Raw genomic sequence first — 62747 nt, 5'->3', positions numbered from 1 at the left:
TAACGATACATTATATCCTCTGAAGTCTGGCAGACTATTATATTGATACAATATCACGAGGCACCAGTACTCATTTATTATATTTTGGAATCACAGGGCCTGATTCAGAGCCGCTCGTAAGCGGCCGCTCGTTCGTTCCGAGCGATGTTCGCACACCTGCGCATGCGTATGGGTTTTAGGCTTTAGCTGTCTATCGCACTCTGGGCCTCATTCTGAATTGTACGCTAATGCTTCCGCAGCTGCGATTATCACAGCTATTGATGTGAAAAGATATGACAATGCGACAGCCGCCGGGACTTGTACTGAGACACCCACCTGGGCCACCGCAGCTGTCCATAACTGTGTACCCATATGCAACATCAGACCCAGATCAGGCAATCTTTATCTCCATAAGTGCGTCTATGGTCACTCAGAATGGCCGCCGTAATCGAGACAACTGAGCTATGCTTCCTGCGTATGGGATCACAGACACCCCCCCAAAACAGTCGAGACGTGCCTGCATTTTTAGCCGAAACACCCCGTTGCCTCCCCCAAAACGCCCCCTGACTGACAATCACACGCAGTGTGCAACTACAGTGATGGACCTTGACGCATGCACAGTGGTGAAAAATTGCTCTATTTGTAAAAACATCTCTGAATATACTTTATTAGTAATATTTTATTCTTACATTTTTATTAATTCAGACAATAAATAGTCACTGTACAGTACAATACCAATGGGGTAAATGGACTTTCCCCTGCATTGGCGTATCTATAATGGGTGCAGGGTGTGCGGTGCACACGGGCCCCCACCACACACTCTGTTATACTTATATTTACACAGTTTCCAGAGCGCTGCTCCATAACGCCGGGCCAGGCACTGCAGAGCAGCAAAAATCACAGGGAAGATGGCGGCTGACGGCCATTTTCCAGTGACTTGCGCATGTTCAGTAGATTCTGACACAAAACCTGAATCTACTGTGCTGCCAGAGAGGAGGGGGTTCACAGTGAGTCTGCACATGGGCCCCCTCCTCTCTTAAAATGCCCCTGTTCCACTGCAATGTCTACTGTGTCACTAATGCATTTTGGGCCTGATTCAGAGATGAATATCAAATAATGAAATTGTGAATATAACCAGTGCGTTTCAGAGTGGCCAATATGACTCTTCAGTGTAGCAGTGTCACCCCACACTCCCAAGATACAAACATTAAACAATGATATCACCAATGAGTCCTTTAGGCGCTAAAGCAGGTGATGTAGTCCCACACTGGATAACCCTCAGTGAAGTATCCTTAATGTAATATTTTCACTCAATCCTTCCAGCTGGTAAACATTAAAAGAAACAAATAAAACTTCTCATAGTCCAGTAAATCAAACACTTTAAATAAACATAGGTAATAGGTCCAGGCTCTATTATGGCATATGATACATGTGATAGTTGACAAATAAGCATTCAGTGGGAGAGGGTTAAACCCAATAGATAACAGGAGATCTTGATTTTAGATCCTTCTTTGTCCTCTTGAGTCCCACCAGCATTTCGGAATTCAAATAAAATAGATGGAAAACCTCTAATAGTGTGAAACTGTATTTACTCAAATTATTAAACATTAAAATATACAACAAAGGCTGCAATGGGCTCTCACCCGGTGTAATGGTCTACCAGATACAATAGCAGACAAAAGAACAGTGTTACAGATGTTACCGGGGTGTCCACAGAAATCACCGTCCATCTACCAGGTCAAGTCCAACTGCATCCTAAAGAATTATTCCTCCTAACCAACGCATTTCATTAATTAGGTGTGAATCTTCCTTAATGCATAAGGAGGAAGTGAGCAGGGTCTGATATTTGTACTCCCCAATAAATCAATAGGGTATAGTCTATTGGATCAGATAACCTCCAGATTAGATTGCAAAATCCCACAATATCTCATTCCAATTTCAGGCCATGTTGCTGTTCGGTATAATCCAATAGTGCAAAAATGTAGCTTAGGCAGTTATTCATAATGTCACTTATGGTTTCCACTGGAAGTAACTGGAAGTATCCAAATGCCCTGGACACCCATCACATCCACGCTGCATGATTCTTCCAGAAACCAGAAGTTGCGGTCAGCATTCCACAACACGTTCCACTAAAGAGCGCTTTGATGATGTAATTCCGGTTCTGCCAGAAGTGCATGTACATTCCACCAGAGTATTTATACAAGGCCACCAGCTGTCCTTAATTGTTCTACCACTAGAACTGGCTTCATTTTCCAGGTTCCATTTTCCACGCTTCGGCAGTCATCTTAGGCACACTTAGTCATCGGTGGCCACCTTGGAGTGGGGCAAACAAATAATTCTTAAAAATCCAGAATAAATATCGCCATCTAAAATATAACAAAGGGGATAGGATATAAAAATAATTAATAGCAAAAATAATATAACAAAAAGGGATAGGATTTAAAGTAGCAGAGTAAAACACATGGAAATAATTAAAATATTAAAAAGACATCATTGGTGGGAACCGCATGGTTACCAAAGTGCATTCCCACCATTGAAGTCAATGAGGGAAACTCCTCAGAGGCTCATCTCTGCACCGGCTGTAGTGTCATTTGCGAAGTATAGTCCTTAGATGACGGTACTAAGGCCCTCATTCAGACCCACTCACGAGCAGCTGTCCGCTCGCAAGTGGGTCGATGGTTCCCACTGCGCATGCGCACGACGGAGGGAGCTCCGTCGTGCGCATGTGCGAGACCCGACGCGCGAAGGACTTTCCTTTGCTCGGAGTGTCTCATCAAAGGGGGCGTGCTGTCGATGGTGACTGACATCACGCCCCCTTTGGTGGGCGTGCCGAGGGCGTGCCTGCCAGACGGAGGCATTCCCAAGGGAACGCCTACCATCTGAAGCCGGCCCCACTGACATCACTAGTGATGTCAGTGGGAGTGATTTTGGCTCTGATAGAGCCAAAATCACTCCTGGCCTTGCGGTTGAAAAACCCAACCGCAGACTTTTGCTCGCAGTTTCGATGGTCGCGATGGTCAAGACCATCGCGACCATCTTGTTGCACGCTCGTATATGCTGTGGGTGGTGACCCACAGCTATACGAGCGTCCAGGAGGACGCTCCATATTAATGGAGGTGGGCCCTGATTCAGAGCGAGTGCTCTGGTCAGAACGTCCGGCTCTGAATCAGGGCCTATGTCCGGTGGTCTGCACTACTTGTTTTTTGTTTTAAGAATACTGTGGATGCCTACTGGGAATGAAGAGAACCGGAACCAAGGTGTAGGTGAGAATGCTTTTTTTTAATTTTACATGTCTCATCCTGGATTCTACTGGAAACGATCTACACCTGGGAGAAGGAGATATGTGTGAATGTGAGTGTATTAAAGTTTTACTGTCACAGTGTGTGAGTCGTCTTTTTTTTAATATTTTTTTTTGCAAGTGAAGTAGAGGTACCAGTGGGCCCTTAATGACCTGAGTACTGATACTGGGGGATGCTTGCTTGGACCTTTAGATCTCAAGTATAGGACAATATTATTTTAAATATTTATTAGACTATCAGCTCGGCACCCACTCCCCAGGTGTCCCTGTCCTGGGCTGACTAGCTGGGGGTGTTGAATGCTTTGGCTGGGGGACCCTGTGAAGAGGGTCCAATTGCTACAGCATTACACCCCACTACTAAGAGTCTGGTGCTGGTTGTGGCTAATACAGGGGAGCCCTACTCATTTTGTTCCCCATATTTCCACAACAAGGACCGACTCACAGATCCTGGTGCTAGTTGTGCTTTTAGGGGGGGACCCCACATGATTTTTTTTTTTGTTTTCAAATTTTACTAGCTTTTACACACAGAAGCCTGCACAGATCTCACTAATCTGTTCATGCTTCTGTGAAAAATGCACCTGCTCAGTCTAAACTCGCTAGCCTGAAGCAGGTCTATTATTTTGTGAGGTTTATTTTAGCAATTCTGTGTGAGTTTAAATTTGCGCTCTATTACTTTGGCCGAGTTATATGTTTTCCATGGGAAAACATCTGGATGTGAGTTTGGCTATTGCGAGTTGTGGGAATGCGAGGAGCATGCAAGTTTACATGTTCTCACACCCTATTACATGTGTGAGCTGTAAAAAGTTTTTGAGTTTATTACTAAACTTGAATTGTTTTTACAAACGGCACCCTATTAAATTTTGACCTTTATGTCTGACCAACAATCTTCTTAGAATATAACATAGGTTAAACTACATCAAAATGTAGCATTATAAATATAAAAAAGGTGAAAATATCTCTGAATCTACATCTAATACAACAAAATGATCACCTATGTGTACTCAAAAGAAATACATATCTTTCCTAACTTCATGTCAAAATGATGGTGTGATGTTATTTAAAGAAAATGTGAAATTTCCTAAATTGAAGATGACATAGGGCCTGATTCAGAGCCGGACGCTCTGACCAGAGCGCTCGCTCTGAAACAGGGCCCTCCTCCATGAAAATGGAGCGGCCTCCTGGCCGCTCGCATAGCTGTGGGTGACCACCCACAGCATATGCGAGCGGCCAAAAAGATGGTCGCGATGGTCTTGACCATCACGACCATCGGACTTGCGACGGAGACCCTGCGGTAGGGTCTCCCTGCCACAAGCCCTGGAGTGATTTTGGCTCTATCAGAGCCAAAATCACTCCCACTGACATCACTAGTGATGTCAGTGGGGCCGGCTTCAGACGGTAGGTGTTCCCATGGGAACGCCTCCGTCTGGCAGGCACGCCCCTGGCACGCCCACCAAAGGGGGCATGCTGTCAATCAACATCGACAGAACGCCCCCTTTGGTGCGAGACCCGGAGAGATGGGAAGCCCGTCGCTCCCCGGATCTCGCGCATGCGCACGACAGAGCTCCATCCATCGTGCGCATGCGCAGTGGGGAACATCGACCCACTTGCGAGCGTACTGCCGCTCGCGAGTGGGTCTGAATGACCCCCATAGTTTGAAGTTAAAATATCCGTAACACCTCTCTTCTGGATAATTTGTTTAGAACATCTCCTCTCTCTCGGATTGTAACCTGTTTTATAGTTCTAAATGTAATTTCCTCAGGGTTGGAGTGGTGATGACTAATAAAACATTTAGAGACAACATGATGTTCCACTTTATTTGTAATATATCAAAAGTCTTCTTGTATATGTATTTTCCAAGTCCTTTTTGTCTCTCCCATATATGTCATGCTACATGTATATATATATATATATATATATATAATATATATATGTTATATATATATATATATATATATATATGTATATTCCAAGAGGTACACTTATATTTCTTATCTGGAGATCCTTGGTAGTTGAAGAGGTATATATAGAATGTATATGTATATATAGAAAGACAGAGATATAAAAAAATAATAATAATTCTAACATTGTGCGTATTTTAGGAACTTTGTGTCCCCCCATAAAAATCACATATGGTTAGTAGTGAACTGTTTATGGTATCATGTATAGGGTTTAAAATAAGAACTATCAGTCCCATATAGAATATTTAAACCCAACCAAATTTACACAAAACACTTTTATTACAACAAAGATAAAACTCATAACAATGATGTGGACAACTGCCCACTAATAGGTATTGCATGTAACATGTAAAATACATAAATCTTTTATCTGTCCATATAAGGAGTAGAGCGAATTGAGACAACCAACGCATTTCATCCGTAGGTCAAACTTTATCAAGGGTATATATTACATTTAATTCTATCAGATATGAATTTAATTTGTTTCCTCCATACACACAAACTTCAAGTCTCTGCAGACAGACTTGAATAACAAACAGGAAATCAACAAATAAGATTAATTTCGTGACTGGGTGTATCCTAAATCGCCAATTAGAAACCCAGTACAATTCCAATAAAGTTATTAAAGACACTAAAGCAGATAATTAAACATATTGGGTTTCTTGTTAATGAGCTCCCCCAAAAAAAATCCAATTGCCATATACTCAACTCTTCTATGTATGTCCCTTGATCAATTTTAAATAGCTACAGTGTATAATGTTGGCTGCCTCACATCCCAACTATAACTCTGGGAATGCTGATGAACAAACTATGGTATACATAAACAGTGGTGGGGTGGGGCCTCACTGGGAAAAGGTGTGGCCTCACAGCACTCCCCCAGTTTCATCACTCTTTGGGCATGTCCAGCACTCCCAGAGATGCCGGGCTGCCCCTGAGACTCTCCCTACACTGCCGGATCCTCCTCAGTGACCAGGAGCCGAGCGCTGCACTGTGATGTTAGTGTGCATTTCCCATCTCCATGTAAGTGATGAGGAGCAGGCATTGTGGAGTCACCCTCTCGGTGGGTGACACCTGGTGTGGTCCGCACCCCCAGCCCCTCCTAATAATGCTAATGTTCATAATCATATTGCTGGCTAGCATGTATAATTAAATAAGATCAAATGCATTCCATAGAGTACATCTCTCACCCCACAGCAGATGTACAATCTTACTGTCTAGTTCACACTAATGGCCTAAATGTCAGGCTAATGGAGTAAATCTTTATCAATGTTTAGGAGAATAAGTTGGTTCTGGATGCAGGTGGAACAATTCATAATAGAACATATGCTAAATTATCTTCTGTCTCTACATTTCTGGGTATAGTGGGCCTGATTCAGAGATAGGTGAATTTAGAAAATCGAGCGCAACTGCCCAATGTTTTAAATCTGTGCTAGCATCTGAGATGCATTGTAAATGTGTCCTAATGGTTACCGCTGGTGGATGCAGATCGGAAATGCACGGAGACTCAAGTAAGTTTGTTAGGCATACCTTGGGAGTGACTGGGGTGTGGCTTTTGTTGGCCGGCGTGTCGGGCACATGCTGGTGACAGGGACTGCATTGAAAGGATCAGTTCCACAGGCACCTGTGGCCATGTATCGTTGTACACTCTCAACAACCATAGGGCAGCTCTAATATCCGATGGTGCAACCGCAGTGGGATGGAGCTGAAGCAGGTGGGCATCACATTAGAAAGCTGGAGCCTTTACTGAACCCCAAACAAATACATTATAGCAAAACTTTGAGACACAACAAATTTACAAAACTGTAGTATAATATAATTTTATAAATGTATACTATAGTTTTATAGTGTGATTTGTGGGAGGGTTGGGTATGGGATCGTAGCAGTTGGGATGCCAGCAGTGAGAATACAAACATCGGCTTCCCGACAGTCAGAATCTCAAGTCAATTATGAAAGAGCCATAACCCTCCCCCTAACCCTCCCTCTAACCCTTCCCCTAACCCTCCCTCTAACCCTCCCCCTAACCCTCCCCTTCCCCCACAGTCTAACCCTCCCCCTAGTAACTACAAAGCCGGATTAAGGGGGGCAGGCGACAGGGGCAGATGTCCCAGGGCCCCCACAAACAGGAGGGCCCCCCCACATATATACCCACCGACCGGGGGACTAGGGGTACAGGTGGCCTGCTGCCTGCGCTGTTGCATGATCAGCAGGGCACAGGCAGATATCTGTAAGGGGACAGTCTGGGGATCCGCAGCGCTCAGTAACTTTATTGAACCAGCGGTACCAGTGGACGATGCAATAATGTTTCTTTCATTTAATCGGTGCAGCGTGCATGATATCATGTCGTCACACAGCGATGCCCCCATTGAAAGAGAGCAGGCAGCCGAGGAGCAGTGCTGCAGTGAGCAGCCGGAAAACAGGTAAGGTAAGTATGGGGGATGGGCGCTGGGGAGGGAGATGCTGTGTGCCGAAGAGACAGGTGGGGTCTGTGAGAGGGTCACCAGGCAGTATTGTGGCAGTATTGGAGGGGGTAAGGGCCTCCACAACTTAGTTGCCCCAAGGCCCCCACAAGACTTAATCCGGCCCTAAGTACCTAACCTCTAATCATAAACCTAACCCTCCCTCTAACCCTAATACTTACCGTCATGATGTCAGCGGTCGGGATTCTGACTTCTGTCAGGATTCCGGCACCAGTATCCTGACCGCTGGCATCCGAACTGCCAGGATGCCGACTACGCCCCCTGTGGGGTTACTCCATTTATTGCCATTAGTATTTGGTTTTTTAATGGCTGTGCCAAAAAATATTATATTCTGTCTGTTCATCACAACTGATATGTTTTATTAAATACAGCAACTCTGTTAATTCAAATAGAAGATAATGAATAATTATTATAGCCTTTACATACATGTATCTCAATGATGTTTTAGATGGAAATAATTTCATCCTTTGTATTCTTAGAAAGTTATGTTGGTTTTTCATGTCAATGTAACTGATTTATTTCTTTTATCTGATGATCTTTTTTACAGTTTATTACAGAAGAGTTACAGATTAAATGCAGCACTGGCAGCTGTAACAGGTGACTGTGCCTATTAAGGTGTGTTGCAAACCTGTGTAGTTATCTTCTCTTTGATCTTATTTATTAGATACATAAAATTCTTTGTACCTGAGATTTGTACAGTGACAGCGCAATGTTGCAGAGTTAATTTACGACCTGGTACTTGGGAGCCGTGTTAGTTATACATTTTGTTAGATAGTTGATAGTTGATAGGGGAGGTTAAAAAAGAGCCCTGTGGGGTATGTTCTGTCAGCATTGATCATGTTGACATGCATATGTCGACATGGTCAAAATGTCAACACAATTAGCATGTTGACAGTGACCATGCTGACATTAATCTTGTATACATGGATGATATGGCAACATGATTGAATGTTGAATAGTGATATAATGTTTGTGGTGGCCCAGCAGTCACTTACCTGGTCAAGGCGGCATCGGTGTCTCCAGTGTTCTCTTCCGGTACCTCATGTGAGCAGCAGTTCTGGTGCCAACACCTGATGGAACGGCATTCTGTTGAGTACTTTTCTCTTACCCCTGACCATGATCCCTCCCGGTGGCAGCTAAACCTAACCATTGGCTGAGAATGTCAACTTCTCACATGGCAAGTTTTCAGATGTTGACATTGTAAACATGTTGACATTCTAACTGTTGACTATGTGACCGGATCCCCAAATGCCCACTATGTTGCCAAAAGTAACATTCTGCAAAAATATATTCTTTGTACAATATAGTATATATTAAAGTAGCCAAGATACATGAGCATTATGTTCTCTATACTACAGCTACTGCAATGGGTGTTGTGTTAAACTCCTGATGGATGAATCATAATATTTATTTATTTGACGTATGGGTCAAGTTTTTTGTTAAATTAAAGGCTAACTACCAAATTACATATACCAAATAACAACATATAGAGGAATACAAGAGTCATGCTTTATAGTGATCATTTCCCAGGCTTAACAAAGAATATTATATGTAAGAAAGTGACAAGCTTGATGATGTACAAGCCTATATACAGTACTCTGACAATGAAAGCCCAAATCCAATTCTATATACAGTATGTGGTGTCATTATGAGTTATATCTGGTGCTGCAAGTTTTGGAATCTAGTCTTTGTGAACATAAAGCACCACTTTATCTTGGTGTGGTGTAAAGATCAACAGACAGAAGGTTGACAATGTATTGGTCAACACCAAATGGTCAACAGACAATAGGTCAACAGGTACAAAGGCCGACAGGTACAAAAGGTCGACAGTGCAAAATGTTGACAATGACAAATTGTCACCACAAAAATGGTTGACGCATTTGTTTTAAGGAAAACCCTAACCCTCCACCCAGGGCCGTAACTAGGGTAGTGCGACCTGTGCTACCGCACAGGGCACCGCAGGGCAGGGGGCGCTGTTTTATCCTGTCAATTTTCTGTTTATTGTCATTCTCACTTATAGCTTCCTCTTCTTTTATCCCCAGCATCTCCTGGCCTCTCCTATGTCTTACGTGGTCCTTCCCCATGAGACCGTGGCCCTTTTTTGGATGTGTGTCTTATGTCCCTATTTAAAAAATAGGGGAGGGGGGGCGCCAATGCTCTTTGTGGCACAGGGCAACAAAACGTCTAGTTAAGGCTCTGCCTCCACCTAATACCTAACCCTCCCCCTGGTGCCTAAACCTAACCCTCCCCCAAGGGCCTAATGCTAACCGTAGCCTAAACCTAACTGCCCCCCCAGCAGCTAACCCTATCCCTTCCCTAAGTGCCTAAACCTAACCCTAAACCCTAACCATAACACTAAGCTTAAAATGTAAAAAGAAAAAAAAACATATTGTATCAAACTTTTATGTGTCGACCATTTGGACCTGTCGACCTTTTGCACTTTCAGCTGTTTGTCAATCGACATTTAGTACCTGTCAACCAATTGACTGTCGAACATCTGGTGTCAACCAGTACATTGTCGACCTTTTGTCTGTCTACACTTCATACAGATACCCCTGTATCCGTGGGCAATGGAGGAACTATTTCATATAGCAAATATAAGAGTATGATGACTTTCCACACTGCAGAATGGCACTTACAGTATATCTCATGCCAACATCTGTCCAAAATGATAATCAAAGTAGCAACAACTGCTTAAATTTTTTATTGACATGCCCAGAATTGGTGCCCTCTCTGTCCTGCCATGAATCCGAAACCTGCTCCACATGTTAGTATATTACACTAGAAGGTTATATTCTTGCTCTTTAAATAAACATCATTTGTATTACAGAAAAATAAAACATAGTTGATCAGTAGCCTACATTGAAAAAATACATTTATTAACAAGATTTAATGCCACAAACATTTGTTGTTATAGACAATTTCCTCTAAGACAAAACATCATTGTCTGTTGTCCTAAATACAACACCCATAGCAATGATCCATCCATAGGTACAGGCAAAAGTTCCTGCAGTAACTAGTCATTCAATTTCATATCTAGATCATGTGTCAGAGCTGATTGACTGTGAATTATGTCTATTTAAACTAATTGTTTTAGTAGAATAATTGAAAATGTCTTGAACACTGAGCTGTGTCATCCATGGGTTGTCCCTTGACCAGATCGTACTAAGATAAAAACCCATGCAGAATTCATTCATTAAGCATTTGGTTTGTTGATGCTCTCCTTGGATATTTGTTAGGACTGAAGGACTTTTACAGAACACAAACCATGGGGACCTTACATTTTATTTCCTTGCCTTGGTTTCTGCTATTGTTGGCCATTCTTCCTGGGACAGGTAAGACAGACGCTCTTTGGAAGTGGCTTTATTGCGGAGTATGTGGTCCCTATCCATGTACAGTGGATAAATTAAAAGTGATATATCTAAAATAATGCTAGAAATATATAAATATTACACAATAATAACAATACGGTATAATGAGTGTAAATAGATAAATGGATGGAGTGGCATAATGATGCAACAGCAACATTTCTTAATGAACTTGCTATTTTTAAACAAGAAAAAAGTTACGACTAATCCATCATAATCCTAAAATGATGTACAACATATATTTTAATTCTCTATAAGTACAATGTAATACAATCTGAACACGCATTAACATATGTAGGTTGGCTTTGCTCCATTCCCGCCCATCCACTTTACAGTAGAGAAGCTTGATCACTTTGCGTACACAGGGATCTCCATATTTCTGCTTATCTATCCTATTCATGTGATTTTAAGATGACCAGACTAATACAATTTAGCTTCAGCTTCTACTAAGTGTTTCCCCTTTCTTCTTTCTTCGTGGCACAGTTCTTAGGGGGAGATGTGTCAAGCCTTAGCGAGAAATTAAATGGAGTAGTTGCCCAAATCAACCAATCATCTTCTGTCATTTCAAAGACTGTGCTAGATAAATGACAGTTAGAAGCTGATCGGCTGCTTTGGGCAACTGCTCCTAGATTTGATACATCTCTCCATGTGGCAGAAAACTCTTCTATTTTTATCTCTCTCTGACATTTGATTTTTTTTTATTATTCCACCCTTAAAAGTTGGTTAGATTCTATTGATTTTATTCAGAATATCGTAAGTCTACATTAAAGAGACTGTTGTCATGTATTAATTAGAGATGCTTAAAGTTCAGTATTAAGGGCAGTTTGAAATTCAATTGAAAATTCATATTTCAACCTTGAACTATTAGTTTAGTTTAACATCACTTCAGCAACATTCAGTTACATTTATTTTAAAATAAGCTAAAAAAAATGTATTTTCTGCATGTTTAATACTAATTGTCTACAGTTTATAGCATTGTTTATTTTTTTTAAATTAATTTGATTTATTACTTATTTTTGAGTGCAAAGTTCAAAGTCACCCCAATAATAAAAATACAACACTATGTAGACATTTAAGCTGGAAACGTTTTGTAACTTACAGGCAGGGCCGGGTCTATGATTACACGTGGTACACGGCCGCGTAAGGCGCCACATAGTGAATGGCGCCGCGGCCGCGACCATGCAGAATTATTAATATACTGAGGCAGCAGTGGAGAGGCTTACCGCGGTGCAGACTGTGTCTCTGTGACACAGCTGCACCGCGTGTCTAGCGCTGACCGGACGGAGTTCGCTCAGCACTACACTGTGCCAAACACACAGCCGCCAGTGCCAGCAGCTGTGTGTTTGTTTCAGCAGCTGATGAGAGTCTGTCACACTCTCATCGGCTGCTGCTGCTCCCACTGTGTGCGCCATCTTGCGGCTCCTGCAGCTCGTAATGGGAGAGACGTCATAACGTCATGACGTCTCTCCCATTATGCAAAGCGGCCTGGGAGGATGGACAGAGGAGCTGATAGCAGCGGCGGGAGAAGGAGAGGGGATTCAGGTAAGTGTTTTTTTTTCATTACATGTGTCTCTACGGTGTGGGGGACTACAAGGGAGGAATACTACTGGGGACACTAGAAGGGGGCATTACTACTGGGGGCACTACAAGGGGGGGCTACTACTGTGGGCACTACAACAGGGACTGTTACTGGGGGCACTACAAGGGGAGACTACTACTGGGGCACTACAAGGGGGGATTACTACTGGGGGAACTATAAGGGGGGAATACTACTGGGGGCACTACATAGGCGGTACCTCCACTGGGGGCACAACAATGGGGGCACTACTACAAGAGGGACTACTAGAGTGGGGACTACTACTTTGGGCACTACATGGGGGAACCTCCACTGGGGGCACAACAATGGGGGGACTACTACTAGGGGCACTACTAGGGGGGACCACTACTGGGGGCACTACATAAGGGGTAATACTGGGGGTACTGCACAGGGTGGGGAACTACAACTTGGGCCACTGTTTAAAGGGCACTGCATTAGGGGTACCACTATTGGGGGCACTGTATAGGGGGACTACTACTGGGGGCACTATATTAGGGGCTTACTACTGGGGGCACAAGGGGCACTGCAAAGGGGGGTCATTATCGTGGGCACTGCATAAGGGGGCGCCAAAAATATACCCGCTTACCAAAAAATTGGGGCTAGGGCCGACCCTGCTTACAGGTATTGCAAATTTTTGTAGTCTTTATAATGTGCGAGAACGTAACACAATTTTCCAACTTTGGAACCTGTTTGACCACTTTGAAACAATTTCAATCATCTCTAGAAAGGGCATTTCCATCAAGTTTCATTTGAAATGTGGTGCTTAATTAAAAAAGAAAAAATTGTGAAAAACACAAATGCTAGGCACTGTCTAGGGCCCATCCCTGTGTGTTGTGTACACAATACTCAAATATTGCAAAAATAATTTAAATTAAAACCAACATAAAAAATATACACGCATATAATAGAAGTGCTGCTGTATACCCTGGGTAGTCTCCAAGGAAAGATACCAAGATAAACAATCTAAAAGCAATATTCTAGGAAATACGGCGCATAAATGCAATGTAAATTAACCACATATAACAACATATATAAATGTATCAATTGATAATAAGTAAATGAATAAATAAGTACTGTGTGAGCGACTTATACAAATATATATAAAAAAGTTTAATAAACATGATATACAGTGCAAATGTTATACCAAGCAGAATCATATGGTTATGATACGTAGAAATGATGTAGAATGGGTATTTTAAAACACCAGAAATATGGACCAATCCCTCTTTTGCAAAAGCAAATAGTAAATAGTCAATGGAGGCTCCAAATATAATTACCGGGTGCCTGTTCAGTCCTATCGGGTGCAGTAGTAAAGATCCAGCAGGGTTGGAATAACCTGCAGCTTGTGCAGTCTCTTGGTTGTAAGATGCTCCCAAATAGTAAGGTTCCAGTAAGGCTTGGCTTGTAATCATCTGGTTTTAGATGGAACAAAGGACCTCATTCAGAGGTGGTCGTTAGTTGCAAGCGGTCGCTCTTAATCAGGGCGGCCGCTTGCATCCTGAACGACCACCTCCTTGTCGATCGCTAAGCTGTGGGTTAACACCCACAGCTCTAGCGACCGACATGGGTGATGTTCGCGATGGTCGTGACCATCGGGGCTTATGACCAGACCCTAAGGTTGGGTCTGGGCACTCATAAGCCCCAGGGAGCTTCCTGCTCTGATCGAGCAGGAAGCTCTCCACTGACATCAGCAATGATGTCAGTGGGGCTGCCCCCAAACGGCAAGTGTTCCGGCGGGAACGCCTCCGTTTGGGCAGTCACGCCCCCTGCCCGGCTCCCAAACGGGGCGAGCTGTCACTCCCCATCGACAGCTCGCCCCATCTGCTGCGAGACCCCTAGCGACGGAGCGTCCGTCGCTAGCCGGGTCTCGCTCATGTGCACAACAGAACCGACTCTGTCGTGCGCATGCCCAGTGGGGCAACATCGAGTCGGTTGCAAGCCCTCAGCACTCGAACCTGACTCTGAATGACCCCCATAGTCTCAGTCCCAAGATGGTAAGCAATAGGGGGTCCAGTAAAGTGAAAATCTCTGGTAATCGGTCTGACACGTTTCCCTGTCACAGACAGCTTTTTCAAAGGCAATTAAAATAATAGTAATTAAAAACAGCTCTCTCTTGAAGAGAAAAACTATACTCTATAAATACATTCCCCTTGGATATTTATATTAATTTGTATAAGTAAATTATTTATTTAAATTAACATAAACTTCTCCTGACAGGAACTTTTAATAAAGGGGCAAAAATAGAATTTCTGCTTTCTGGTATAGAAACCTGAATAGGGAGGACCATAAGAAATGCATCTATCTCAGCCCCCTGTTCTCCCAGAAAGATAAGATACCATTTATATTAAAACAGAGAATTTCCATTTTAAATTATGCAAACTACAAAACTCAGTTGTAGTCTGACAGCTTTAAGTTACACCTGTAAGTTATCTCAGGAGGCGCTAAATGAATCTTTTCACTGGACCCAAAAATGACATCCCTGTCACTTGGCACAATAAAGCCCATTAGCACAGTTGGACATGATGCCAGTTTGCGTAGTGCCCAAATGTGTACTGTACATGCACAAACAACAAGCCACATGCATATGTCTGTATGTAGATCTGCTGACATGTGACATTTGTGTCTGTTGGTGTCTGGAGAGGTGGGATGGGGGGAGGGGAAGGCTAATACAGGCAGAGTACAATAAGGTCAAGTTTGCATAGTTGGTAGCATATTATGACCCACTTAGTGATGCCCATATGCCAGTCAGTAGCTGTATCAACTGCGGGTATCCTAACGCTGGTGCAAAACCACAATGATGATAATGATGATGGTCTGATTGGCTGATTGAAAATTCACATCAGCAGCTGATTTCCTCGTTGATTGCACATATATTATACGATTATGTGATACATATAATAGGTGGTGAGATCCATAATCCACTACAATATTGTTGATTGAAGTGACAATAATTTAAAAGGCAAAACCTAGACAGGTAACCACTACACCATGGAATATATGGGGATAGTGGCATAAATAATAATTAAGTTTTATACTTTAAGGGGCACATATATTATTTATCAATAAAGAGACAATATTTTTTATATTTATGTAAAAAGTGGACAATATTTTTTCTGTTAAGTACAAAGGGGTGCCTTTATACTTAACATTATATTATTTTAAATAGTTATGGCGACACAACATTCTTTTCTAAATAATTATAGGAACATACATATTATTTTAAATAAATAAGGGAACTTATATTCATTGTTAGGTATAAGGGGGCACAGATATTAGTTTTATTTATTTAAGGGTACACTTTTTATGTCTGCTTTCATCTGGTCAGGGGTACTAGGAAGTGACCCGTGCTAATGTAAGGGGCCAATGAAAGATCACATGATTCAACCTAGAATGGCTGCAGCCTGCATTAAACAGCATGAGGTTCAACTGCATGCAATTTAGAATGTCACCAGTGCTTAGAAATTTATCCTTCACACTACAGAGTAATAATCGGGTTGTGTCAGGGGCAAAATTATGCAATATGCGGTGATCACAAATCTGGCATGATACAAAATAAAAAGCCTTTTGCTCTGTGGATAATGGGACTTGTATATTAGCATAGAATATTATTGTGCATAAATTCCTACCCAATGGTATTTACTGTATACCATTTTTTTGTATTTAGACATCAGAATATATTTTAATAGAAAATTAAGGTCATTATAGTTCACAGAAAGTTTTCAGTTCACCCCCTCAAAAATAAAACCTTGAGCACATGACCACATGGGGAATTTGTACAAGATTGCATAATTGTCTAAGTGCGTTTATACAGTATATAGAGTGTAGATGAGTGCAGCTCCTGAATGCAAGCAGCATGTGGTATTCTCAAGCTCCGGATTGTGACTATTTTTAACAAGACATTTATCTTATGATAATTAGACAGAAACCCCATCCCAAGACATCTAGCAGTACTGTGGTGTGGAGTATGGGGTTCCACGCTTAAAAATTAGTTTAAGGAAAAGCAACTTACCTTACCAATGCTGGTCTCCTGTTCTGTCTTGTCAGAAGTGCTTTGTTACAGAGTTACAGAAGTTGTTTCTAGTTGGGACAATTAGGTGTTCCTTGTATATTGTATTATTATATTCATCCTGACATAATTATCAAATTGTTTAAGTGAATCATTCAATTAAAACTTAAATAACAAAATGCTACCTTGCTATACCAGTTGTTTAAGTAAAATCCAAGTGATAACTTGGTGCAGTAATGACAAATTCAGGACTGTAGTTCTACTCATTTTAATATTTTTAGTTTGACAGTATGGCATTTATACACAGGGAGGGGGGGTCCACATGTGATTTGTAAAAACAGACATCTCAGCTGAATAATTTCCTAACAATTATACAATAACAGCCATATAAAGAGTTTAAAGTGGGTCTCCTTGTGTAAATGAGATCAACACTTTGAGATGCATTATTTACTAATAGCAGAGTTATTACCATTTTCTATTATACAGTGGCACATTAACAATGGGTGCAGAATGTCCATAGGCCCCTGAGCCAGGTAGGGCCCGTGCCCACTAACCTGCTGCTAGCCATGAGACATATGAGGTCGAAGCTGGTTTTGTTAGGTACACTGACACTTCTTCCCGCTAACTCTACAGCTGGACACATAATGACCAGACATTAGTTATTAGGCTTTGTGCACCTTTTTGGACATTATGTATTCTTTTGATAAGAAGAACCTATGCATTCCAGTAACTTGAGTTTTTTTTGCGACCAGCATTCAGCACACACACAGCAGGGCAAGCCCATTATCTATCATATGCTCCTGTGAAATCATACTGATTTATGCTATTTGATTTTAATTTATGGGAGGGGGCTATAATGGTCAGGGTTACCTTGCATATTGCTTATTAGACATAGAGAATACAAGATCTAGTCACATTAGGATACAGGGGAGAACCAGCAGCTCCTCTTCTTACTGGAAAGGGTCTGAACAGTTTAACAAATAAGATTTATAAACTGTAACATCGTTGTATGTTGACACCATAGTCTCCCTGTAGCAGTTTGACAAGAGCTTCAGTGAATTACTCTGTTCTTTGTCTTCTACTGTATCAAATACTTTTTTTTATTTCAGTAGACTAACAAGCTTTTCTTGCATAATCTATTAAACTGAGCAAAGTGAAGATGTTAAAGTCATAAAGAAGTTAAAAAGCCATTTTTGCATGAGAAACGTTATAAAAAGAAAAGACAAATATAAAGATAGCCTGCCGCGTTTTAAATTTGTAGGAGAAGGGTTAAGATTGGGGATGAGAATAGAAAGAATGGAAAACCAGAGACTTAAAAACAATGGGTCATATGACCACAATGGTTATAGCCTCTTAGGGACTGGTTGGGGGGCCAATTGCCAGTATGGTCCGGTGTTGTTTAAGTGCTGTCCATAACTTAACGTGTACTTGGCTAGGACAGCTTTTTTCCTCTGCAGGGCAATGTCTTGCAAGGAAGCGGAAATGCTTTTTCCGTGGTGGGTACTGTTGACATCAGATGCCGGGAGTGTTGTGGTGTCTGGGTCCAGTTTCCTTGCCTTCTGCCCTTGTGTGGCCCCTTCTTCTGCATCCAACGTGTTTCAAAGCAATTGATTTTTTCTCAAGGATGGTGCTTGTTCATTTATAGGTATTTTTATACTGTAAAACTTTATTGAAAAAAAAAACGGAAGTGCCCGGAATCGGAAGTCTATTTTTGGCAGTAACCACATGTTGGATGGGTTTCATGGGCTGTCAGTGGGGTTAAAAAGATTATTCATAAAAAATTAAAATGTTCATTCTCATGTTGCTTTTCACACAGGGAGAAGAGAGTTGAGAGGAAATAAAAAACAAAGAATAAAAAATGAATATAAATTAAAAAAAATGAGTAGATAAAAAAAAATTATATATGTATTTAAAAAAAAAAAAAAAAAAAGGAAAATAAAGAAGCAAACACTGAATCGGGACTTTATAAGAAATTATCTTAAATAAAGTGAATGCTCAGCAGCGATATTTCGGAGAATCTTAACCCTTTCTCAAGCTGTTCTAACATACTGCAACTGTTCTATATTTTTTAAAACAGGACAATTTACATCACTACATTATTAAGATCATGCACTGTTATACAGTCTCAGATCTTTACTAACATCCACAAATCTATTTTTTATTGGTATAGCAATAATTCTTAAATATTATCATTATCAGAATCAACAATGAATGTATTAAAAATGTATAGTACTAAACGTGCAAAAATTATTGTGTATTTAAATGCAAATTTAACTGAATATTTTTTTTGTTTTCTAGGTGCACAGACCACAGGTATGTAAATTTTAATTCACTTCTATGATTATATCACCCTCATTCATTTATATATCTCCTTCACTCTTTTGCCTTTTGGATAACAGAAAAAAAAACAATTGTGCTAAAATAAAATTAAATGTAGTTAAGATATGTTTTATATTATATATTTTGAAGATATGTTGCTGAAAAAATAGATTTTCCATGTTATCATCGCACATTAACAAGTAGACCCAAAAGTAATTAGTGACGAAGACAGTTCCTATGTCCTCTCAAACTATTGGTTCATCTCAGTTCTAAATTAGGCAAAACTGAATTTTTTTTTATGAAAATGGTGATGCTAAAGTTATAAGAGATTTGAATTTTGGGGGTATACATTGGTTTGTCAAAGCTGGCAATCATCATTTAAGGGGAGATGTATCAAGCCCCGGGGAGAGGTGTATCAAGTCTTGGGTAGAGAAAAAGTGTAGTATTTGCTCAAAGAAACTAATTAGCATATAATAGTGGGTACACACTGTACGATTTGCAAACCATCCAATCTCGTTTGTGATTTCCCTTGAACTCTCCCTGGCAGCTCCAGTGCATGATGTGCAGGAAAAGCTGCACTATGTCCACCAGATCTATTGTGCACATTCTAATGATTTGCATATTCATTAGATCGTGTGAGAGATGCATGCACATATCAGGGAGATTGGTGATACATGCATATGTTTGTAAAAAAAATAAACACAGATGCACGGACAGGATCAGTGAGCTCTGTCTGTGCTGCTGTGTTAAAAAACTGTAAAACCTGTGTAAAATTAAGAGAAAAATGCTGTGCCCCCCCCCCCCCAAAAGAACAACCAGCCCATGGCTTTGGAGACCTAGTGTTTATTGTGCTAAATAGAATGGACAAATTATGTTCCTTGTATTAAGTACAACCAGCACTAAGCTATTCAGAACCAGTGCTGGTTGCCAAAATACAAGTGGCAAAATACATAGGGATCCCCTGTATTTTGCGCAACCAGCACTGGGCTCTGATTCAGTGCTAGTTCTGGAAATGCAGGGGGAAAAATGCATAGTGTTCCCCTGTAAGTTCCAGAACCAGCACCAAACTTTTTCTAGTGAGGGGGTAATGCCACAGCCAGGCAAACCCTTTAACCGTGTCCTCCAGCCAAAGCATTACACTTGAATGACAGTCAGCCCAGGCTGAAGATGATTATGTAGCTGGGGACCCCCCTAATAAAGGGGTACCCCTCTCCAGGGCACCACAGGCCTAGTCTGATAGCCCAGGGCTATCCCCAGCACCCCTGGAGCAGTGGGTGCCAGGATGATTGTGTAGTGTGGTGTAAAAAATAGGTGAGATAAAATTGTCTTCTGCAGTTGTACTACACGTACCAGCAAGCCTCCCCTGCATGCGGGTACTTGGAGAACCACAAGTACCAGCATGTGTGGATTATGGGTCCGCTGGTACCTGTAGTTTTACAGCAAAATAAATATTTAAAAACCACAGAACACACACACTGTTGAAAGTAAAAATGTTTTAAAACATACATGCACACATACATACACACTCACACTCACTATCACACATACTCATTTATGTACCCCTCAGGTCATTCATGCCAAAAAATCCATACCCACCTCCGCCTATTCTTCCATTATGCCCTCTTCTGTCCATGTAGGCATCCAGGGTCTTGGCAAAACAACAAACCAAAAATCCCGGACCAGTGGACATTAGTACTGTCCTCTAAAGACAGTACTACCCGAATGACCACTCAGCGGCAATATTTCACTATAGAAATCCTGGTGCCGTGCATTCATTGGCTGATAGAGGCGAGCCAACTACCTTTCATCCAATGAATGGTTCCCACCACTGAAGTCAATGGTGAGAATCGCAACGGCAACCTTAAGTAACCTTGCATAATGCAGTAATGCCCCGCATGCTGGTACTTGTGGTTCTCCAAGTACCAGCATGTAGGGGAGGCTTGCTGGGACCTGTAGCTCCAAGGCTAAATATAATATTTTTACTACTATCAATTATACCAAATTACATAATCAACCTGGCACCCACCGCTCCAGGAGTGACAGGGACAGCCTAGGCCTAAGGTGCCCTAGAGAGAGGGACCCTTTTATTGGGGGGTCCCCAGCTCCCCGCAGATCCCCAGCCTTGGCTGACTAGTGGTCAAGAGTAATGCTTTGGCGGGGGGACTTGGTGAAAGGGTTCCCCTGGCTGTGGCATTACCCCCCTGCTAGAAAAAGTTTGCTGATGTAATTTACAGGGGAACCCTATGCATTTTTCCTCTGTATTTCCAGAACCAGGACCGGATCAGAGCCCAGTGCTGGTTGCACTAAATACAGAGGACCCCTGAATTTTGGCAACCAGGACTCTGAATAGCCTGGTATTGGTTGTGCTTAATACATGGGAACTTTATGTTGTTTGTGCCCTGTATTTAGCATAACAGGCACTGGGTCTCCAAAGCCCGGGGCTGGTTGTTCTTTGGTGGGGGGAATGTCTTTTTTTTTCTATTTTTACTCAGGTTTTATTTTATTTTATTTTAAACACAGAAGCACAAACAGATCTCACTGATCCATCCGTGCATCTGTGTCATTGATACACCGATGCATGTATAACCAGGGCTTAAAGTGGTCCTAGAGAAGTGGTGGAGCTCACCCTCCCCCACATACACACACATATTAAGCATAGCTACTCTGAGAGGCCAGAACAATGTGAAGACTGATCTTATTCTTTACACACACATGCACACACACACACTGTTGTGTATAGGAAACTTTAAAGTGAATGGCTGGGGGCCTGGGGACGAGAACCTTTGGAGGCTATGACATTGTGAAATATATTTTAGATGCTTTTTGAGTACATCTGCCGTCAGCAGGTCGTTTAAAAAGAAAAAAAGTTCTCTATCCCACTGTCTCTTCAGCACCATCTTCCTGTGTTTTACAAGCATCAGCACCCCATTCCCATGTCTTTACGACAACACCCCCCCTGTGTCTCTCCAGCTTACCCCCTTGTGTTCTTCACCATCAGTTCCCTGCCTCTGTGTCCCCCGCCAGCAGCTCCCTGCCCCTGTGTCTCCTCTCCCACTAGCAGCTTATACCCCCGGGTCACCCTAGCAGCAGCTCCCTGCCCCTGGTTCTCCTCTCCCACCAGCAGCTTATCCCTCCCATATTTATCTAACAGCAGCTCCCTGCCCATGTGTCTCCTCTCCCAGCAGCAACTTATCCCTCCCATGTCCCTCTAACAGGAGCTCCCTGCCCCTGTGTCTCCTCTCCCACCAGCAGCTTATACCCCCATGTCTCTCTAGCAGTAGCTCCCTGCCCCTGTGCCTCCTCTCCCACCAGCAGTTTATCCTCCCCATGTCCCTCTACAGTAGCTCCCTGCCCCTGTGTCTCCTCTCCCACCAGCAGCTTATACCCCCATGTCTCTCTAGCAGTAGCTCCCTGCCCCTGTGTCTCCTCTCTCACCAGCAGCTTATACCCTCATGTCTCTCTAGCAGTAGCTCCCTGCCCCTGTGTCTCCTCTCCCACCAGCAGCTTATACCCCCATGTCTCTATAGCAGTAGCTCCCTGCCCCTGTGTCTCCTCTCCCACCAGCAGTTTATCCTCCCCATGTCCCTCTACAGTAGCTCCCTGCCCCTGTGTCTCCTCTCCCACCAGCAGCTTATACCCCCATGTCTCTCTAGCAGTAGCTCCCTGCCCCTGTGTCTCCTCTCCCACCAGCAGTTTATCCTCCCAATATCCCTCTATAGTAGCTCCCTGCCCCTGTGTCTCCTCTCCCACCAGCAGCTTATACCCCCATGTCTCTCTAGCTGTAGCTCCCTGCCCCTGTGTCTCCTCTCCCACCAGCAGCTTATACCCCCATATCTCTCTAGCCGTAGCTCCCTGCCCCTGTGTCTCCTCTCCCACCAGCAGTTTATCCTCCCCATGTCCCTCTACAGTAGCTCCCTGCCCCTGTGTCTCCTCTCCCACCAGCAGCTTATACCCCCATGTCTCTCTAGCAGTAGCTCCCTGCCCCTGTGTCTCCTCTCCCACCAGCAGTTTATCCTCCCCATGTCCCTCTACAGTAGCTCCCTGCCCCTGTGTCTCCTCTCCCACCAGCAGCTTATACCCCCATGTCTCTCTAGCAGTAGCTCCCTGCCCCTGTGTCTCCTCTCCCACCAGCAGTTTATCCTCCCCATGTCCCTCTACAGTAGCTCCCTGCCCCTGTGTCTCCTCTCCCACCAGCAGCTTATACCCCCATGTCTCTCTAGCAGTAGCTCTCTGCCCCTGTGTCTCCTCTCCCACCAGCAGCTTATACCCCCATGTCTCTCTAGCAGTAGCTCCCTGCCCCTGTGTCTCCTCTCCCACCAGCAGTTTATCCTCCCCATGTCCCTCTACAGTAGCTCATCTTTGTGCTTGCCCTGGCCCTTGCTACTCTTCATGGCTCCTCAGTGCACTATGCAGCAGCAGTGAAGGAATGACATCACATACACTGTGCCGCAAAAGGAGCCACTGGGATGCAAGGCCACAAAGTGAGTGACAGGAAGGAGCAGGCCATGGGTGGAGGAGGAACATGGAGCCAGAAACCAAGGATGGGGAGGCGGCCACCACCAGACAGTGGTACTCTGTCTGTAGGACTTCTATTCAGGGACGTAGCAGCGGGGGAACTAGTTCCACCTACCATTAGAGGTGACAGAACTCAGTTCTACACCGTTCCTGCCCACTTTAACCCCTGTGTATAACGGATCTCACTGATCCGTCCATGCATCTGTGTCATCCATGACAATGTTCAGCGTGTATACACACGGAATGATGTCATGCAAATCGTGAACAACAAGTTGAGATCTTTCTGCATGTTGAAGAGATCAGTGACCACGACGAATGACCCACGGGAGCTTGCATCACATCATTATCATGCCCACACGCGGCTCTTTTTAGAACTATTTGTCATTCCAATCGATCCAAAACAGCCAAATCGTTTAAAAACACGTGCCGTGTGTGGGGGTCTTATCTGTCATTACAAATACTGTGCTGGATAAATGACAGAAGCTGATTGGTTGCTTTGGGCAACTTCTCCACTTTATCACACTCCAAGGCTTGATACATTTACTCTATAGTATATATGTTTCTGTGTTATGCTGCATAATATAACACTGTAAACTACCACTGATATACTATACTATACTATACTATACTATACTATACTATACATACTGTACTATACTATATTATACATACTATATATACAATACTATACGGTACATACTGTAGCTATCAAAATATACTACATGGAATATGATGCATGCAAGAACATATATAGGTTAAATATAACATGAGTAAATACCACACCTAATTACAAGACACACCACAGTTGCATCATAAATTCATTATCAGCATAGTGAAAAAGAATATATGTTTCTATTATGACTACCTGTGACATTAGCTTATGGAAGGCACTATTCTAGCGAGATAACCCCCTTATATCCAGATCTACTCTCCTGTACTGTAATTTAATGGCTGTTGTTTGTAGATAATACTGGAGATTGCTTTGCTGAATAGTGAGGTCACTATTGACTAAGGGCCTGATTCAAAGTAACTGATGGTTTGCATATTACTCAGACTGTGAGAGACAAGTGCATGAGCAGCTTCTGTACTGTGGGCCTGATTCAGAGCTGCTCGTAAGCGGCCGCTCGTTCGCTCCGAGCGATGTTCGCACATCTGCGCATGCGTATGGGTTGTAATACGCATGCGCCAACCAGTCAGTGCGGTCGGAAATCGTGTGCTCGGAAAATAGCGAGAGTCTGCTAATTTGAGTGACAGGATGAGGCGTTTGTGGGTGGTATCAGGGGAAGGTGCTTGAAAACGGGGAGTGGAGATCCGAACGCAGGCGTGCCAAAAGGTCAAAATGGGCGTTTAATTGGTGTGCATAATTAACAAAGCAGCATCATCGACCACGTCACTTGATTGTCTTTTAGCCTGATCTGCTCGCATGATTGCTTTAGGAAAATGCTACCACAAGAATAGCGAGCAGTTCATACGCCTTTCGATGTACTCGATTAATCTAATAAATAGTGGAGATGACGTATGATGCGAGCAGCCAGGGGGCGTCTTTACAAAATAGCAAGCACATGTTTCGTTCGCTCGTTCAGACATAGAGGCGTCAACAGACCGCAAAGAGCGAGCGCTCTATTTAAATATCCGGCCCCTTTTTCTGAACGAGCGAGCGCAAATAGCGTCCGGCTCTGAATCAGGCCCTGTGCACGTGCAGGTCTCCCACTGTAAGATCTCCCAAGCATATTTGCCAACTCTCCCTGATATAACAGCAATGTCCCTGTCTCCCTGAAGAGTCCAGCAATCTTCCTGATTGCACCTTTTCCCCCATTATGTAGCTGTTATATACAGAAAACCCCAGCGCTATATTCATTCAAACTGGATAATTAGTATAATTTCCCTGCATTGGGTATAAGGCACAATGATCCCTATGGCTACATGCGTTTTTTGAAAAGTATCAGTGTGTTTTCATCATCAAGTAAATCTTACTAACTGCTTTGGGGCTCATTTACATGTAGATGTAAGGCCATTTTATGACGCTCCTCTCATGTAGCAGCACACGCCCACTTTACCACCGTGCTCATAGGTGCTGCTGACACAATCTCTCTCAAATGCTTTTTAAAAGTAGGCAAGTACAGTATGCCCCCTGCCGCTGCCTGATTGACAGGCTGTGGCCGTTTGAGGTCACCCCCTGTTTCCTGGGAGTGTGGAGGCCAGGATCTGCGTCTTCTGGCTCAGACTTCCTGGCCTCAGAACTGGAGCTGCAAGAGGCAGGGGCGTATCTATAATGGGTGCAGGGTGTGCAGGGCACATGGGCCCCTGGGTCCGGGGGGCCCTCACCACACATCCTGCACCCATAGTCCTATCCTTACCTCTCCATAGTGCTGCTTTGCAGAGCCTGGCTGGAGCTGCAGAGCAGTAATAATCACTGGGATGCGCTGTACTACTGTCCCCGGGAAAACAGAGTGGGTACCATTTTCGTGGACACCGGGGTATGCGCAGTAGATTAAGGCACTAAGCCAGAATCTACAGTGCACCGCAGGACCACCAGAGAGAGGAGGGGGCCTGCACTGAATCTGCATGCAGGCCCCCTCCTCTCATAAAACACCCCTGGTGAGAGGCAATCTGAGTAACCACAGGGTTACTCAGATTTCCGATGGTATCGCAGAGGATCCCATTCTGCACATTAGGACACAGCACTCAGATCTGTGATGCAGTCAGGAGAAACATCTATTGACACCAGACTGCATTAGCACTAGGGATGAGCGGGTTCGGTTCCCTGAGAACCGAACCCACCCGAACTTCGGGGATCCGGGGCGATCCGAGCCCAAGCTCGGATCTCCCTGTCTGCCCCGGATCCCTCTCCCGAGGCAAAACCTCGAGATCTGCTGTCGGAAGCCTCTACCTTTGCGGAGAAATGAGGTGCTGGCTGCAAGTTTATCACACCAACGTTTTCAGCTTCTTTACTTGCTGCAAACATGGGGCCTGATTTAAAGTTGAGAGTAGAGTAATATAGAGCAAGTAGCTGAGCATCTTGGTAACACCATGTTGCACTGCAGGTGGGGCAGATGTACAGTGTGCAGAGAGATTTAGATTTGGGAGGGGCGTGTCCAAACTGACATCTAAATTGTAGTGTAAGAATAAAGCTGTGCAACATTTGTGAGCTACATGCAAAAGCAGCCAGTATTTACCCCACATGCAAAATGGGATGTAGTCAGGAAGCCAGCGGTCGAAGTGGCTTCCCGACTGTGAAATCCCGGCATGGGACTAATCATACGCATCGAAATACAGATGACTATCAGGTAAGCCGGACATTGGGATCTCTTAGCCAAGGGAGGGGAGGTTAGGTTTAGGGACTCCCGGGGGGACATAGGGGTTGTTTTCCCCCCATAGGGTTAGGGTTAGGCTACGGGGAGGGGAGGTTAGGGTTAGGCATCCCTGGGAGTAGGTTAGGGCTAGGCACCTCCCCGGGAGGGTTAGGCACACCAATAAAACGCCCGTTTTGACCTTTAAGCACGCCTGCGATCGGATCTCCACTCCCCGTTTTCAAGCACCTTCCCCTATTACCACCCACATACGCCTCTTTCTGTCACTCAAATTATCAGGCATTCGCTATTTTGCGAGCACATGAATTTCGGCCGCACTGAGTGGTTCGCGCATGCATATTACGATCCGTACGCATGCGCAGTTGGGCAAACATCGCTCGGAGCGAACGAGCAGCCACTTGCGTCCGGCTCTGAATCAGGGCCTTAGTCAGGATTTTCAGCTTTCTGCCTTCCAGCATCAGTATTACATCCGCTGGGCCTAAGTTCGGCGGTATGTTATACCAATTCCTGCAAAACAAATGCACCCCTTGCATTGCAAAATGGTTTGTGCAGGTACATAGTTACTTGCTCTATCTTACTCTATTCCCAAATCTGAATCAGGCTCATTGTCATCTTGATCAGACTCATACGTTTCTCTGAAAATATTTTTGGATTTGGACACAAGCAAATGCATGACATATATACACTTTGGTGTTTCCCTTTTGTAGTCTGTAAAAACGCAAACCACACATAATAGCAGAATAAATTGGCTATCGCCATACCAGCTGCATTTGTAGACTGTGGGCCCGATTCTGAGCGCACACACAGCCGATGTCGGATGCAGTGGAGCAGTGTTATTGTGCTGCACATGCGACTTGCTTTGTCAGCACACAGATGACCTGATTCAGCATAGATCACAATTGCTGCCACGTACACCGAACGGGCGATGGTGCATCTGCGTATGCTCTGCAGTGCGCGTGCACAGGTTATCATTGTGATCGCACTACGATCATGCACGCAGATAGAAAGCCAAGCCATCGCAGAGTGAGTGACAGGACATCAGCGTTTGGGGGTGGTGACGAGGGAGGGGTCAGAGAAACGCAGGCGTGCCAGTCCATATAAACGTCATTTCCTGGTTGTGCATAAATTAGCCACTATGACAGCATACGCAACTTGAGTACTCATTGCGTGTAATGTTACTTGCAATCTATGAGACAGGTCAGAGCTGCTTTAATTCTGTGTGAGGGTCCATTGTTACTCGAAGTAATCAGTTTATATGCAGGACTGTAAGGTATTACGGATGTGAAAAAGCGGTTGTGGGCATCTCTACGCTGGCTGTGTCGTTGCAAACAGCATATTTTTGCAGCAGAATTGCATGCATCTATGCAGCCACGATCACAATAGCGATCCGTGATACATCAGGTCCAGAGTCATTGTACTGATTCAGATGCATGGGCTCCAAAATGTATTAGACATGTATTGGCCATTCCTGGACGATGGCAGGGAATTGGCTATTCTGATGCATGGCGATGCCACCACTTAAGGGAGTGTTGCCGTCGTGGTGCTGATGTACGCTGAGAGTGGATGCATATAAATATCCTTCATTGCTAAGTTTCGGAGGTCATGCTCTAGTATGGGTCTAGTGAGTCTAAAGATGCACCAAGTGGTATATAAGCATCTAAAGAAGAAAATTGGGCGTCTCAGTACACGTACATTTGGGTACAGGGCTCTACGCCAGGGAAGGGCTTGTCTCAGCATCAGCATTAAGTCATAGATGGACTGTAACTGTGACAGAAGACGCGCACATGAACGCCGATGTGTCCTATTCAGAGTCCTCCCCTATTAAACTAATATATATCCCAGAAAGGAAAAGCAAAAGGTCTGCTCAAAGATTGAATGACCAAAAACCTTAAATCTCTATGGAACATTCCTATTCTACAAACAATATTTTTAAATATGATTGATAATGATAAATACAGGAAGCTCAGTGACCTAAAGCTTAGTGAGCTAATGCAGGAAATAAGGAAGAGACTCAGGATCGTAATAGTTATGACAATTATACTGATCAATATATTACATTGTCAATTTCTGATAGTTGTGAATTATGTTTTACTGCAGAATCAACTACAGTTCTGATTACAAGCACAGCTTCAACTGCTCCCCCACCCTCTACTACAACACCCACTGCAACAACCACTAATACTGCAGCTCCCACTTCTACAGTGGTTTCTACTACTACAGCGGCTCCCACTTCTACAGCAGCTCCCACTTCTACAGCAGCTCCCACTACTACAGCAGCTTCCACTACTACAGCAGCAACCACTACTTCTACAGTGGCTCCCCCTACTACAGCAGCAACCACCACCACTGCAGCTTCCACTTCTACAGTGGCACCCACTTCTACAGTCGCTCCCACAACTACAGCAGCAACCACTTCTACAGCAGCTCCCACTACTACTGCAGCTCAGACTACTACAGCAACAACCACTACTATTGCAGATCTCACTCCCACAACGACAGCAGCAACTACTACTACTGCAGGTCCGACTTCTACAGCGGCTCCCACTTCTACAGCTGCTCCCACTACTACTGCAGCTCCCACATCAACAGTGGCTCCTACTACTACAGCAGCTAGCATTATTACTGCAGCTCCCACTTCTACAACGGCTCCCACTACTATAGCAGCAACTACTACTACTGCAGCCCCCACTACTACAGCAGCTTCCACTTCTCCAGTGGCTCCCACTATTACAGCAGCAACCACTACTACTGCTGCTCCCTCTTCTACAGCTGCTTCCACTTCTACAGGGGCTCTGACTACTACAGCAGCTTCCACTTCTACGGCGGCTCCAACTACTCTAGCAGAAACCACTACCAATACATCTCCCACTACAACAGCAGCTTCCACTTCTACAGTGTTTCACTCTACTACAGCAGCAACCGCTACGACTGTAGTTCCCACTACTACAGCAGTTTCCACTTCTACAGTGGCTCCCACTACTACTGCTGCAACCACAACTACTGCAGCTCCCGCTACTACAGCAGTTTCCACTTCGACAGTGGTTCCCACTACTACATCAGCAACCACTAGTACTGCAGCTCTCACTTCAACAGTGGCTCCCACTACAACTGCAGCAAGCACTACTACTGCAGCTCTCACTATTACAGCAGTTTCCACTTCTACAGCAGCTCCCACTACTACAGCAGCAACCAGTACTACTGCAGCCCCCACTACTTCAGCAGCTTCCACTTCTCCAGTGGCACCCACTACTACAGCAGCAACCAATACTACTGATGCTCCCACGTCTACAGCAGCTCCCACTTCTACAGGGGCTCCGACTAAAACAGCAGCTTCCACTTCTACAGTGGCTCCAACGACTGTAGCAGAAACCACTACTACTGCATCTCCCACTACTACAGCAGCTTCCCTTTCCACAGTATCTCCCACTACTACATCAGCAACCACAACTACTGCAGCTCCCACTTCAACAGTGGATCCCACTACTACAGAAACAACTACTACTGTAGCTCACACAACTACAGCAGTTTCCACTTCTATAGTGGCTCCCACTACTACAGCAGCAACCACAACTACTGCAGCCCCCACTACTACTGCAGCTCCCACTACAACAGCAGTTTCCACTTCTACAGTGGCTCCCACTACTACAGCACCAACCACTAGTAAGGCAGCTTTCACTTCAACAGTGGCTCCCACTACTACAGCAGCAACCACTACTACTGCAGCTCCCACTACTACAACAGTTTCCACTTCTAAGGTGGCTCCCACTACTAAAGCAGCAACCACAAATACTGCAGCCCCCACTACTACAGCAGCAACCACCACTATCGAAGCCCCTACTACTACAGCAGAAACCACTACTACAGCAACTTCCTATTCTCCAGCAACTCCCACTACTACAGCAGCAACCACTACTACTACAACTCCCACTTCAACAGTGGCTTCCACTTCTACAGCTGCTCCCACTACTACAGCAGTTCCCATTTCTACAGCTGCTCCCACTACTACAGCAGCAACCACTACTTTTGCAGCTCCCACTTCAACAGTAGCTTCCACTTCCACAGATGCTCCCACTATGACAGCAGCAACCACTACTACTGCAGCTTCCACTTCTACATCGGCTCCCACTACTACAGCAGCTACCACTACTACAGCATTAACCACTACTTCTGCAGCTCCCTCTTCAACAGTGGCACCCACTACAACAGCAGCAAGCACTACTACTGCAGCCCCCACTACAATAGCAGCTTCCACTTCTCCAGTGGCTCCCACTACTACAGCAGCATTCATGACTACTGCTGCTCCCACTTCTACAGCTGCTTCCACTTCTACAGGGGCTCTGACTACAACAGCAGCTTCCACTTTTACAGCGGCTCCAAGTACTCTAGCAGAAACCTCTACTAATGCATCTCCCACTACTACAGCAGCTTCCACTTCTACAGTGTTTCACACTACTACAGTAGTTCCCACTACTACAGCAGTTTCCACTTCTACAGTGGCTCCCAATACTACAGCTGCAATCACAACTATTGCAGCCCCCACTACTACTGCAGCTCCCACTACTACAGCAGTTTACACTTCTACATTGGCTCCTACTACTACAGCAGCAACCACTAGTACTGCAGCTCTCACTTCAACAGTGGCTCCCACTACTACAGCAGCAACCACTACTACTGCAGCTCCCAATACTACAACAGTTTCCAATTCTAAGGTGGCTCCCAGTACTACAGCAGTAACCACAACTACTGCAGCCCTCACTTCTACAGCAGCAACCACAACTACTGAAGCCCCCACTACAACAGCAGCAACCACTACTACAGCAACTTCCATTTCTCCAGCGTCTCCCACTACTACAGCAGCAACCACTACTTTTGCAGCTCCCACTTCAACAGTAGCTTCCACTTCCACAGATGCTCCCACTATGACAGCAGCAACCACTACTACTGCAGCTTCCACTTCTACAGTGGCTCCCACTACTACAGCAGCTACCACTACTACAGCATTAACCACTACTTCTGCAGCTCCCACCTCAACAGTGGCTCCCACTACTACAGCAGCAAGCACTACTACTGCAGCCCCCACTACTACAGCAGCTTCCACTTCTCCAGTGGCTCCCACTACTACAGCAGCAACAACGACTACTGCTGCTCCCACTTCTACAGCTCCTTCCACTTCTACATGGGCTCTGACTACAACAGCAGCTTCCACTTCTACAGCGGCTCCAAGTACTCTAGCAGAAACCTCTACTAATGTATCTCACACTACTATAGCAGTTTCCACTTCTACAGTGTTTCACACTACTATAGCAGTAACCACTACTACTGCAGCTCCCACTTCAACAGTGGCTCCCACTACTACAGCAGCAACCACAACTACTGCAGTCCCCACTACTACTGCAGCTCCCACTACTACAGCAGTAGCCACTAGTACTGCAGCTCTCACTTCAACAGTGGCTTCCTCTACAACTGCAGCAAGCACTACTACTGCAGCTCCCACTACTACAGAAGTTTCCACTTCTACAGCAGCTCCCACTACTACAGCAGCAACCACAACTATTGCAGCTCCCACTACTATAGCAGCTTCCACTTCTCCAGTGGCTCCCACTACTACAGCAGCAACCACTACTACTGCTGCTCCCACTTCTACAGCAGCTCCAACTTCTACAGGAGCTCAGACTACTACAGCAGCTTCCACTTGGACATCAACTTCCACTTCTACAGTGGCTCCCACTACTACAGCAGCAACTACTACTACTGCAGCTCCCAATTCAACAGTAGCTTCCACTTCAACAGCAGCTCTCACTACTGCAGCAGTTCAAACTTCTACAGCAACCACTACTATTGCAGCTCCGACTTCAACAGTGGCTTCCACTTCCACAGTTGCTCCCACGACGACAGCTGCAACCACTACTACTGCAGCTCCCACTTCTAAAGTGGCTCCCACTACTACAGCAGCTTCCACTTCTACTGCAGGAACCACTACTACTGCACCTCCCACTTCAACATTCGCTCCTACTACTACTGCAGCAAGCAGTACTACTGCAGCTTCCACTACTTCAGCAGTTTCCACTTCTAAAGTTGCTCCCACTACTACAGTAGCAACCGCAACTACTGCAGCCCCTACTACTACAGCAGCAACCACTACTACAGCAACTTCCACTTCTCCAGTGTCTCCCACTACTACAGCAGCAACCCCTAAAACTGCTGCTCCCACTTCTATAGTGGCTTCCACTTCTATAGCGGCTTCCACTACTACAGCAGCTTCCACTTCTACAGTGGCTCCCACTACTACAGTAGCAACCACTACTTATGCAATTACAACTTCAACAGTGGCTCCTACTTCTACTGCAGCTTCCACTTCTACAGCAGCTTCCACTTCCACAGCAGCTCCCACGACGACAACAGCAACCACTGCTACTGCCACTCCCACAACTAAAGCAGCTACTACTTCTACAGCTGCTACTACTACTACAGCAGCAGCCACTACTACAGTGTCTCCCACTACTACAGCAGCAACCACTACTACTGCAGGACCCACTGCTACAGCAGCTACCACTTCTTCAGTGTCTCCCACTACTACAGCAGCAACCAGTACTACAGTGGCTCCCACTTCTTCAACTCCTTCCACTGCCACAGCAGCTCTTACAACAATAGCAGCAAACACTACTACTGCAATTCCCACTTCAACAGCAGCTCCCACTACTACAGCAGCTATCACCATTACTGCTGCAGCTCCCACTACTACAGCAGCTTCCTCTTCTACAGCGGCTCCATCTTCTACACGGGCTGCCACTTCTTCTGCAGCTCAAACTACTACTGCAGCTCTTATATTTGATGGAGGTTTCAATATTATTGTAGTTCTCCCTTTTACTGCTGCTCCCACTACTACTGCAACTCTCACTACTACAGCAGCTTCCACATCCAAGGCGGCTCTTACGACAACAGGAGCAACCACTACTGCAGTGGCTCCCACTACTACAGCAGTAACCACAACTACTGCAGCCCCCACTTCTACAGCAGCAACCACAACTACTGAAGCCCCCACTACAACAGCAGCAACCACTACTACAGCAACTTCCATTTCTCCAGCATCTCCCACTACTACAGCAGCAACCACCACTACTACAGCTCCCACTTCTACAGTGGCTTCCACTTCTACAGCAGTTCCCACTACTAATGCAGTTTCCATTTCTGCAGCTGCTCCCACTACTACAGCAGCAACTACTACAACTGCAGCCCCCACTAATACAGCAGCAACCACAACTACTGAAGCCCCCACTAATACAGCAGCAACCACTACTACTGCAACTTCCACTTCTCCTGCATCTCCCACTACTACAGCAGCAACCACTACTACTACAGCTCCCACTTCAACAGTGGCTTCCACTTCTACAGAGGCTCCCACGACGACAGCAGCAACCACTACTGCTGCAGCTTCCACTACTACAGCAGCTTCCACTACTACAGCATTAACCACTGCTTCTGCAGCTCCCACTTCAACAGAGGCTCCCACTACTATAGCAGCAACCACTACTACTGCAGCCCCCACTACTACAGCAGCTTCCACTTCTCCAGTGGCTCCCACTACTACAGCTGCAAACACTACTACTGCTGCTCCCACTTCTACAGCTGATTCCATTTCTACAGGGGCTCCGACTACTACAGTAGTTTCCACTTCTACAGAGGCTCCAACTATTCTAGCAGAAACCAAAACTAATGCATCTCCCACTGCTATAGCAGTTTCCACTTCTACAGTGTTTCACACTACTACAGCAGTAACCACTACTACTGTAGCTCCCACTTCAACAGTGGCTCCCACTACTACAGCAGCAACCACAACTACTGCAGTCCCCACTACTACTGCAGCTCCCAGTACTACAGCAGTTTCCACTTCTACAGTGGCTCCCACTACTACAGCCGCAACCACTAGTACTGCAGCTCTCACTTCAACAGTGGCTTCCTCTACAAAAGCAGCAAGCACTACTACTGCAGCTCCCACTACTACAGCAGCAACCACAACTACTGCAGCTCCCACTACTACAGCCGCAACCACTAGTACTGCAGCTCTCACTTCAACAGTGGCTTCCTCTACAAAAGCAGCAAGCACTACTACTGCAGCTCCCACTACTACAGCAGCAACCACAACTACTGCAGCTTCCATTTCTACATCAACTTCCACTTCTACAGTGGCTCCCACTACTACAGCAGCAACTACTGCTACTGCAGCTCCCAATTCAACAATAGCTTCCACTTTTACAGCAGCTCCCACTACTGCAGCAGTTCCCACTTCTACAGCAACCACTACTATTGCAGGTCCTACTTCAACAGTGGCTTCCACTTCCACAGTTGCTCCCACGACGACAGCAGCAACCACTACTACTGCAGCTCCCATTTCTATAGCGGCTCCCACTACTACAGCAGCTTCCACTTCTACTGCAGAAACCACTACTACTGCACCTCCCACTTCAACAGTCGCTCCTACTACTACTGCAGCAAGCAGTACTACTGCAGCTCCCACTACTTCAGCAGTTTCCACTTCTACAATGGCTCCGACTACTACAGCAGCAACCACTAGTACTGCAGCTCCCACTTCAACTGTGGCTCCCACTACTACAGCAGAAAGCACTGCTACTGCAGCTCCCACTACTATAGCAGTTTCCACTTCTTCAGTAGCTCCCACTACTACAGAAGCAACCACTACTACTGCAGCCCCCACTACTACAGCGGCTTCCACTTCTCCAGTGGCTCACACTACTACAGCAGCTGTTCCCACTACTACTGCTGCTTCCACTTCTACAGGGACTCTGACTACTACAGCAGCTTCCACTTCTGCCGCAGCTCCAACTACTGTAGCAGAAACCACTACTACTGCATCTCCCTCTACTACAGCAGCTTCCACTTCTATAGCAGCAACCACTACTACTTCAGCTACCACTTCCTCAGTGGTTTCCACTACTATAGCAGCAAACACTACTACTGCAGCTCCCACTTCTACAACAGTTTCCACTTCTAATGTGGCTCCCACTACTACTGCAGCAGCCACTACTACTGCAGCCCCCACTACTACAGCTGCAACCACATTTACTGCAGCCCCCACTACTACAGCAGCAACAACTACTACAGCAACTTCCACTTCGCCAGTGTCTCCTACTACTACAGCAGCAACCACTACTACTACAGCTTCCAGTTCAACAGTGACTTCCACTTCTACAGCAGCTCCCACAACTACTGCAGCTCCCACTTCTACAGTGGCTCCCACGACTACAACAGCTTCCACTGCTACAGCAGTAACCACTTCTTCTGCTGCTCCCACTTCAACAGTGGCTCCCACTATTACAGTAGCAAGTACTACTACTGTAGCTCCCACTACTACAGCAGTTTCCACTTCTACAGTGACTCCCACTGCTACAGCAGCAACCACTACTACTGCTGCTCTCTCTTCTACTGCAGCTTCCACTTCAACAGAGGCTCTGACTACTACAGCAGCTTCCACTTCTATAGCGGCTCCAACTACTCTAGCAGAAACCACTATTACTGCATCTCCCACTACTACAGCAGCTTCCACTACTAGAGTGTCTCACACTACTACAGCAGCAACCACTACTACTGCAGCTCCTACTTCAACAGTGGCTCCCACTACAACTCCAGCAAGCACTACTACTGCAGTTCCCACTACTACAGCAGTTTCCACTTCTAAAGTGGCTCCCACTACTACAGTAGCAACCACAACTACTGCAGCCCCTACTACTACAGCAGCAACCACTACTACAGCAACTTCCACTTCTCCAGTGTCTCCCACTACTACATCAGCAACCACTAAAACTGCTGCTCCCACTTCTATAGTGGCTTCCACTTCTATAGTGGCTTCCACTACTACAGCAGCTTCCACTTCTACAGTGGCTCCCACTACTACAGTAGCAACCACTACTTATGCAATTACAAATTCAACAGTGGCTCCTACTTCTACTGCAGCTTCCACTTCAACAGCAGCTTCAACTTCCACAGCAGCTCCCACGACGACAACAGCAACCACTGCTACTGCCACTCCCACAACTAAAGCAGCTACTACTTCTACAGCTGCTACTACTACTACAGCAGCAGCCACTACTACAGTGTCTCCCACTACTACAGCAGCAACCACTACTACTGCAGGACCCACTGCTACAGCAGCTACCACTTCTACAGTGTCTCCCACTACTACAGCAGCAACCAGTACTACAGTGGCTCCCACTTCTTCATCTCCTTCCACTGCCACAGCAGCTCTTACAGCAATAGCAGCAAACACTACTACTGCAATTCCCACTTCAACAGCAGCTCCCATTACTACAGCAGCTATCACCACTACTGCTGCAGCTCCCACTACTACAGCAGCTTCCTCTTCTACAGCGGCTCCATCTTCTACACTGGCTGCCACTTCTTCTGCAGCTCAAACTACTACTGCAGCTCTTATATTTACTGGAGGTGCCAATATTATTGTACTTCTCCCTTTTACTGCTGCTCCCACTACTACTGCAACTCTCACTACTACAGGAGCTTCCACATCCAAGGCGGCTCTTACGACAACAGGAGCAACCACTACGGCAGTGGCTCCCACTACTACAGCAGTAACCACAACTACTGCAGCCCCCACTTCTACAGCAGCAACCACAACTACTGAAGTCCCCACTACAACAGCAGCAACCACTACTACAGCATCTTCCATTTCTCCAGCATCTCCCACTACTACAGCAGCAACCACCACTACTACAGCTCCCACTTCTACAGTGGCTTCCACTTCTACAGCAGTTCCCACTACTACTGCAGTTTCCATTTCTGCAGCTGCTCCCACTACTACAGCAGCAACTACTACTACTGCAGCCCCCACTAATACAGCAGCAACCACAACTACTGAAGCCCCCACTAATACAGCAGCAACCACTACTACAGCAACTTCCACTTCTCCAGCATCTCCCACTACTACAGCAGCAACCACTACTACTACAGCTCCCACTTCAACAGTGGCTTCCACTTCTACAGAGGCTCCCACGATGACAGCAGCAACCACTACTGCTGCAGCTTCCACTTCTACAGCAGCTCCCACTACTACAGCAGCTTCCACTACTACAGCATTAACCACTGCTTCTGCAGCTCCCACTTCAACAGAGGCTCCCACTACTATAGCAGCAACCACTACAACTGCAGCCCCCACTACTACAGCAGCTTCCACTTCTCCAGTGGCTCCCACTACTACAGCTGCAAACACTACTACTGCTGCTCCCACTTCTACAGCTGCTTCCACTTCTACAGGGGCTCCGACTACTACAGTAGTTTCCACTTCTACAGAGGCTCCAAGTATTCTAGCAGAAACCACTACTAATGCATCTCCCACTGCTATAGCAGTTTCCACTTCTACAGTGTTTCACACTACTACAGCAGTAACCACTACTACTGTAGCTCGCACTTCAACAGTGGCTCCCACTTCTACAGCAGCAACCACAACTACTGCAGTCCCCACTACTACTGCAGATCCCAGTACTACAGCAGTTTCCACTTCTACAGTGGCTCCCACTTCTACAGCAGCAACCACTAGTACTGCAGCTCTCACTTCAGCAGTGGCTTCCTCTACAAAAGCAGCAAGCACTACTACTGCAGCTCCCACTACTACAGCAGCAACCACAACTACTGCAGCTCCCACTACTACAGCAGCTTCCACTTCTACAGGAGCTCAGACTACTACAGCAGCTTCCATTTCTACATCAACTTCCACTTCTACAATGGCTCCCACTACTACAGCAGCAACTACAACTACTGCAGCTCCCAATTCAACAATAGCTTCCACTTCTACAGCAGCTCCCACTACTGCAGCAGTTCCCACTTCTACAGCAACCACTACTATTGCAGGTCCGACTTCAACAGTGGCTTCCACTTCCACAGTTGCTCCCACGACGACAGCAGCAACCACTACTACTGCAGCTCCCAATTCTATAGCGGCTCCCACTTCTACAGCAGCTTCCACTTCTACTGCAGAAACCACTACTACTGCACCTCCCACTTCAACAGTCGCTCCTACTACTACTGCAGCAAGCAGTACTACTGCAGCTCCCACTACTTCAGCAGTTTCCACTTCTACAATGGCTCCCACAACTACAGCAGCAACCACTAGTACTGCAGCTCCCACTTCAACTGTGGCTCCCACTACTACAGCAGAAAGCACTGCTACTGCAGCTCCCACTACTATAGCAGTTTCCACTTCTTCAGTAGCTCCCACTACTACAGAAGCAACCACTACTACTGCAGCCCCCACTACTACAGTGGCTTCCACTTCTCCAGTGGCTCACACTACTACAGCAGCTGTTCCCACTACTACTGCTGCTCCCACTTCTACAGGGGCTCTGACTACTACCGCAGCATCCACTTCTGCCGCGGCTCTAACTACTGTAGCAGAAACCACTACTACTGCATCTCCCTCTACTACAGCAGCTTCCACTTCTATAGTGTCTCCCACTTCTACAGCAGCAACCACTACTACTGCAGCTACCACTTCAACAGTGGTTTCCACTACTACAGCAGCAAACACTACTACTGCAGCTCCCACTTCTACAACAGTTTCCACTTCTAATGTGGCTCCCACTACTACAGCAGCAACCACAACTACTGCAGCCCCCACTACTAGAGCTGCCACCACAATTACTGCAGCCCCCACTACTACAGCAGCAACAACTACTACAGCAACTTCAACTTCTCCAGTGTCTCCTACTACTACAGCAGCAACCACTACTACTACAACTCCCAGTTCAACAGTGACTTCCACTTCTACAGCAGCTCCCACAACTACTGCAGCTCCCACTTCTACAGTGGCTCCCACTACTACTACAGCTTCCACTACTACAGCAGTAACCACTTCTTCTGCTGCTCCCACTTCAACAGTGGCTCCCACTACTACAGCAGCAAGCACTACTACTGCAGCTCGCACTACTACAGCAGTTTCCATTTCTACAGTGGCTCCCACTGCTACAGCAGCAACCACTACTGCTGCTGCTCCCACTTCTGCTGCAGCTTCCACTTCAACAGGGGCTCCGACTACTACAGCAGCTTCCACTTCTATAGCGGCTCCAACTACTCTAGCAGAAACCACTATTACTGCATCTCCCACTACTACAGCAGCTTCCACTACTAGAGTGTCTCACACTACTACAGCAGCAACCACTACTACTGCAGCTCCTACTTCAACAGTGGCTCCCACTACTACAGCAGCAACTACTACTACTGCTGCTCCCACTACTACAGCAGTTTCCACTTCTAAAATGGCTCCCACTACTACAGTAGCAACCACAACTACTGCAGCCCCCACTACTACATCAGCAACCACTACTACAGCAACTTCCACTTCTCCAGTGTCTCCCACTACTAAAGCAGCAACCACTAAAACTGCTGCTCCCACTTCTAATGTGGCTTCCACTTCTATAGCGGCTTCCACTACTACTGCAGCTTCCACTTCTACAGCGGCTCCCACTCTTACAGTAGCAACCACTACTTATGCAATTACAACTTCAACAGTGGCTCCTACTTCTACTGCAGCTTCTACTTCTACAGCAGCTTCCACAGCAGCTCCCACGACGACAACAGCAACCACTGCTACTGCCACTCCCACAACTAAAGCAGCAACTACTTCTACAGCTGCTACTACTACTACAGCAGCAGCCACTACTACAGTGTCTCCCACTACTACAGCAGCAACCACTACTACTGCAGCACCCACTGCTACAGCAGCTACCACTTCTACAGTGGCTCCCACTACTACAGCAGAAACCAGTACTACAGTGGCTCCCACATCCACAGCAGCTTCCACTTCTTCGGCTTCTTCCACTGCCACAGCAGCTCTTACAACAATAGCAGCAACCACTACTACTGCAATTCCCACTTCAACAGCAGCTCCCTCTATTACAGCAGCTATCACCACTACTGCTGCAGCTCCCACTACTACAGCAGCTTCCTCTTCTACAGTGGCTCCCACTTCTACACTGGCTGCCACTTCTTCTGCAGCTCCAACTACTACTGCAGCTCTTATATTTACTGGAGGTGCCAATATTATTGTAGTTCTCCCTTCTACTGCTGCTCCCACTACTACTGCAACTCTCACAGCAGCTTCCACATCCAAGGCGGCTCTTATGACGACAGGAGCAACCACTACTACAGTGGCTCCCACTACTACAGCAGCAACAACCACTACTACTGCATCTCCCACTACTACAGCAGCTACAAATTCTACAGTGGCTCCGACTACTATAGCAGTAACCACTACTACTGCAACTCCCTCTACAACAGTGGCTCAAACAACGACAACAGCAACCAATACTACTGCAGCGCCCACTACTACTGCAGATTCCACTTCTACAGTGGCTCCCACTACTACAGCTACAACCCCTACTACAGCAGCTTCCACTTCTACAGTGGGTTCTACTATTACTGAAGCTCCCACTACTTCTGCAGCTATCACTACAAATGTACCAACTACTACTTTATCCTCCACCAACACAGCACCCTCATCTACTGCAGCTCTCACTACATCTGTATTAACTACTAGTGAATCCTCCACCAATACAGCACCCTCATCTACTGCAGCTCTCACTACAAGTGTACCAACTACTATTGATACTACCACCAATACAGCACCCACAACTACTTTAGCTGTCACTACAACTGTACCAACCACTACTGTATCCACCACCTATACAGCAGCCACATCTACTGCAGCTCTCACTACAACTGTACCAACTGCTACTGCATCCATCACCAATACAGCACCCACATCTACTGCAATTCTTACTACAACTGTACCAATTACTACTGCATCCTCCACCAATACAACACCCACATCTACTGCAGCTCTCACTACAGCTATATCAACTACTATAGTATCCTCCTCAACTACATTACTCACAACTACTGCAGCTCTCACTACATCTGTATTAACTAATACTGCATCCTCCACCAATTTAGCACCCTCATCTGCTGCTGCTCACGCTACAACTGTACCAATTACTATTGCATCCACCACCAATGCAGCACCCACTACTGTGTCCTCCACAACTACATTAAGCACAAAATCTGCAGCTCTCACTACAACTGTACCAACTACTACTGTATCCTCCACCAATAGAGCATCCACGTCTACTGCAGCTCTCACTACAACTGTACCAACTACTACTGTATCCTCCACCAATACAGCACCCTCATCTCCTGCAGCTCTCACTACATCTATATTACCTACTAGTGAATCCTCCACCAATATAGCACCCTCATCAACCTCAGCACTCACTCCAACTACTATTGCTACCACCACCAACACAGCACCCACAACTACTTTAGCTCTCACTACAACAGTACCAACCACTACTGTATCCACCACCAATACAGCACCCTCATCTACTGCAGCTCTCACTACAACTGTACCAACCACTACTGTATCCTCCACCAATACAGCACCCTCATCTACTGCAGCTCTCACTACATCTCTATTATCTACTACTGTATCCTCCACCAATACAACATCCACATCAACTGCAGCTCTGACTACAACTGTGCCAACTACTACTGTATCCTCCACCAATACAGCATCCACAAGCACTGCAGCTCTCACTACAACTGTACCAACCACTACTGTATCCTCCACCAATACAGCACCCATAACTACTCTAATTCTTACAACAACTGTACCAACTACTACTGTATCCTCCACCAATATAGCACCCTCATCTACTGCAGCTATCACTACATCTGTATTAACTACTACTGCATCCTCCACCAATACAGCACCGTCATCTACTGCAGCTCTCACTACAAGTGTACCAACTACTAATGCTACCACCACCAATACAGCACCCACAACTACTTTAGCTGTCAGTACAACTGTACCAACTACTACTGCATCCTCCTCCAATACAGCATCCACATCTACTGCATCTCTCACTACAACTGTACCAACCACTACTGTATCCTCCACCAATACAGCACCCACAACATCTTCAGCTCTCATTACAACTGTACCAACTACTACTGCATCCTCCACCAATACAGCACCAACAACTACTTCAGCTCTCACTACAACTGTATCCTCCACCAATACAGCACCCACAACTACTTCAGCTCTCACTACAACTGTACCAACCACTATTGTATCCTCCGCCAATACAGCACCCACAACTACTCTAATTCTTACTACAACTGTACCAACTACTACTGTATCCTCCTCCAATACAGCACCCTCATCTACTGCAGCTCTCACTACATCTGTAATAACTACTACTGCATCCTCCACCAATACAGCTGCCTCATCTACTGCAGCTCTCACTACAAGTGTACCAACTACTATTGCTACCACCACCAATTCAGCACCCACAACTACTTTAGCTGTAACTTCAACTGTACCATCTACTACTGCATCCTCCTCCAATACAGCATCCACATCTACTGCATCTCTCACTACAACTGTACCAACCACTACTGTATCCTCCACCAATACAGCTCCCACAACTACTTCAATTCTTACTACAACTGTACCAACTACAACTGCATCCTCCACCAATACAGCACCCACAACTACTTCAGCTCTCACTACAACTGTACCAACTACTACTGCATCCACCACCAACACAGCACCCACAACTACTTCAGCTCTCACTAAAACTGTACCAACCACTACTGTATCCTCCACCAATACAGCATATACATCTACTGCAGCTCTCACTACAACTGTACCAGCTACTACAGTATCCTCCACCAATACAACACCCACATCAACTGCAGCTCTCACTACAACTGTACCAACCACTACTGTATCCTCCACCAATACAGCATCCACATCAACTGCAGCTCTGACTACAACTGTACCAACTACTACTGTATCCTCCACCAATACAGCATCCACAAGCACTGCAGCTCTCACTACAACTGTACCAACCACTACTGTATCCTCCACCAATACAGCACCCATAACTACTCTAATTCTTACAACAACTGTACCAACTACTACTGTATCCTCCACCAATATAGCACCCTCATCTACTGCAGCTATCACTACATCTGTATTAACTACTACTGCATCCTCCACCAATACAGCACCGTCATCTACTGCAGCTCTCACTACAAGTGTACCAACTACTAATGCTACCACCACCAATACAGCACCCACAACTACTTTAGCTGTCAGTACAACTGTACCAACTACTACTGCATCCTCCTCCAATACAGCATCCACATCTACTGCATCTCTCACTACAACTGTACCAACCACTACTGTATCCTCCACCAATACAGCACCCACAACATCTTCAGCTCTCATTACAACTGTACCAACTACTACTGCATCCTCCACCAATACAGCACCAACAACTACTTCAGCTCTCACTACAACTGTATCCTCCACCAATACAGCACCCACAACTACTTCAGCTCTCACTACAACTGTACCAACCACTATTGTATCCTCCGCCAATACAGCACCCACAACTACTCTAATTCTTACTACAACTGTACCAACTACTACTGTATCCTCCTCCAATACAGCACCCTCATCTACTGCAGCTCTCACTACATCTGTAATAACTACTACTGCATCCTCCACCAATACAGCTGCCTCATCTACTGCAGCTCTCACTACAAGTGTACCAACTACTATTGCTACCACCACCAATTCAGCACCCACAACTACTTTAGCTGTAACTTCAACTGTACCATCTACTACTGCATCCTCCTCCAATACAGCATCCACATCTACTGCATCTCTCACTACAACTGTACCAACCACTACTGTATCCTCCACCAATACAGCTCCCACAACTACTTCAATTCTTACTACAACTGTACCAACTACAACTGCATCCTCCACCAATACAGCACCCACAACTACTTCAGCTCTCACTACAACTGTACCAACTACTACTGCATCCACCACCAACACAGCACCCACAACTACTTCAGCTCTCACTAAAACTGTACCAACCACTACTGTATCCTCCACCAATACAGCATATACATCTACTGCAGCTCTCACTACAACTGTACCAGCTACTACAGTATCCTCCACCAATACAACACCCACATCAACTGCAGCTCTCACTACAACTGTACCAACCACTACTGTATCCTCCACCAATACAGCATCCACATCAACTGCAGCTCTGACTACAACTGTACCAACTACTACTGCATCCTCCACCAATACAGCACCCACATCTACTGCAGCTCTCACTACAACTGTACCATCCACTACTATATCCTCCACCAATACAGCACCAAGAACTACTTCAACTCTTACTACAACTGTACCAACTTCTACTGCATCCTCCACCAATACGGCACCTACAACTACTTCAGGTCTCACTACAACTGTACCAACTACTACAGCATCCTCCAGCAATATGGCACCCACGACTACTTCAGCTCTCATTACAAATGTACCAACTGCTACTGCACCCACCACAAATACAGCACCCACATCTACTGCAGCACTCATTACAACTGTATCAACTACTTCTGTATCTTCCACAATTGCTGCACCCACATCTTCTGCAGCTATCACTTCAAGTGTACCAACTACAAGTGTAATACCAATGACTACTGCAGCTCCCACTATAACTACTGCACCTGTATCTACTACTACAGAAGCAGGAACTATCACTGCATCATCTGCTATCACCATAGCTCCTACAACTACAGCTACTCCAACTACAACTCTGGCTATTGTTGCAGGTTCCACAACTGCAGCACTAACAGGATCACAAACTACTACTGCTGCTCTCATTACTAATAGTGCACAAACTTCTACTGTAACTTCTACTACTACTTCAGCGTCCACAGCTACAACTAATATTGCTGTTGTCCTGGCAGAAAGTTACAACCGTAAGTATAATGTCTTAGAAAATGCCAATGCAGTTGTGAGTGCAGTATTACTTCCTAATTTATCTTATCTAAATGACCTCCCCAAAATGTATAGAATTCTTCTCTAAACAGTTGATTATAAAACTTGTACAAATTTTCCCACACAATATAATCCCTGACACAATGGGTCTGATTCAGACATGGACAGAATTGCAGAGCTGCACACAAACAGCTTTGTTTTCCCCTCCATATAAGTGCAAATGCAGAAGAAGGTGTCAGACACCTCCTTGCTGCATTTGCGAGCACCATCGCAACCATATTGACCAATGGTTGCTCTTTTGGACAAGCTGCGGGAGCTGAAGCAGACCCTGGCCTCATCCTTCCCTGAAAACGGTGCCGACACTCCTCCATTTCTGGGAACAGTGACCAGCCACGCCCCTGCTCCTCCCCCAAATGCCGCTGCACGTGTCCTGTGCAGGCACAGACTCCTAAACAATGGATATCTATGTTCATCATTGGATAAACCTACATCTCTTAGTTATGTCCAATTGTGTGACACATGCTCTGTATGTAATGATGCCTGCTCTGCAGTATACTATAGACATTTAAACAGTAATTACTAGTTTGAAAACATTATACAGATTGTTACTTACTCTTTATTGCAGTGCCATATTGGTCCATCATCCTCATTGCACTGGCCTCTGTACTTGCTCTGGGATTGCTGATGGGTATACTTTTTGGGGTAAGTATAGTACCTGTTTCAATATATTGCATTATTCAATATAGTTTCATTACGACTATCATGATACTTTATTACCCACTGCTGTAGAAAGAATTTATCTGGCACCTTTTCCCTGCAGAAAGTTTTGGGGGGCCAGGTTCACAAACCTCAAAAATGACACTGACATGGATTGTTGTGTCACACAAGGCCCTCAATGTTGTGGATGGAGGTTTCAACATCCCCATGTGCCCACATCAAGATCTTAATTTACTTAAAGCCTTGTCTGAACCACTCCTGTTGCATCTATCTACTTTGTAACATTAAATACTCCTGCAGGTGAGGCAGCTCCAGTTACAATACACAGGGCTCTATTTACAATAATCCGCATTGGGAATGCAGATTGTAGTGTGATATTACCGACTGAATTTGCATTGCAAATTCAGGCAATATCACAGGAACTTAATAAAAATCCCTTGCAGGAACATTGCTTGCGATAAAGCTCTGTCCCTGCGAATCCCCTCCACAGCCTTATCACTGTATTTTTGCAAAAAATACCGTGACAAGTGCCCACGCATGCACTGACCAGCCGCTGCTACCCCCCGGCACTAAGCCCTGCCCCCTGGCATTAAGCCCTGCGATCGCGAGCCCCCCTCTTTAATTGTACTTACCTGCATGATCCGGGCTCCATTGATGTCCTCCATTGCTCCAGTCAGCTTACATCCCATACTGCACTGGGAACCGGTCACCTGATGACCGGGCCGCAGTGCAGTATGGGAGACCTGACGCCCTGAGGGAGGACATCATCAGAGCCCCGAACTCCGGTCCCTGGACTTAGGTAAGTTAATTTTTTTTTTACAATTTTTTTTGCAGTGTATCAGCATGTGGTCTGTTTAGAGTAAATTAATCGATTTTGGTCAATTTACATATAATTAATGCTTAAACATTTTAGGAAAAGAAAGATGGTTTATAAAACACTTCACAACAAATATAGACAAAATACTAAATAATCAGTTAATGGAACTACCCTGAATCTGCGTGAGGTGAACAGAGAACACAGAGATCAACCGGAACACTAAAAATGGTGGAATTTCCTTGTTTTTCCTAATCATAGAAAACAAGGTCCATAAGCATTTTGTTTTTGAAACAACAGATACCAAATACTCCTTCTTCGTCAATTCCTTCCATATGAAATGGTTTAAATGGAGAGAATATAGAGAGCAACAATTTTTTAAATGCCACTTTTTGTTTCTTTTTACATAGACCTCTAAATCACAAAACTAAATCTTGTCAGATTTTTCTTTTTACTATTCATTTATAGCACTCATACTGTGTACTATATATATGATAGTGATATTATTTATGCTTCATATTTATACAGATTGTAGGCTGTGTACGATTCTCAACCTCAACATACAATGTAACCGGGTACCCAAGTTACTTTACACACTATGGATGGAGTAATCCTGCAGATCAAACCATAGACCTGGAGGGTGGAGCACAAAGAAATCGAGGATGTGACCGAACTACATCCCAAAGAGATGAACATGAACTGTGCTCAAGACATCAGTGTGAAAAGAATCCAACCAATTAGCCTGAACTGTTTAGCACTTGTTATTGTCATTGTTACTCATTTAATCCATTAATTAATTTTACTTTGCTGCTGAAAATAAGTTTAATATTTATTTATTTATTAACAGTTATTTATATAGTGCACACATATTTTGCTGCACTTAACAGAGAATATTGAGTCATTTAGTCAATCGATCCCTTCAACAGTGGAGTTTACAATCTATATTCCCTACCTCACGCACACTATGGGTAACTTTTGACAGAAGCCAATTAATTTTCCAGAATTTTTGGATTGTGGGAGAAAAATGGAATACCTGGGGGAACCTAAGCAAACATGGGGGAAACATACAAACAGATACGATCCAGGTTTGGAATCGAATCCATAACACCAGTGCTGTGAGGCAGCAATACTAGCCATTGTGCAACCATGGATTCTGCAAAAAAAAAGGCACCTGTCAGTCTCAGTTCCCCCTAGTCAGAAGTCTACAGTGCCTAGTGCTAAATCCAGCGCGGTTGGCTTCTATATAATATTACATTAACCATTGATTCTGTACTGTGTATGTCTCCATAGGGAGTTCTACATTACATCACAGTCTTGACTGTATTACGAAAAGGTGGCCTATATTTTAGCCTAGAAAAATGTTAGGAAACCTTGGTGTCTGAAAGGGCGACTTGTTCCTAATGTTCAGCGACCAAAAGGAAACAAAAGGTTCTGTTCTTACTAGACTTCAAAAACCATAGTAGCGATCCACTTCAAGGCTATGTATTCCAAGACCAGTGTATGTGAGGTAGAACCTTGTGACATCAAAGACTGACCTCATAACTAGAGGAGCTGTAAGTGGTACAGACTAGGATTTGATACATTGTATATACATCATGCAGGAATAAATAAGGGCTACAGTGACATTTGTTGTCCTTCTTTAGTGAGGAGAATGTGGTGGATCAATGTAAGACCTGCATGATGCTACTATGTAGCAGAGTGGAGTAGTTAATGATGACCCTAAACCTTCCATGACATTAGTATGTCATTATGTAAAGGTGAAACAGCAGTGTTGGACTGGAGTAAGAATAGTAATAGCAAATGTAAAATAGCAGTATCGGACTGGAGCAAGAGGGGCCACCCTGGGGAATGCAGTGGTAGGTACCCATGCTTAATGGGTTTGGCCAGTCACCACCCACATTTGGCTAACCATTAGGTGAATCTGGTGTAGTTTCTATAAAAATATAAGGATTCTACGGTATCAAACAGGAATTAAAAAATAAAATAAATGAGCACTGGTGCCTCCTGACACTGTGTCAATATAATAGTCTGCCAGACATCAGGAGACTCTTACCACTACCTTATATACAGTGGCATAAATCCCAGAAGCCCGGAGGAAACTTATAATTTGGTGGCCACCCCATCACAGCCGCTGACACTGTAACATAGCATTTCGTAAGCAGATATACCTGCATTTGCACACAGAAGATAGACATGCCATGCAGAGGCGTCACTTACCTCTGTAACACTCAGTACAGCAGGACTGAAATGCTTTGCACACCATTGGTGCACGTTCTAAAGGGGGTGTGGCTTCATGAAAGGGCTGTGGCATTGCCTCCTAAGCCACGCCCCCTATGTGTGCCGATCCAGGGGGCCTTAATGCCTCCCGTTCTTGGCACACAGTGGGCTTCCCCAGCATTCCTGCAGCTGCTGGGGCAGGGCACAATCTCTCTCCTTCCTCTCTCCATGTCACGGTGATACCATCCGACTGGGGTGGCACCAAAATAGCAGAGCAGCTCCGCTATTTTGGTGTCACCCCCTTGGATGGTGTCACCCAGTGTGGCCCGCACCCCCTGCACCCCCCTAGTGACGTCAGTGATGCCATGGAAGAGTGAGACAGAAAGTTGTGGGTGAGGGGGGCGCCAAACGTGTCACACTGACAATAGAATCTGCTGAGGAGCAGCAACACCAATGAGTAGGGACAGGCTATAGATACTGTAGATGGAGGCGGCCGCTGATGGTCTGATACGGAGCTCTCCTCTAGTGTATGGTGGCTTCTCAGGTGCCGGGAAGAGGTGCCATGTATTGGGCGGCCGTGATGGTACACTCATAGTACATAGTTGCAGCCCTAAGTGGGGTGAATATATTGTGGGCAATGGAGGAGGTGTCCCTTCAGTGCTGGAGCCCAGTGGCAGGCGCATCTATTGTTTCCCAAAGTTCTACCCCTGCTTACATATGCTGGTAGGGGGATACTGCTATTGCCCAGTATTAAGACAGTGTTAGCACTGCCCTGTCATTGTTGCTGCATTCCAGCTGAGAGCGATCACTGCAGATAGTGACTGTGAGAGACTTATGCTTTGTACATTGTGACAAATTTATTTGTGATATTAGCACATAATCATTTGGGGATCCTGTTCTCAGACGCCCCTGTCCAGGTAGCATCAAACGTGTAGCACTTCCAGGCAATGGCACACGGTGCTCAGTCATTTGCAGAAATTGATAATCAATTCTTAATCTCAGTGGTTATACTGTATATATAAATGTGAGTACGCCTAGTCAGCACAGCCTCCACTTTTGACACACTCTGAACAGGGGTGTATTTATAATGGGTGCAAAGTGTGCAGTGCACATGGCCCCTGAGTCCAGGGGGTCCCAGACCACACACCCTGCACCCATAGTTAATTATACTTACCTTTCCGCAGATTCCAGTGTGCTGCTCCACAGCGCTAGCCCGGTACTGCGGAGCAGCAAAAGGTCACAGGGAAAATGGCAGTGGACATTTTGCTGGGGACTCACACATGCACAGAAAAGAAGTTCCCAGGAAAAAGGCACAGGCACCATTTTTCTGGAGACCCATGCATGCGCAGTAGATTCTGGCATGAAGCCAGGAAGTACTGCACCCAGTGCGCTGACAGAGAGGAAGGGGCCCAAACGGAGGCTGCACATGGGTTTCCTCCTCTCTTAGAATGCCCCTGACTCTGAATATTGGGCCTGATTCAGCAAAGATCGCTAGAGCGTATATGGAGATGACTGATTGTTGCGTATTACGCATGTGTATGCATCGCAGTGCATGCACGCAAAGGCACCACTGCGATCGCACTGCGATGACAGAGACCACATAGAACCATTGCAGAATGATAGATAGGCAGTGAGCATTTGGGGGTGGTGACGGGGGGGTGGTCAGAGAAACGCAGGTGCGCCTGTCCGTTTGAACGCTGTTGCATTGGCGTGCATAAATTAACCTCTGCGATTGCATATGCAGCTTGAATACTCACTGCGTGCAACGAGGTTAGAAATTTAGAGGTAAGGTGAGGGCTGCTGTAATTCTGCGTGAGGGGTCGATGGTACTCGATGTTTGAGGAGGTTTGCATGGTACTACGGATGTGAGAGAGGGGAAGTGGGTGTCTACATGTTGTCCGTGTGAGTGCTTTGTGATTAAATGCATTTCCATACTTTCGCAGCAGACCTGCGTGAGTGACTGCCGCCGCGATCGCATTAGCGATTCTTGCTGTATCAGGCCCATTGTTCATTAGCCTCACAGAGGCGACTATAAAATTCAGTGCGCATGTTGCAATTTGTTCCAACAGACGTCTCACAGGCACTATGACATGGATTTCAGCTAATAATACTTTATATCTCGTAAAGTCTGACAGACTATTATATTGATACAGTGGCAGAAGGCACCAGTGCTCATTTATTCTATGTTGGAATCACTGTTTGGTACTGTAGAATCCTTGTATTTTTATGAATATAATTTATTATTTATTGTATACCTATGATATATTTGTGCAATTAAATGTAATTTATTGTAATCTTTCTGCGCTCCCATCTTTTTCCTTTTCTCCTGAGTTTAGCCTTATCTGTCTATCACACTATGGGCCTCATTTAGAATTGTACGCTAATGCTGCCGCTGCCACGATTATCACAGATGTCGATGTGAGAAAATATGACAATGTGACAGCCACCGGGACTTGTACTGAGACACCCACCTGAGCCATCGCAGCTGTCCGCACCTGTGTACCCATATGCAACATCATACACAGATCAGGCAATCATTATCTCCATAAGTGAATCTATGGTCACTCAGAATAACCAAGACACCGGAGCTATGTTTCCTGTGTATGGGATCGGAGATGCAGGATGTGACACACCCCCAAAACGGTTGAGACACACCCGCATTTTTAGCTGAAACACCCGTTGCCTCCCCCAAAACGGGGCCCTGACTTACAATCACATGCAGTGTGCGACTACAGTGATGGACCTTGATGCATGCACAGTGGTATAAAATTGCTCTGCTTTGCGAAAACCGCTCTGAATATAGAGTACTTAGGAAAAATGTTTCAATTCAGACAATAAATAGTCACTGTACTTCACAATAACAATGAGGTACAGGTTGAGTCTCCCATATCAAAATATTCAGAAATACGGAATATTCCGAAATATGGAATAATTTTGGCATGACTGAGATAATGAAACCTTTGATGTTTGATGGTTCAATGTACACAAAGTTTGTCTAAGGCACAAATTATTGAAAATATTGTGTAAAATTACCTCCAGGCTGTGTGTAAAGGTGTATATGAAACATAAATGAATTTAATTTCTATACACAAACTTTGCCTGAGCCACAAAATTATTGAAAATATTGTATAAAATGACCTGCAGGCTGTGTGTATAAGTTGTATATAACACATAAATGCATTCTGTGTGTATATTGGGGTCCCATTCTCAAGATATTTCATTATGGTATGCAATTATTCCAAAATATGGAATATTCCATTATCCAAAATACCCCTGGTCCAAAGCATTTTGGATATGGAAGACTCAACCTGTAATAGGACTTTCCCCTGCGGCATATCTATAATGGATGTGGGGTGTGCGGTGCATACTGGTCCCTGAGTCCAAGGGGGCCCATACTGCACACCCTACAGCAGTGGTGGTGAACCCTGGCACTCCAGCTGCTGTGGGACTACATTTCCCAGCATGCTCTGAAAGAGTTTTGCTATTAGGGAATGCTATAACTTTGGCAGTGCATGCTGGGATATGTAGTCCCACAGCAGCTTGAGTGTCAGGGTTCTCCACCACTGCCCTACACCCATATATAGTTAAGCTTACATTTCCGCAGTCTCCAGATTGCTGCTCCATAGCACCAGGCTGGCACTGCAGAGCAGCAAAAATCACAGAGAAGATGGCGGTGACGGCCATTTTCCCAGTGACTTGCGCATGCTCAGTAGATTCTGGCACAAAACATGAATCTACTGCTCTGCCAGAGAGGAGGGGGCTCACAGTGAGTCTGCACATGGGCTCTCTCCACTCTTAAAATACCCCTGTACCCCTGGATGGTCTACTGTGATCAATATCCATCATGAATATGAAGATGAAAACTAAATAATGAACTTGTGAATATAACCAGTCTGCTTCAGAGTGGCCAATATGACTCTTCAGTGTCTTGTAGTGTCGTGTAGTATCTGGGGAGTGTCACCCCACACTGCCAAGATACTAACATTAAACAACAATATCACCAATGAGTCCTTTAGGCGCTAAAGCAGGTAATGTAGTCCCACACTGGATAACCTTCAGCGCTGTATCCTTAATGTGATAGTTTCACTCGATCCTTCCAGCTCAAAGAAACAAACAAGTCTTTTCATAGTGCAGTAAATTAAACACTTAAAATAAACATAGGTAATATATCCAGGCTCTATTACTGCATATGATACATGTTATAGTTGACAAAAAAGCATTCAGTGGGAGAGGGTTAAACCCAATAGATAACAGGAGACCTTGATATTAGATCCTTCTTTGTCCTCTTGAGTCCCACCAGCATTTTGGAACTCACATACAGTAAAATAGATGGAAAACCTCTAATAGTGTGAAACTGTATTTAATAAAATGATAAAACATTAAAATATACAACAAAGGCTGCAATGGGCTCTCACCCGGTGTAATTGTCTACCAGATACAATAGCAAACAAAAGAACAGTGTTACAGATGTTACCGGGGTGTCCGCAGAATCACCATCCATCTACCAGGTCAAGTCCAACTGCATCCCAAAGAATTATTCCTCCTAACCAACGCATTTCAATACTTAAGTGTGTATCTTCCTCAAGGCATAAGGAGAAAGTGAGCAGGGTCTGATATTTATACTCCCCAATAAACTAATAGGGTATAGCGTATTGTCAGACATGGATCAGATAACCTCTAGATTAAAATGCAAAATCCCACAATATCCCATTCCAATTTTAGGCCATGTTGCTGTTTGATATAATCCAATATGGCATAATTTCCGCTCAGGCAGTTATTCATAATGTCACTTATAAATAGGTCCAGGCTCTCTTATGGCATATGATGGTCTACACATGACATATAAGCATTCAGTGGGAGAGGGTTAAACCCAGTAGATAACAGGAGACCTTAATATTAGATCCTTCTTTGGCTTCTTGAGTTCCACCAGCATTCCGGAATTCACATAAAAGAACAGTGTTACAGATGTTACCCAGGTGTCCCCGGAAATCATCGTCCATCTACCAGGTCAAGTCCAACTGCATCCCAAAGAATATTCCTCCTATCCAATAGGTATCGATACTTTGATGTGTATCTTCCTCAAGGCATAAGGAGGAAGTGAGCAGGGTCTGATATTTATACCCCCCAATAAACCAATAGGGTATAGCCTATTGCCAGACATGGATCAGCTAACCTTTAGATTACAATGCAAAATCCCACAATATCCCATTCCAATTTTAGGCCACATTGCTGTTTGATATAATTAAATAGTGCATAAATTCTGCTCAGGCAGTTATTCATAATGTCACTTATGGCTTCCACTGGAAGTAACCTAATGCCCTGGACACCCATCATACATCATATCGTGCTGCATGACTCTCCTTCCAGAAACCGGAAGTCATGGTCAGCATTCCACAATAAGTTCCACCAAACGTATTGATAATGTACTTTCAGTACTGCCGTTAGTACTGTATGTGTACATTCCACCAGAGTTTTATACAAGGCCACCGGCTGTCCTCAATTGTTCTACTACAGGCACTGGCTTAATTTTCCAGGTTCCATTTTCCATGTTCCGGCAGTCATCTTAATAGGCACACTTAGTCATCGGTGACCATCTTGGAGTGGGGCAAAAAAATCATTCTTAAAAAGTCCAGAATAAATATGGCCATCTAATATAAAACAAAGGGAATAAAATATAAAAAAAAAATAATAGCAAAATAATATAATAAACAAGGATAGGATTTAAAGTAGCAGAGTAAAACACATGGAAAGAACTTAAATATTAAAAAGATATCAATGGTGGGAACCGCATGGTTACTAAAGTGCTTTCCCACCATTGAAGTCAATGAGGGAAACTCCTGAGAAGCTCACCTCTCTCAGCCAATGAACGTTCAGCCATTTCTATGGGAAATGCAGTGGCTGGAGCGTCATTCGCGAAGTACCCTCCTTAGTTAATGGTACTATGGGCCTGATTCAGAGTTGGGAATAGAGAGAGAGATAGCACTTAACTGTGTACCTGGACAAACCATATTGCAATGCAAGGGGTGTAAATACATATTTTTTTTGCATGTGGGGTAAATACTGGCTGCTTTTACATGTAGCCCACAAATACTGCACAGTTTTATTATTACTCTACAATTAGAGGTCAGTTTAGCCACCTCCCTCCCAAATCTAAATTTCTCTGACATTTTAAATCTGCCCCACCTGCAGTGCAGCATGGTTTCACCAAGATGATCAGTTGAGAGAGATATCTCTCTCTATTTCCAACTCTGAATCAGGCCCTATGTCTGGTGGTCCACACGTCTTGTTTTTTTATTTTAAGAAGACTGTGGCTGCCTACTGGAAATGAAGAGAACTGGAATCAAGGTGTAGGTGAGAATGTTTTTGTTTTTTTACAGGTCCCATTCTGGATTCTACTGGAAAATGGGGACACAATCTATACCTTAACACAAGGTGAGTATGTGTGAGTGTGAGTGTATTAAAGTTTTACTGTCACAGTGTGTGAGTTTTGTCTTTTTTGTATTATTTATTATGCAGGTGAACTAGAGGTACCAGTGGACCCTTAATACCTTGCATGCTGGTATTTGTGGTTCTCCAAGTACCAGCATGTGGGGGAGGCTTGCTTGGACCTTTAGTTCTCCAGTATAAGATAATATTATTTTAAATGTTTAGACTATCAACTCGGCACCCACTGGCCAGAGAGGGGACCCTTTATTGGCAGATTCCCCACTCCCCAGTGATCCCTGTCCTGGGCTGACTAGCTGGGTGTGTTGAATGCTTTGGCTGGGGGTCTCTGTGAAGATTGTACAATGGCTATGGCATTACACCCCGCTACAAAGATTCTGGTGCTAGTTGTGGCTAATAGGGGGGAGCCCTACTCATTTTGTCCCCCATATTTCAACAACCAGGACAGGTTCACAGATCCTGGAGCTAGTTGTGCTTTTAGGGGGGGACACCACGTGAATTTTTTCATTTTAACATATTACTAGCTTTTACACACAGAAGCATGCACAGATCTCACTAATCTGTTCATGCTTCTGTGAAACACACACCTGCTCAGTCTAAACTCACTAGCCTGAAGCAGGTCTATTATTTGTGAGTGTTTTTTTAGCAATTCTGTGCGAGTTTAAAATTTGCACTCTATTACCGTGGCCGAGTTATATGTTTTCCATGGGAAAACATCTGGATGTGAGTGTGGCCATTGCGAGTTGCGGGAATGCGAGAAATATGCAACGTGAAACATGTGTGAGATGTGAAAAATTGCAAGTTTAGTGCTAAACTTTTATTTTTTTAAAACTCGCATCCTATTACATTTTGCCCTTTATGTCTGACCAACGTTCTTCTTAGAATATAACAAAAGTTAAACTACATCAAAATGTAGCATCATAAATATATAAAAGGTGAAAATATCTCTAAAATCTTCATCTAACACAACAAAATGATCATCTATGTGTACTCAAAAGAAATACATATCTTTCCTAACTTCATGTCAAAAGGATGATGTGATGTTATTTAAAGAAAATGTGCAATTCCGTAGATTAAAGATGACAGGGTTTGAAGTTCGAATATCCGGAACACCTCTCTTCTGGATAATTTGTGTAGAACATCTCCTCCTCTTTCTCCGATTGTAACCTGTTCAATAGTTCTAAATGTAATTTCCTCAGGCTTGGAGTGGTGATGACGAATAAAACATTTAGAGACGACATGATGTTCCACTTTATTTGTAATATATCAAAAGTATTCTTGTATATGTAGTTTCAAAGTTATTTGGTCTCTCCCACATATTTCATGCTACATGTATATTCCAAGAGGTGCTGTATGTACTATGAAACGGGACTTTAACCGCGCTCTCCCTTAGGTGGTCTCAATGTAAAGACTAATTATTTTTAATGCTGCCTGCAAAGGATTTGTGTCTCTTTCCAAAGTCACAGGGGTTAGTAATAAAAGGTTTATGTTTATGCTGGAGCAAATTAAAAATAGGATTAAAAATAATATGTCTCTTAGTAAGTGTAATGAAATGAAAGAGGAATATGGAGTGAATGATAATGCTGTTTAATATTTATTAAAATAAATGATATGGTATGTAAATATGAAAGTAATATCTCTAAAACCGTATGATTTTTAAAACATAAAAACAAACATTTAAATCTTAGACATATAAGTTCAGAGAATAAAATGTATCATATGTGGATATAGGTGCAGACTAGTGCATAGAAATGAACAAAAAACATCCCAAAATATTTTTAAGGTCAATAATGTTCACTGTATGTGGTATAAAAAGAGTTCACTGTTTTCTTGTTCACAGGGCATTTGGCTGTTTAAAAAGTCCTGAAGTGAACAAAAAGAATTTGGTAAACAGAGGTTTTGTTTCTTGGCGTTCCTAATTGAAGCAGAATGAAGTCCGTGTTTTTAGAGATTTGCCTGGTCTTTTATGTGTCTCCAGTTTCTAGATGGGAATGAGTGAGGCACGGGCAGACGTTATAAGTGACGTGGTCATCCCGGTCTCCTTCTTCTCCGAGTCGCAGCTAGAGCTTGGTTCCCTGGCAACCACATAGCTCGGCTGAGGTCAAAGCCAGGCGGTCTCCTGGGGAAAGTGTGCTAGGCAGTATGACAGATGCTGTTGTGGTGGCCAATGCGTTTTGATCTCCAAACTGGGGGTGATCTTCGTCAGGGCAGTTTGGTGGGCTGCCTGCCGGTTTTTCTTTTATGGGAGTCCTCGTTTCCTAATTGGTTGTGCCTGGTGTCAATCATTTACTTGGTTTTCAGGTGGACTTGTTTATTCCTTCTAATTAGAGTATGTGTCTGTTTGTATCGCAACATAGTTTCCAATATGCTTTTAATACAGTAGGAAAGTGACAATTTAAAGGGATCCAATACTGGTAAGTGTGATGACGTTTTAAAGTTGTTACTGTTTGATAGTGCATTGTAAGTATAAATTTAAATTAGATTATTGTGTTCATTTTTAAAAAAAATTAACACCAGAAGCTTTAACACAATCCTGGATTGCTTTTAAATATATAGTCTAATCGGTGGGAAGATATATCTGACAGCTTCTTATATGAAATCTGAGAGGTAGATTTTTAGAGAGAATTTTAAAAGAAGAAGAGAGGAAAGTATAGTATGCTTTGAAATAATGATTTGAGGGGAGAGGAGTATATTGGTGTGGTTTTAGTTCTGATACTAGTTTGTGATAGTAGGTATTTGTTGGATAAAACAATTATGGTATTAATTTGTGATAGAGTGAGGGTCTAGAAAGATATTGTATAAGGTGATTACATGTGAATGAAGGTAGAACATTTTTCTGTTGATCTTGAGTGGTGTGGGATTATTATATAATAAAAGGAGAGAAGGGTAGTTCCTGGATGATTACAAAAAGTTGTATTTGAGTTTTTATGATTGATATATTTTGTTTGTTTTCATTACTGTATTTTATTATTGATGTAGGTAGTTAATATTCTTCTGTTTCTTTTTAAATCATTTTCTTTTTAAATGTGGTTTAAATAGATTCTTGTCTTGTCTTGTTCTGTTTGTTTCTTTTAATGTGGTTCACATAGGTTTTTGTTCTGGTTTCTTCGTTAATTTCTTGTGTTGCTATGGCTTTTCTGACATGGCTCTCCTTATGTTCCCAATAAGTCGTTTTTCCTCTTGTATGGGTATAGAATACCTGGTATTCTTACAGGTCTCCCTTAGTAATACTGACCAGGCCCTACCCTGTTTAGCTTCCAAGTTCAGAAGTGGTTGGGCATTGTCAGGGAGGTTTGATTGTATATTTGACATACGTTAGAGGTGACAGATCATTCTTTTGGGAGAGTATAGTTACTTCTCTTTTAGGAAACTAGCCAGTTTGAGATCTATATTCAATCCTTTTGGTGCAAGTGTCTGAAGATTATAGATCCATTTGCTTTCTTCCAGTGAGATAATGTCCGTATAGTTGCCTCCTCTCCAGGGGGTTTCAACTTTTTTTATGGCTATGAATTCTAGGATGCTGGGGTCTTTATTGTGTTTTTGACTGAAATGGTCCAGTACACTGTGTGTTGTGATTCCTTTTTCTATGTTTCTTTGATGTTCTCTTATTCTTATGTGTAGTTTTCTTGTTGTGGGTGAGAATGAACTATATACCCTCTATTATGAAGTTTATTTGTTCTTCTGGTATTTCTGATTGAGTTTTAAGTACCATTTTGATTGCTTCGCAATCCCTGTGGTCTCCAATATGGGAGCAGCCCAAACTGAAGCAGTTCCAGTGCCAACACCTGATGGAGCGGTGTTCCACTGAGTACTTTTCCAGATTCCTAACCATAATCCCTCCCGGTGGCACCTACAGGCCAAGAGCCGCGGCGGGCCTGGGTAACAGGGGGCATAACCTAATCGCCAGAGGCGTGGGCACGCCCCCTTTGGAAAAGAAAAAAAAAAGATTTTCAGCGGCGCTGCGCGCTGGTGAGAGGCGCTTTGAGCCCCCTCAGCCCAGAGCAAAGCCATGGGGGGCACAATCAGTGTGATCGCTCCCCCCATAGGCATAGGAAACTGCTGTGGCTGCTGCTCAGTAGCCACGAGCAGTCTCCCACTGCAGCTCAGCACACGCTGTGTGCTGGGCTGCTGTGAGGGGCTGGGGCGGCATCAGACCTGGGCCCCTCAGGAAGCCCGGGCCCAGGTAATTTGTACCTTCTCCCCCCCTCTTGGCGCCCCTGGGCACCTAAACCAAACCGACGGCTGAGAATGTCAACATCTAACAGCAAAATTTCAGATGCTGACATTGTAAACATGTTGACATTCTAACTGTTGACTATGTGACCAGATCCCCAAAGTGCCCACTGCGATACCAAAAGTAACATTCTGGAAAAATATATTCTTTGTACAATATAGTATATATTAAAGGAACCAAGATACATGAGCATTATTTTCTCTATACTACAGATACTGCAATGGGTGTTGTGTTAAACTCATGATGGATGGATCTAAATATTTATTTACTTGAAGTATGGGTCAAGTTTTTTATTACAGGATAACTACCGATTTACGTATACCAAATAACAACATATAGAGGAATACAAGAGTCATGCTTCATAGTGATAATCTCCCAGGCTTAACAAAGGATATTATATGTAAGAAAGTGACAAACTTGATGATGTACAAGCCTATATACAGTACTCTTACAATGATAGCCCAAGGCCTTTTCTATATACAGATGTGTCCTCTTGCATCTTTGCTGCGTATGTGGCAAATCACACCACGCATGGTGCAAGACGTGCGCATGCGAGTGGATATGTGCACTGCATTCACACCCGTGACTCCATAGGATTGCATGGTGCGATCGCAGTGCATGCCATAGTGTTCCGTAGCATATGCTGTCTTTGGGTAATTACATGGCGCGATGCGTGCGCATGTTTGTAGCGCCATTGGCAAGGATGTAAGAGGACACATCTGTATGTGGTGTTATTAGAGTTATATCTGGTGCTGCAAGTTTTGGAATCTAGTCATTGAGAACATAGAACGCAACTGTATTTTGGTGTGGTATAAAAGTTTGACAGACAAAGGGCTACAATGCATTGGTCAACACAAAATAGTCGACAGACAATAGGTCGACAGGTGCAAAGGCCAACAGGTACAAAAGGTCGACAGTGCAAAAGGTCAACAATGACAAATTGTCACCACAAAATTGGTTTACGCAATTTTTTTATGGCAAACCCTAACCCTAAACCTAACCTTCCACCTCGTGCCTAAACCTAGCCCTCCCCCTGTTACCTTACCTTAACCCTCCCTCAAGTGCCTAATCCTAACCGTAGCCTAAACCTAACCATCCCCTCTGGCAGCTAAATCTTCCCCAAATGCCTAACACTAACCCTAAACCCTAACTATAACCCTAACCATGTTAAAAAAACAAAAACATATTGTGTCAAACTTTGTGTTGACCATTGACGTGTTGACCATCTGAACCTGTCGAATGTTTGCTTTTTTGACTGTTTGTCAGTCAACATTTAGTACCTGTCGATCAATTGACTGTTGACCATCTTGTGTGAATCTATACATTGTCAACCTTTTGTCTCTCGAGCCTTCATATGGATACCAATGTATCTATGGGGAATGGAGGAACTAATTCATATGATAGAAAATAAAAGAGTATGATAACTTTCCACACTGCAGAGTGGCAAAACAGTATGTAATTATAGTATATCTCCTGCCAACCTCTATCCAAAATGATCATCAAAGTAGCAACAACAGCTTAAAAAAAATTTATTAACATATCCCATGAGAGTAAATTAGAATGAAAATACTTGGCAAAAACATTAAGCAAATAAAAAATGTATATACAGTATGTCTATAAATATTCATAAAAATCCCACTAAAAGGTGCCTGGTCCTGCAGGTCAGAAAAAATATTATATTGTAAGTAATTGAATAGATGATTGTGAGCAAGAATTTTCAGATTTAATTTATCAAACATAAACATTGACATGATAAAGTTTGTAATACAGTAATACAGTATATATTTTAGTAATCACTGTTTTGTTTAATTTTACATTATCCTTTTTGCTTTATCGAGACTTAGTACTGTATGTAAACTTGTTTGACATTTGATTGTGACTTCATAACTAGGGCTCTAGAAAAGTAATTGTAAATTTCATAACAATAAAATCACTTGTCTATGTATATAGAATCTGAAATCAATCATTTAAAAAGAAATACTATTTTAAATTGCTTAAATTACATGAAATCAGGAGGGTAACTATACAGAAATGTCACGGAATCAGGACTAATCCTAGTCCACTGGGCTTTGTGAATGCGGGTGTAACCCAGCACCACACTTACTGACATTTGAAGTGTGCCCTCTGGGTGAAGACGCCATCGATAGATGCAGGTGGGCTGTGATAGGATGGGACTATTGCATCATTGGTCTCGACCCCTCGTGGTGAATTTCAGGACATTTGAATAGGAGCGGAGCCAAATTATGTCATTGTCATGGAATCACATCATTAAGACAGACTGCGGATTCACAGTAAGTTTATCCCATTCACTAGAAAGTGGGCCTGATGTGGGAGGAGTGCCTACTCTTCCGGAGGTGCGGGAGGCTACCCAAACAATTGGGAGCCTCACACAGGGTCTGGGAGAGTAGGCAAGTATGCCCAGGATTGGTGCCCTCTCTGTCCTGCCATGGATCCTAAACTTGCTCCACATGTTAGTATATTGCACTAGAGGGTTTTAATGAAAAAATACATAGTTGATCAGTAGGCTACATAGACAAAATAAAATTATTAACAAGATTTAATGCCAGCAAACATTTGTTGTTAATAGATTATTTAATC

The 62747-nt window shown here is 44.3% G+C and overlaps 2 protein-coding genes across 2 annotated transcripts; both read left to right on the top strand.

Moving 5' to 3' along the window:
- Positions 1-7572: 7572 nt before the first annotated feature.
- LOC148502465 (uncharacterized) lies at positions 7573-31611 on the top strand. The gene is made up of 5 exons (XM_088449801.1): positions 7573-7652; positions 18982-18996; positions 28903-29634; positions 29764-30583; positions 31549-31611. The coding sequence occupies exons 1-5, from the start codon at positions 7573-7575 to the stop codon at positions 31609-31611; spliced, it is 1710 nt and encodes a 569-aa protein (XP_088305927.1).
- Positions 31612-32004: 393 nt separating this feature from the next.
- Positions 32005-58005, top strand: LOC148502464 (uncharacterized). The gene is made up of 7 exons (XM_088449800.1): positions 32005-32059; positions 35085-35399; positions 35862-36112; positions 36293-38047; positions 41805-41836; positions 42079-44218; positions 57901-58005. Exons 1-7 carry the CDS (start codon positions 32005-32007, stop codon positions 58003-58005), a joined length of 4653 nt encoding a protein of 1550 aa, XP_088305926.1.
- The last annotated feature ends 4742 nt before the right edge of the window (positions 58006-62747 follow it).

Source organism: Taudactylus pleione, unplaced genomic scaffold (genome assembly GCF_031769625.1).
Source record: "Taudactylus pleione unplaced genomic scaffold, aTauple2 ptg000496l, whole genome shotgun sequence".
In the NCBI taxonomy this organism is placed as follows: Eukaryota; Metazoa; Chordata; class Amphibia; order Anura; family Myobatrachidae; genus Taudactylus; species Taudactylus pleione.
The sequence above is the reverse complement of the archived record's forward strand: the minus strand, read 5'-3'. Positions and strand labels throughout refer to the sequence as shown.

Bases quoted from the DNA above. Each gene is read 5' to 3' on its own strand.
- LOC148502464 (XM_088449800.1), top strand. From the start codon at position 32,005: ATGGGCTCTGACTACAACAGCAGCTTCCACTTCTACAGCGGCTCCAAG. The intron at 41,837-42,078 runs GTACCAATTACT...ATTACCTACTAG, and splicing joins CTGCTGCTCACGCTACAACT to TGAATCCTCCACCAATATAG. The intron at 44,219-57,900 runs GTATCCTCCACC...TCCAGTTTCTAG, and splicing joins CTTCAGCTCTCACTACAACT to ATGGGAATGAGTGAGGCACG.
- LOC148502465 (XM_088449801.1), top strand. From the start codon at position 7,573: ATGTCGTCACACAGCGATGCCCCCATTGAAAGAGAGCAGGCAGCCGAG. The intron at 29,635-29,763 runs AGCTTCCACTTC...TACGACTGTAGT, and splicing joins GGGGCTCTGACTACTACAGC to TCCCACTACTACAGCAGTTT. The intron at 30,584-31,548 runs GTGGCTCCCACT...GGTGGCTCCCAG, and splicing joins CAACAGTTTCCACTTCTAAG to TACTACAGCAGTAACCACAA.